The sequence below is a fragment of the Emys orbicularis genome, chromosome 1, assembly GCF_028017835.1.
Source record: "Emys orbicularis isolate rEmyOrb1 chromosome 1, rEmyOrb1.hap1, whole genome shotgun sequence".
NCBI lineage: Eukaryota > Metazoa > Chordata > Testudines > Emydidae > Emys > Emys orbicularis.
In genome coordinates this window covers 24,796,301-24,868,389 of record NC_088683.1, presented here as the reverse complement: position 1 = coordinate 24,868,389, position 72,089 = coordinate 24,796,301, and the positions used below count along the sequence as shown (strand labels likewise).

General features: G+C 42.5%; 1 protein-coding gene across 1 annotated transcript; it reads left to right on the top strand.

Annotated features, from left to right (window-relative positions):
* Positions 1–32,318: 32,318 nt before the first annotated feature.
* CD36 (CD36 molecule (CD36 blood group)) lies at positions 32,319–71,365 on the top strand. Its single transcript, XM_065416865.1, has 13 exons — positions 32,319–32,438; positions 46,784–46,941; positions 48,781–48,925; positions 50,720–50,899; positions 52,390–52,481; positions 54,959–55,005; positions 58,437–58,506; positions 62,265–62,452; positions 63,271–63,389; positions 65,923–65,996; positions 69,037–69,091; positions 70,127–70,286; positions 71,343–71,365. Exons 1-13 carry the CDS (start codon positions 32,319–32,321, stop codon positions 71,363–71,365), a joined length of 1,431 nt encoding a protein of 476 aa, XP_065272937.1.
* Positions 71,366–72,089: the final 724 nt, after the last annotated feature.

Sequence of the window (72,089 nt, the reverse complement as noted above, 5' to 3'; positions counted from 1 at the left end):
TTAAATCACTAGTAAGGAAGACTCGATTTAATCATGGATTTCTACATAAAAGTGCATTCTTGTTGGTTGTTATAACCTTAATACATATTCTTCACAACTCAGAGATAGATTCATTTTTAGAAGGTACACACCATATATTTTTTAAGTGATTTATTTTGAAAACTTTTCAGATTAGTTTTACAGCTATATCAGAAAATGAATGATTGTTTGGTTATTTATTTCATTTACCAAAGGTAATTGAAGCAGATATTTATGAAGTCACTGGGAGGTGAACTATCTCCAATTCAATAGGTTAATCATTAATATTTGGAGGATTTTCTTGTCATGCTGTATTTGGAGGAGAACATCACCAGACAGACATTTACATTGTATTTTATTTAAGTAAAACAACAACATTATGTATTCTGGATTTTTTTCTTCAACAGCAAACATATAATATTTTAACAAAACAAGCATATGAATTTTTGAATTTAGTTAAACATTCAAGTTTTTTAAAATCAGGTTTGTTTTTGTTAAAATAGTTTTTCACTAAAATAGTTAAATGAAATATTTAAAAAAAAACAAAAACAAAAATTAAATCGATTATGTCAGCCAGGTCAACATGAGAAACTTCAAATATTGGCTTCTGCAGTTAACTCAGTCGTCTTCGCCTTCATTTTCCTTCATTTTCCTAATCTGAAAAACAAAAACAAGCGTTCCTGCTTTTTCAGGAAAAGCTTTTACTGCTACTTCTTGTAAGTATTCTGCTGTGTGTGCATTTCCTGATGTATCCATTGTTTCTGTAAGGAAGACATTCCCTTCTTCTGTTATCACACAAGCACATACAACAGGATCATTGTGGACATTGCTCCACCCATCAAGACTCAGGTTAACAATTTCACCCTCTAGATCTTTTGCACAGTGCTCAATTTCTCTTTCATACACTTTATCCAGCAATTTGCCTGCGACATCTGCTCTGTTGGGTGGACTGTATCCTGGTCTTAATGACTAAACCGTGTTAATGAAGTGTGGGTTCTCAATCGTACGGAAAGGAGAGTTTGTTGCATAAATAAACCGGGCAATTTTTTCATCAATTACCTCTTTTTGTAATCTGCTGTTTCTTATCACAAACTTATCTATTGTTGTTTCTGGATGATGGAGTTTTTTTCTCTTTTTGCTACAGGTGATATATTGTGGCTATGTGACATACATGATGTGACTGAAACACTATCATTGGCAGATAACTCTGAAACTATAGAAAATGATGGTGATCTTGAAGGTGGATAGTCTTCAGAATCCTGTATATTGAGGATGGATTCTCCTAAACAAAATAAGTTAATGCAGTTATTTAATTATTATTACCATACTGCTCATTTAGTATTACTCATTGCATTCACTGACACTCAGTACTACTTTAAAGGTGAAATTGTAAAAGGAAGATCTGCCTATTTCAGTTATTTATTTTTTATCACAACTGCATCTATAGAGTACTTACCATAGAGTAACAACTATATTTTTACAACAAGGAGTCTGGTGGCACCTTAAAGACTAACAGATTTATTTGGGCATAAGCTTTCGTGGGTAAAAACCTCACTTCTTCGGATGCTATATTTTTTGCTCAAACATGAGAATTCAAGAATAGTCCAGAAGGAAGACAGGCAGTCCTTAAGAAAGAAGTATGAAATAAAAACGTTTACAAACCTGAAGATCCTGCATGTTTACACATGTTCCTTTCATCATCTTCAACGCAGCTTCCCCCTGAGAAGGATCACTTCTCATGATGATGTTTCATTCAGGCAGCCAGGCCTTGCATTTCTTTGTTGCACTGTTTGCATTTTGCACGCATGCCTGTCTTACCCACAGGTAGAGGAACTTCATTAAAATATTCCCAAACTGGGTCTCTTTTACGGCCTGCTGCCATTATAGGTTTTCCCTTCTAGTGAGAGAATGGTATGGTAGATCCAGGGCCGGCTCCAGGTTTTCTGCCGCTCCAAGTGGGGGGAAAAAAAAGAAAGCTGATCAGTGGCACTTCAGTGGCAGCTCAATCGCGCCGCTCCATTCTTCAGCAGCAGTTTGGCAGAGGGTCCTTCACTCCCTCTCTTCCTCTTTGGCGGTGGCATTTCGGCGGCAGCTCAAAGAGGAAGAGAGGGACTGAGGGACTTCGCGCCGAAGACCCGGACGTGCTGCCCCACTAACGGACAGAGTGACGCCCCTTTGTATTGGCCACCCCAGGCACCTGCTTCCTTTGCTGGTGCCTGGAGCCAGCCCTGGGTAGATCTCAAATCAATGAAGGCTACATTCAGAAAGACCTCAAGACTTCTGGAATATGCTGCTCAAACAGTTTCAGTTTTGTTTCTACTGCCTGTCCCTCCCTTCTCACATTTATCTCCAGACTTCTTCTCCTTGTCCAGATCTATTCCACCCCCAACAATCTTCTATTCATTGAACTTTTTGAAACTTTGCACTTTTAGAGAGAGGTAAGGGATTGACTCTGTACACAAATTTGCAGAGGGACAATAGGGTTGAGGTCTGTTATTTCTCACCTCTATATATTATTTATTTATTTTAAAACATTTTTGCTGTTAACAAGCATGTTATCTCTGGAGACACAAATCCACAGTCTGAGAACTGCAAAACTAAGCATCTCTGATGGTATCTTCAAGACTGAGCACTGAGTCCCATTGGGTAGATAGAAAGATTAACCTAAATAATCTATACAGAAGCCCCGGGAACCCCATAAGATTGGGTCCCTAATCCATTTACAAAACTTCTCTTAAACATGACATGAATATATTGTCTCATACTGTAGAATTACAATGTATAATCCCTATTCCATGATGAGATATCTTTGAGCTATAATGTATCTTAATTAAAACTATCTTTAGATAGGATTTTTCCTCAAAAAGCATTTTATCAAAAAAATCCGATTTAAATAAAAAAAATCTGTTTTTTTTATTGTTTTTTTTAAATCATTATATTTTAGCCACCCTGTTTTCCAGGATATGTTGTAGATCATTGATGATGCGCAGGTGAGGTTTTAGCCGGGGGCTGTATGTGATGGCTAGTGATGTTCTGTTATTTTCCTTGTTGGGCCTGTCCTGTAGTAGGTGACTTCTGGGTACCCGTCTCGCTCTGTCAATCTGTTTCCTCACTTCCCCAGCTGGGTATTGTAGTTTTAAGAATGCTTGATAGAGATCTTGTAGGTGTTTGTCTCTGTCTGAGGGATTGGAGGAAATGCAGTTGTATCTTAGGGCTTGGCTGTAGACAATGGATCTTGTGATGTGTCCTGGATGGAAGCTAGAGGCATGTAGGTAAGTATAGTGGTCTGTAGGTTTCCTGTTTAGGATGGTGTTTATGTGACCATCACTTATTTGGACTGTAGTGTCCAGGAAATGGATCTCTTGTGTGGACTGGTCCAGGCTGAGGTTGATGGTAGGGTGGAAATCGTTGAAATCCAGGTGGAATTCTTCCAGGGTCTCCTTCCCGTGGGTCCATATGATGAAGATGTCATCAATGTAGCGTAAGTAGTGGAGGGACGCTAGGGGACGAGAGCTGAGGAAGCATTGTTCTAAGTCAGCCATAAAAATGTTGGCATACTGTGGGCCCATGCGGGTATCCATAGCAGTGCCGCTGACTTGAAGATATAAGTTGTCCCCAAATCTGAAATGGTTGTGGGTGAGGACAAAGTCACAAAGCTCAGCCACCAGGTGTGCCATGGCCTCATCAGGGATACTGTTCCTGACAGCTTGTAGTCCATCTTCGTGTGGAATATTGGTATAAAGAGCTTCTACATCCACGGTGGCCAGGATGGTGTTTTCAGGAAGATCACCAATGCATTGTAGTTTCCTCAGGAAGTCGGTGGTGTCTTGAAGATAGCTAGGAGTGTTGATAGCATAGGGTGTGAGGAGAGAGTCCAAATAGCCAGATAATCCTGCTGTAAGAGTGCCAATGCCTGAGATGATGGGGCATCCAGGATTTCCAGGTTTATGGATCTTGGGTAGCAGATAGAATACCCCTGGTTGATGCTCTAGGGGTGTGTCTGTGTAGATTTGTTCCCATGCTGTAGCAGGGAGTTTCTTGAGCAGATGGTGTAGTTTATTTTGGTACTCCTCAGTGGGATCAGAGGATAGTGGCCTGTAGAATGTGGTGTTGGAGAGTTGCCTGGCAGCCTCCTGTTCATAATCTGACCTGTTCATGATTACTACAGCACCTCTCTTGTCAGCCCCTTTCATTATAATGTCAGAGTTGTTTCTGAGGCTGTGGATGGCATTGCGTTCTGTACAGCTGAGGTTGTGGGGCAAGTGATACTGTTTGTTCACAATTTCAGCCTGTTCACATCTGCAGAAGCACTCTATGTAGAAGTCCAGTTTGTCATTTCGACCACCAGAAGGAGTCCATGCAGAAGTCTTCTTCTTGTAGTGTTGGTAGGAGGGTTCCTGTGGGTCAGTGCACTGTTCAGTGGTGTGTTGAAAATATTCCATGAGTCAAAGATGGTGAAAGTAGGCTTCCAGATCACCGCAGAACTGTATCATGTGCATGGGGATGGTGGGGCAGAAAGAGAGTCCCTGAGATAGGATAGACTCTTCTGCCAGGCTAAGTGTGTGGTTGGATAGATTAACAATATTGTTGGGTGAGTTAAGGGTGTAACGATGCTGCCTTTGGTGGGACACAACTGAGAGTATCAATTCAGGACAAATTGCTTAGAGCAGGGCAGTCACAGCCCCAGGCTGGTGGTTCTCCACCTCTAAGGCACACCAAATCAGCCAAACGGAGAGGACTTCGGTCTCACCCCACTGACTAACCATAAGTCATACAAGCAATTCCCTTAGACATGCCAGTTTCCCAGTATCACCACCAGTGCCACTTGTTATGGGGATGAATGGTTATGAAAACCAATGCCCCAGTAAAAAATAATAATAATAAAAAAATGGAGCTATACCTATCTCATAGAACTGGAAGGGACCCCCAAAAAGGTCATTGAGTCCAGCCCCCTGCTTTCACTAGCAGGGCCAAGTACTGATTTTACCCCAGACCCCTAAGTGTCCCCCTCAAGGACTGAACTCAAAGCCCTGGGTTTAGGAGGCCAGTGCTCAAACCACTGAGCTATCCCTCCCCCCAGTAAAAGAAAAAAGGTTCTTCCGATCCTAAAGCACCAAGCCTCAGACCCAAGTCAATATACAAGTCAGAACTTACCCACAAGTCACACTGTTGCCAATACTCTAGAATCTAAAATCTAAAGGTTTATTCATAAAAGAAAGAAATATAGATGAGAGCTAAAATTGGTTAAATGGAATCAATTACATACAGTAATGGCAAAGTTCTTGGTTCAGGCTTGTAGCAGTGATGGAATAAACTGCAGGTTCAAATCAAGTCTCTGGAGTAAATCCACAGCTGGGATGGGCCATTCAGTCCTTTGTTCAGAGCTTCAGTTTCAAACCTATTTCCTCCAGAAGTCAGAAGCAGGACTGAAGACAAAATGGAGGGGGTTCCAGGACCTTTTATATTCTTTGCCCTGTGGAAGGACACCTCTTGGTTCTTACTGTGGAAAATCCCAGCAGCAAGATGGAGTTTGGAGTCACATGGGCAAGTCACATGTCCACACATGACTCAGTTTGCAGGCAGCAGCCATTGCTCATATGCTATCTTGAACGTTCCCAGGAAGACTTCTTATGTGGATTGGAGTCTCCCAAGGTCCATTGTCAGTTAAGTGTTTCTTGATTGGGCACTCAATTTGCAAATTCCTTTCTCAAGAAGGTGGCCAAATGCTTCACTATTTAGAATCAAACACATTGACATACAAGTACATAGCCCTATTCATAGCTTCAACTACAAAAATGGTACACACATACAGATAGCATAATTATAACCAGCAAATCATAAGCTCTTCATAGACACCTCACATGACAACCTTTGCACAATATTTGCTGCAAATATATAACAGTGGTTGCAACAATGAACTATACGGTCACAGTTCATGTCAACAACGTCACAAAGGGTACCACTGTTGTAGCCCCCTGTGGCATGTAAGAGTTTAGATAGTTTACTGTCCTTTTTCCTCTGTAGAGAAGTAAAGTGTGTATTGTAAATGGCTGGTCTCATTTTTGTAAAGTCCAGCCATGTGGAAGTTTGTGTGGCAGGTTGGCTTTGTATGAGAGTCTCCAGTTTTGAGAGCTCATTCTTGATCTTCTCCTGTCTGCTGTACAGGATGCTGATCAGGTGGTTCCTCAGTTTCTTTGAGAGTGTGTAGCACAATCTCTCACCATAGTCAGTGTAGTATGTCGACTGCAATGGATTTTTTACCTTCAGTCCATTTGGTATGATGGCCATCTGTTTGCACTTGGAGAGGAAGATGATGTCTGTCTGTATCTGTGTGAGTTTTTTCATGAAGTTGATGGATTTCCACTTCATACGGCTAAATTCAGTGCCTTGCATGGTACCAAGTATCAGAGGGGTAGCCATGTTAGTCTGTAGCCACAAAAAATATAAAAACACTTGTTTCACCTGTGGGGAACCAGGACATGTGAGGAAATAGTCACAACAGAACAGTAGCCCAGGGAAGAGCAGAGTCCCAATGGGAGACGAGAGAAAAAAGAGACAAGCCCGGAGAAGGGCAAGGGGTCCAGAAAGGACCAAGAGGAAGTGCCAGATACACTAAGGTGGGAGTACACTAAAGTGGTGTAGATGAAAGGGCCAAAAGGGAGAAGAGAAAAGAGAGATTGGAGAGAAGGAAGAGTCCTTCATAGGTCCAGTTGAAGGATATGGGGACTAATATAAAGATTAATTGAGGCAAGCTGGGAACTCAGACTCTGTGAGAAGAGCCTCCAGAGTACGGGCCAGGTATATAGGAGAAACTGGAAGCCACCAAGCTGACCTTGTGAGTATTGCGTGAAGACTCAGAGTTCCAGAGAGAGACATTCAGGGATACCATAGAGGAGAATGACAAGTTGCTCCTCCTGGTGAGAGACCTGGAGCATGAGCAAGATGAGCTGTGGGCCCAGCTGTGATAGCTCCAGGGGAGAAGGTACCTGCCCACCTGAGGGTTGCAGTCTTGAGGAAGAGGGTATGTGATGGAGTGTTCACCCCACATTTGCCCTGAAAGAGTTAATGAAGATTAAGAAGGGGGCTAATTAACTCAACAGGCCACAGCTGAGAAGAATCAGGTGGCTAAGGAATCCTGGGACTGAGGGAGCCACCCAGCTGTGGAGGAATGAGGTGGGCTGCACTTATAATGACAGGAAGTTGGCAGCAGAAAGGCGGCTGCTGGGAAAGGCTGCAGTCACTCCCTGGGAGGCAGGAGGAGGAGTGTTTGGAGCCTGCAGAGACATGTAGCCTACAGTTGCTCCCTGGGAGGAGGGACTGGTGAAGCTGGCAGACCCAGAGAAGGAAGGGAGAGCCAAAAGGTTAGGAAAGGGCTCTGGGAAATACAGCAATGTCTGGGGTAGAACCGAGCTTGACTGTTGACTAGAGGGTCCTTGAACCGGAATCTGGAGTAGGAGGTGGGCCCTGGTTACCCAACCAGCCACTGGGGAAGTGGTACCAGTGGGGCAATGAATAGGAAGACTGCCTGAGCCTGTTTGTGGGAAGGGACTTTCAACGTTTGCTGAGCTGGCGAGAAGGCCAAGTCACAAAGAGGCAGCAGCAGGTTGTGGAGTGAGAGAGGGGCCACAGACCCAGAGGTGGAGGATGGTGTGCAACCATGGGAAGGGGTGCTGACCCTGTGAGCTATTTCCCAGTGTGGCCAGGAGGAGGTGCCATCCTAGTGGTGAGTGGACCTCCCTGTCACAGGTATCTATTTAAGCTCTTCTCCACAACCATGATGGCTAGAAACTTACCTTTTTTCAAAAGAAAGCTGAGATTCTCACTTGAGTGTGTAAGATGGGGCCTTTAGGAAACAAACCAGATATTTCAAGGCTTGCAATAAAACCATGAGGCGGTAGTGGCAACACTGATTATTATAGAAATGCTTCTATTAACTTTATTTTTTAATTGGTTTTACTGTAGGTTTGGCAAATTCCACGTTACAATGTCTAAATTTTGGGCCACATTTGATCTGATGACTTTAATATCTCCCTTTCCTCCTTCTCCTTTCTTAATTTTGTTTGCCATTTTTAGTGTCTGTTTGGACTTGTGTCTTTACTTTTCTTCTGATTTTTCTCTGTCACTTCAGTGCTTCAGAGCTTTCCCTTTGCTTACTACCCAATCCACTGATGATATTCAGATAGTGGTTTTTTATAAGGCTGATTCTTTAACATTTTCCTTTGCCCTTTCACACCCTGTTTTGGAATTCAATACTAAAGAGTGCCTCCCAATTTTTCCCAATTAATATTCTTTGTACATGCTCAGAACAAGACGGTTAAAACATGATGACAAAAGCCAAATAACCTTGGCCCACTTTCTTGGCGTTCTTCTGAGGATGGCGTGTGCAACTGCAAAAAATAGCCCAGTATCTTTAATACTTCTTGCTCTGCACAATCTGCCCAGCTGCTATTTTCTCCCACAATGGCCAGTTACATTAAAGAATCCTAGAGCTGTTAGTATCAGAGTTGGACATCAGCTCCAAAGGTCAGATTCAGATCTGGGTCTAGGCCTTCACAAAATTCAAGGAGTATTCTTGTGATACACTGCTCAGTGTCTGTATGATCTACAGAGGATGCGAGTCTGGTACAATTGCAAGCTAGGGGATGTAGTTTATATTCTTGAACCTAGAGTTTGTGGGTGAATTCATATTTTGAACTCAGGATTTAATTAGGATAGTCTACTTATTCCATAAAGGGGAAATTCATCCCTTTCCAGAGAGACAGCATAAGAACTGTGAACCAAATCAAGGCTTCAGGGCCGGCTCCAGGCACCAGCAAAGGAAGCTGGTGCTTGGGGCGGCCAATGGAAAGGGGCGGTACGTCCAGGTCTTCGGCGGCAATTCGGCGGCGGGTCCCTCGGTCCCTCTCGGAGCGAAGGTCCTGCCACCGAATTGCCGCCGAAGAATGAAGTGGTGTGGTAGGACTGCTGCCGAAGTGCCGCCGATCGCGGCTTCCCCCCCCCCCCCACTTCGCCGTCTGCTCCTCTTGCTTAGCTCCTGCCCAGTGCAGTCCCTCAAAGTCAGCTCCGCTGTCTCCAGTCTGATGACACAAAGGTCCAAGACAGATCCACAAGGTCAGCTGTATACGGGGTTCTGTACTTCTAGGTAGGAAACCCAGAGCAAAACAGAGGCCCTGCTCCCTCGGACAGAGCCCCTCAGACTCCTTTGTATTTTGGCTCTTTACCCTACAGCATGGTCCTTCTGGGGCTCTTCAGAGATTAACTCTCTGTTTAATAAGAAAGTGTCTCTTCACCAACTCCCTCTACAAAACAGAGAAGTCTGGACACACTAACCTATCCCTCTCCCATCCTCTGACTTGGCATAGGACTTTGGGGCAAACCATATAATGGTTTTTGAGTCTTACAGCTGTGGAATCCAACCAAATACCTTCTCAAATGACCCCACATTTGTTTGAACCAGCTGGGGGTTAGTGGTGCAGATGACATTGCATAGGGTCTGCAGACTGGAGGGTGGAATTGTCCCCTGTGCAGAAGACTATCACATGGCCAATGCATAACTAGAGTCCCACAAAAGATATCAAAATAGTATCTAAATGGTGCAGAGGCCTAGTAGTGGCTTTTTTCACGCTGAGAAGGGCAGGGTTAAGTAGAAATACCATAGTCATCACTTATCTAGCTGTTTACATTTACCAAGTGCTATGCAAGCATAAATTAAGTCTCTCACCACACCTGGAAAAGTAGGTAAATATTAATACCTTTATTTTACAGGGAGAGGAATGAGACCTAGAGGATAAAGACCTGCCTATGACTCACTAGTTATGACTAAATTTTCAAAAGCTTGTGTGGGCACAAATCCCTGTGTGTGTATTTCAGGATGCAAAAGATGGAGGGAGGAGTTTCTAAAGGGGGTGGCTGTGCATGCTCAGAGTGTTTGTGCAATGGAAAATGAAAATGATACAAATGGCTGGGACAGGCACTGTGTGTATGACTATCCATGCATGTCTGCTTATTTGCTTGTTTGGATTAAAGCCAGAGTGTCAGTACCTTGCAGAATACAGCCCTAAACTTTGTTTTGTTCTTGACTTGGGCACAGGAAAGTAAAATATACACAAAAACATCTGTTTATTTTACCTTAAACACAGAAATCTTTGTCATAAACAGGACCAATTCATGAGGCAGCACCACTTGGCAACACATTTAGATTAAGTTCCCTTAACTGGGAATGTTTATAACATGCTCGTGAATTATAAATATACTGTAGCATAGTGCCCATATGTAGACCTGTGCAAGTAATGGATTTTTTGGTTCTCTGGCAATTAAAACATTGTCGTTTTGGATCAACCTAACAATTTGTTTTATTTTAAATTTTTGGCAAATCAAAAAAGTCAAAATAACTTCATTTGGGGTTGAACTAAAAATTTTGTTTCAGCCAGAACGAAATGTTTCATTCCAATTTTGACCATTTTAATATACTGGGATTTTTAAAGGAAATTTAAAAACAAAAATAATTCTGAACTGAAAAATTAAAACATTTTTATTCTGAAAATGTCAAACCAATTTGACACTTCTGGAAGTTTGTTTGTTTGTTTGTTTTAACCAAACAACTTGGTGAAATTGACACAAGTTGACAAAACGTTTCAGTGTCCCTGAATCTACATTTTTGTTTGCTGAAAAGAGTTTTGTTGAAAATTTTTTCTCAGTTCTACCCACATATGCAACCAGAAGGCAGGTGGTGATAACAGTCTGGACCTCCTATCAGACATGACCTGTCACTTACTGCTATCTTAAGGAGCATTCCAGAGGCAAACAACGTGCTCCTTAGTAGTAATTTCATGACCCTCGTGGAGGAGGCCTCTCTTCCAGGAGCCATTTACTAGTCTCCATCATGGGCAGGGATATCACTCAAACACTTACATCAGTTAAGTGGCAGAACTTTAAGAGGATGTTCCTAAGAATCATCTCCAGCACATTTGTACCCATCTAGTTCTAAGGAGACTTAGGTGTATATATATCTTGAGACATGAAATACTGGCAGGCCAGAGATAGATAGATTTAGATGTCCATGCTGAGCAAATGAGACTTTAGTATCTTCAGATGGGCACATGCACTTTTGCACGTCTGTGCACATTTGTGTTTTCAAGAACTCATCCAGACAAACCATATGCACTTAAAGTAGAACCATAGAATCACAGAAGTGTAGGACTGGAAGGGACCTCAATAGATCATCTAGTCCAGTCACCTGTACTCAAGGCAGGACTGTGTAATAACTAGACTATTCCTGACAGGTGTTGGTTTAACCTTGTTCTTAAAAACCTCCAATGATGGAGATTCCACAGTGCTTAACTACCCTGACAGTTAGGAAGTTTCTCCTAATGTCCAACCTAAACCTCCCTTAATGCAATTTAAGCCCATTGCTTCTTGTCCTATCCTCAGAAGTTAAGGAGAACAATTTTTCACCCTCCTACTTGTAACAAATGTGTATGTAATTGAAAACTGTTATCATGTCCCTCCCTCATTCTTCTCTCCTTGAGACTAAACAAACCCAATTTTTTCAATCTTCCCTCATACGTCATGTTTTCTAGACCTTTAATAATTTCTGTTGCTCTCTTCTGGACTTTCTCCAATGTGTCCACATCTTTCCTAAAATGTGCCTCCCAGAACAGGACACAATACCGATAAAGCCTCAGCTGGAGTAGAGTGGAAAAATGACTTCTCGTGTCTTGCTTACAACACTGCTGATCATACATTCCAGAATGATGTTCACTTTTTTTGCAACAGCATTACTGATAGAAAAGGCCTAAAGATTTGATGGAAAAAGCCTAAAGGCCTAAGTAGAATTAAGGATATGCATTTAACCATGTATTTAATCATGTTAGCTATTTCCCAATCAATTTAATTGGCTCATTTGGCTCACAAGTATATGCAGCTGCTTCCCCATATCTCCTCAAGGTTTTTAGTGCAAAGGGTCAGCAAATGTACCTTGTTTTCCCTTCGAAATGACAAATGTATCCGCCACAGATGTCTCTTGTATCCCCCTCCCCAAAAGTAATATATGTATTTTGTGTACCCTATTATCTATCCATAGGTCAGCGTAATGACGCAAAAGGATGAAGGCTAAGTTGTTTGTTACTGATTATAAAAAGGGCCTGTTCGGCCATGTAAGGTGTGTCTCTCCTCTGGCATGAGCCGATGAGAGCGCCCGCTCAGCTGATCGATCAATAAAGAACTTGGTACCCGTCTTTCTGTCTCTCTGTGCCTCCTTGGTGTAATTGGGTAAGCTCCGGGGAGAACGGGCCCTATTTGGCCAACAAATTGGCGACTCCTCCGGGACTTCTCTCCCTGTAGGGGACGCTGACCGCCGGCCGAGGACGACCCCGGAGAGTGGCCACCTTGAGCTGTTGGTTTGCTCAAGCTCCGGGTCGCCACAATCGACCGGGACGGCTGCGCCCCCTCTATAGAGAACTCCAAAGGACACGGAAGCGAGACGGTACCAGAAGAAGGGGAGGTCCGACTGCTGGACGCAGCCACTCCGGGCGGTAAGTGCGTTTACCTCCTGGGTTTTGAGGAATAACGCCCCCGAAGTGTGGGTTGGACAGTGGAAGCCCCTTAGGCAGCCTGTGCACAGGAAGGGTGTATGAGTGTTAAAAGCTGTGACAGTATTATGAATGTCTTGTTACTGTGTTGTTAAACGAATAAGTAACGTTCATTGAACAAATGTTTTGTGGTTGTGATAACTGAACCAGACAATGGCTTATGAATAATTTCACTAACTTCACTAGTTCGTGGGCCGTACTGGACAATTACTGGGACGTAGAAAAGCCCCAGGGCTTGTTTTTATTCCTGGTATGCTGGAAGCCAAAATTGTGATAACCAGGTCTAGGACTTAAACCGACTCTAGCCGCACCGAGACTCCTGCGAGGGGAAACCCCGTGACCAGGATATCTTGATCGCAAGGGGGGTCGGTCGAACCCGTGACCAGGTTTAATTAAACACGAGCATAATGGGGTCCGGACAAGGCAGATATGCTGGGACACCCTTGGAATGTATGTTAAATAATTGGAAGGCGTTTAGACGCCAGGCTGATTATGGAATGGTATTATGTAAAAATGATCTGATAATGGAGAAGTTAATTATGATTATGACCATGAGCTGTCTTTGGAAATGAAACGTCAAAAGATTCAGAGAGAACTCATGAAGCTGGAACAGGAAAAATATAGAGGAGCTCTTGGAGATTGCGTTAAAGGTTTATGATCGCAGAGACGATGAGGAACGGAAAAAGGGGGCCCGCATGCTGGCGATGGCCCTGAGGGAGGGAAGTGAGGAAAAGGGGGGCAAGACTAAAGGGCGAATAGGACCACAGGGGAAGGGAAAGGGCCCCCGTTTGGGACGAAATCAATGTGCTATCTGTAAGGAGGAGGGACACTGGAAGAACGAATGCCCCCAGCGACACACTGTGGGGGAGGGATATAGAAACAAAGTCCCACCCGCGCCCATCTTTTATAACGGCGCGGAGGAAGGGTCGTTTGTATAGGGAGGCCGGGGGACCCAGCGGCCCCTTCTGGCGGCACAGCCCGCCAGCCTGGATCCCACGGTAACAATTAAGGTAGGGGGCCGCCCAATTGAAGCCCTTATTGATACAGGGGCTACCCTTAGTTTGCTTCCCCTCGCGGAGGCTCCCCAGGGAAGAGCTCAGGGGTGTACTATAGTTCAAGGGATAGAGGGACAAAACATAAAGTTGGAAAAAACTCTTCCCCTGCTAGTGAAAGTAGGGGGCCATCATATTGCCCACCAATTCGTTTGTAACCCTTCCTGTCCCATTGCGCTGCTAGGACGGGATGTCCTTACTAAATTACAGGCGGAAATCTCGTTCAATAATAATGGGACTATGGAAGTTAGGCTCCCTAAACAACAAACTTCTAATTATCAAATGGCCCTTCTGAGTGCTGAAAATCCCCCCCCCCCCAGTGCAGTCTCAGAGTGAGAGGGACCAGCTGTCGGGGGTTAACTCTAAGGTCTGGGCTGAGGAGGGAGGCTTCGCTCGGGCTCGAAACGCTCTACCAGTGCATATTTCCCTTAAGGAAGGAAGCTGCCCAGTCCGAATTCGACAATACCCCCTTAAGTTAACCACTCGGATCGGGTTGAAGCCTCTGATTCAAAAGGAGGCTGAAAAATTAACCTTGGGAGGGGATACTGAGGTTGTGGTGCCCCATGGGATACCCCAGATACTGGGAACAGGAGCCGGGGAAAAGCATCTAAATCCCAGTCGGCATACTAGATATGAGGTGGGGCTTTTGTTGGCCCCTAACCTGACTTTCAAAACAGTTAGTTCCCTCAACCCGGCTACCTTACTGCCTGATCCCCAAGTCCCCTGTAGGACCCGCCCCACTCATGATTGTATTGAAGTTTTGCAACAAGAGACTAAACCTCGCCCTGATCTCTCAGATTTGCCCTGTCCCAATCCCGATATTGAAGGATACGTTGATGGATCTAGTTATGTAGTAGATGGGAAGCGATTTACAGGAGCAGCCATCGTAGTTAAGAGTGGAGAGGTGTACAAGTTTAAGCTTAGCCCCAATTTATCTGCCCAGGCGGTGGAGCTGGTGGCTATTGATTCTAAGAAGGAAGACGGGGAAGGCATTTAAGGTTTAAAAGGGAAAGCTATTGGACACCAGAGGTTGTACAGAGTGGAATCCTCAGAAGTGAGTGTGCTCGTCCTGGTTTGTTGCTTCAAGGCTCTGTACAGAAGTTATGTTACTGGAAAGGATGGATAATGGCAATGTGTATGTGTTGATGGTTGGAGAAAAGGTGTATAAGTGAAGAGTGGAAGGTTCCTTTGGAAGTTAGAAGAAGCTGAGAAAGGGAGAAGAGGAAAAAGCATGGAATGAGTTAACTGAGAGGAAAATACAGCTAGCAGGCTCATCCAAGGACAGTGTTCACAGCTAAGACTTGGCTGACCACCAAGAGAAAGGGGGGCCTGAATGTGCAACTGTGAGGTCTGCAAAATACTGCAAGGCATAATGAAGACAACAGAAGGGTTAAAAAGCAGCTTTGCTGGACCGTATTGGCCCAGGGATTTAAAAATTCCCCCACTCTGTTCGGACAGGATTTGGCCAGAGACTTGGAGGAGTGGGATAATTCAGACAGAGCCCTCCTGCTGCAATATGTAGATGACTTGTTGATTGCTGCTGTGGGTCTAATCCCTTGTCTCAGAGCTACTGTGAGTTTCCTGAACTTTATTGAACTGCGAGGATACAGGGTATCTCAAAGCAAAGCCCAAATTGCTCTTTCAGAGGTTCAATATCTGGGATTTCACATCAGGCAGGGAGAGAGACAGCTCTCAAACGAAAGGAAGGAGGCTATCTGCCAAGTTCCCATCCCCAGCAACCGTAAACGGCTTAGGGCATTCCTGGGCATGGCAGGTTTTTGCAGAATATGGATTCCAGAGTTTGGACTGTGGGCTAAACCTCTGTATGAATGTGTTAAGGGAGCGGAACATGACTGTTTAGAAATCATAGATGTTCAGTATTCTAGCCGCCCAGATCTAAAAGATCAGCCACTCCCAAATGCTGACTTGGAATGGTATACAGGTGGAAGTAGTACTGTTGTGGATGGGCAAAGGAGGGACATTTGGGATCAGGAGCTATGGTCGATTTGGCTACACGGTCCCTTAGGGGATTGGGTATACATATGGAAGCCCAAAGAATTGTTAATAACTGTTCTGTTTGTCAGCAAACAAACCAAAAGGGGTGCGGCCCCCCGCCCCAATGGGAGGCCGGCCCTGGGCTGCCTATCCTTTTCAAAGGTTACTCTGTTGACTCATATTTAGCTTGTGATCCACTACAAGCCCCACATCCTTTTCTGCATTACTCCTTCCAGGGCAGTCATTTCCCATTTTGTATGTGTGCAATTGATTGTTTCTTCCTAAGTGGAGTACTTTAAATTTGTCCTTATTGAATGGCATGCAGTGTCTCTCTGTGAGGTGAAGGGCTGAGTTGACAATCTGAACCTTCAATTCCAGATATTTCAAACCTGATGCTCGGACAGAGTTGAGACTTCTCCTGTGGGAGAAGGCAGACGGTCTGGCTGCAATGCTGCAGAGAGTGGTGAGGAACTTTGTGTTAGCATGTGGCAGCTGAAGGGAACTACAGTGAAAGAAAGAAAAACTGGCATATGGCTGGCTGGCAACATCAGACTGGAATGCACAGTATAAGAAGCTGTTCCCAGAAGCTGTGGGGAACTGGCTTTTGCATAGTTGTTGCCCTGTGGTATGTGATCTTGCTGTTGTCCCTGCCCAAGGCGGCTTGGGATTGTCCTGCTGCAGCTTTTCCAATATCCTCTTGAAAGCCTAAGTGTCTATTTGTACAGAAAGGAGAGGCGTGTGTTGGGTGCATGGGTGTAATTACAGGGGGTGATGCATGCAGCACCACAAGCAGGACACACCCCCTCCATGTCTGGAATGGGATGTTTATAATTCTGCGATCTCTTCCCTATACACTTTTATTATTTGTAAACGCTAAACTTAAAAGAAACCCTTGTTAAGTTTTCTATTGAAAACACGGGGGGGATGCTTCCAGCTATGCCAAGGGAAGAGGGGACAGAAGTGTCTTGGTCATTCCAAAGGCTGCAAAACACCCCTGTGTGTCTTTCTCCGCCTCATTGCTATTCCCACATCTGGTGGAGCTTGAGCTACTTCACACTTTCCCCCCTGCCCAATCCCATAAACTACTAGAGTCTGCCCTCTCCTGGCAGCTCGGCAGGTGAGTGGTCAGGAAGTGACTGGCTCTCTGCCTTGCAGATCCAGACTTCCTTGTCTGGGCAGATCTGTCTCACAGTCTTTCCTGTGAGGCTGACTGCAAGGACAGTGCTGAACTACCATCGGGGCAGAAAAAAAAAATAGGGGAGCAGCAGCAGCCTCTCCTCTCCTTACGGGGGTTAGGGAGGGAAGACCAGGGTTGGGGAGGGATATTAGAAATGGGAAAGGGTTAGACAGCCTGATTTGAGAGACAGGGAGAAGGAGTAGGGAAGGGAGTTAAGGCTGGGTGGAGAAAGAAGGAAGCTGTGGAGGTATATTTGGGGGAAGGGCAGTGACTGGGACAGGGAGCAGAGTGAACGAGGGGAGGGCTGTGAGGCTGCGGATCTGGGAGAAGGAGAGGATAGGCTACAGGATATGGTGGTGAGGGAGGGGACGAGTGGGAAGGGGAGACACTGGATGAAGGAGTGACTAGGAAGATTTCAGGGTGGGAAGGGGAACTGGGGGGACTTGAGGATGGGAATCTGGAGGACTCTGTTGGGTGGGAAGAGAGTGAGCTGGAGTGCTTCAGGGAAGGAAGAGGAGAAGCATGGCAAGAAGTTGAAGGAAGCTGCTGGGAGCCCAGGTGAGGCTCAGGCAGGGAGCTGGCCACCAGGATCCCAAGGAGGCCAGACAATGAGCAACAGCATCAAAGTAAATAGAGCTGGTTGGAGAATTTCAACACCAGTGAAAATCTCTAGGCAAATGGAAATCAAATTCTGTGAATATCTTTGGCCTCTTTCCTTGCCCCTATCTTCTGACTAGCTCTAAAAGTCAGTGATGTGGGGGAAAGCTCATAGGAAGTGGGATCGGGAGCTCATCATGCTCCTGGGAACTTCCTGGGGAAGTAAAAGTTTCCTAGTATAGCTGGGAAGCAGTTTTATTTCCCCCATTCTCTCCCTGCCTTGGGGCTATGATTATCTCTCTGATCAAGTTTTATCCTAATGCCAAAAGGCTTGGAGTTTAGGAGCTGCTCAGTCTGCTCGCCACCATGATCCTGAGGGAGTGGAGTGAGGCAGGTGCCCTAGATCTGGAGTGCCAGTCTGAGACTGGCCGAACGCTGGAGAAGCTCAGTGCTTGTGGTAGAGAGGCCTAGCCAGTGAGTTGGGCCCAAAGAGACAGAATGGATAGCACTGATATGTTGGCCTACATTTTCATCTTCTAGCCAATAAGGTCCCAATCCAAAGCCCGCTGAAGACTTCCATCAGCCTGAGTGGGTTTTGGATCAACCCCTAAGTGTAACCCTCCTCTAGGTCCACATGCATGAGCCCACATTCTCCTAGCGGACCCCTGGCCTGTCACTGTATTTTATACATAGCTATAAGAATTCCTGTGGCGCTGTAGAGATTTAATAATGATACCTCTCCCCCTAACTCCAGTAGGTGTTGTGAGGATTAGTTAGGATTAGTTTTTGTTTGCAAAGAGCTTTGGAGAGGAAGCACCACATAAGTGCTAAGTATCATTACCAAGGTTTCTTTCTCAATTAAACCTGTTCTCCTGGATAGTCCTGATACATTGCTTCTGAGCTCAGTTATTGTACTGGGGAAAGAGATCAGATGCAGGGGCTGGTGTGGAAAGGGTTTCTCTAGGCTGGTGCTTTATGTGAAGGGGAAGTGGGAAAACGGGTTAACTTTGGCCACAAGGGTTCTTATGTTTCTATCTCTCATGAGACAGCTTCGTCACCAGAGGGTTTAAAAGTTCTCTGCAACTTGCTTTTCTTTCTTTGTGGCTGATGGAAGATCAACTGACTCTTAGAGGACTGGCCAGCCTGGGTTGTTGTAGGGTTGCTACAGTAACCAGATTTCTCTGTGAATAAGGAGCTAACTTTGCAGGCTCTTTTGCAACAATCCCTTTCTGCTGACTGGGGTATTGAGAGCAGCTGTCTCACCATATCACCATACAGGTATGTCTGTACCTTGATATGTTAAGTACAGTTTCAGAGCATGCCACTTGTCGGTGTGTCAGTTCCTTTGGGAATAGCTGTCAATGGACCGTGTTGCCAGAAATTGTACTTCTATATGTAATGGCATCTTCAGCAAAAGTTATTCACCTCATGTTTCTTGTCTGTTTAGCTCTCTATGAATTGCACATTTGCTAAGCCAAAGTTTAGGAAATAATAAAACACATTTGTATGTAGTGCTACTTAAATGAGTTACTATACATGTTAATGAATAATATTTTTCTATATGTTATAATTACTAAAGTTATAGATGTATATATGTACAGTATGTATATATATAATATACTATATATACACTCCAGTGTACCTAAATTATTTTGCCGCATATTGTAAGTGTGTGGGCATGTATACTGTAGTTAGGATTGTGAATAGTCCCATATTACAAGGGATGTCCCTTATTTAAATAGAAAATTGCCTGTCCCATACTAAATCAGTATGGGACACCTTTACTCTGTATTTCAACAGCAAGGGGCCAGTACTCACTGGTGCATCTTTCCACTCCCCTCCTAACCCTGGCGCATGAGTGTGGTCCCGTCTGCTTTCCCTGCGCAGCACTAAAGGGCCAGGGTCAGAGGGGGAATGGAAAGATGCACCTGTGAGTACTGTTTCCCTGCTGGACGGGGCCCTCTGCTGACTCCAGCCCTTGAGTGAAGCCCTGTCTGCTTTCCCTGCGCAGACTCTGTCTGGCAGGACGAGTGGACAAGGCTCTGTGGCCTAGGCTGTGCTGAAGGGCCAGGGTCAGAGCTCTGTCTGTCAGGGGTCTGTACTCCCAGGGTGTAGCCTCTCTGCTCACAGATTCTCTGCCAATGTCCCCAGCAGAGGAGCATAAATGCTGGTTGGTGGAAGCTGCAGCAACGGGGAGCAAGAAGGGTAGGGAGCCTGGTCCTGGCAGCTGAGACCACCTGCGCAGAGCCCTGTCCACTTCCCCTGCCACACAGACCCCCTCCTGACTCTATCCTGCAAAGATTTCTTCATCTCTGTACAACAAGATTGGGAGTTACTGAGTGCTGCAAAAGCAGCAAGAAATACCTCTGGCGAATGTAGATGAGTACTAATTATTAAGTGCTAAGCGGAGGTGCTAAAAAAAATACAATGTTGTGTATACTATAGCTACACCTATATGTATTCATATATGGGTGTACACTACATATAGTGTGTGTGTGTGCAAAACTTAAGTAATTATGATCTACTGCCAATAATATAAATACTGGGTTGTACATTACATACATTATTATATTTTAGTTTATTAGTATATTTGATAAAGATGCTTATGTAAACAATTAGTGGGTTTTTTTGATGTACAGGTCCCAGGTTCAACCTAGAAAACACAACTAAAAGTGTCATTAGAGTTAGCACAATAGGTACCTTAAACTGTGGACAGATAGCTATATATTAGTTTTCTTCTTTTGTCTCCCTAATTCATTGAGATTGCTAATAGAGCATACTACCGGAAAAACATCAAATTCATAATAACTTGGGATGTTTTCATCATCTGATTCTTTTTAACAACCCAGTATTAATTAAGAGAATGATTTTTATGCCTGTAAAAATCTTATAACAGCAGTGAATTGTAGTAAACAATGTAAAATAACTATCTCCAGTTATTTTGTTACATTGTTTAAACATGACTTACAGCACCCTTTAATCATTTTTAGTGCTAGGAAAATAGTCAGTGGTGTAGGTTTTTCTCTATTCTATTATTACGTTTTGGAACAACTCAAGGCATAATTGATAGTTATGATACAGAAATATGTCAATGGTTTGATGTAAAGAGATAGGGACCATTCCTCAGTTTATGTAAATCAGTGTAATTCCATTCTCCATAAGAAAGCTACTCTGATTTATACCAGCTAAGTATCTGGCCCATGTCTTTCACAAAAATCACAGAAGTCAGAGTTATTACACACCTATTAGGTCAGCTGCTCCATCCCTTTACAGTGCAGGGCTGTCCCGGACAGTATATTTCCTTGTGGTCTGTCCTGCATAGTTTGAAATGTCGCTTTATCTACAATAATTCTTCACATATTGCTCTTAACCTGTTCTATGCCCTTTGGGACTTCATCTGCTGCCAAGACAGTGTTTCACAGGGCAAGGGTTATTTTATTTATTCTAGTCTTCTTTTCCCTTGTGACTTGCGTTCTTGTACCTTGTTTTGTTTGCAAAAGCAAAGCATCTTTGCAAGGGGAAAACAAAACAAACAGGAAACGTTCATTTTTCAATGTATGTGTGAGGAGGAAGATGTTATTGCCTAGTGCAAGGTGGAGATGGGAAAAATCCTCCTTTGCATAATAAAAGGCATTAAGCTGTAGGGCACTATCTCCTCTTCAGAGCTCAAGTCACCATGTATTTGAAATATCCATGGGACGAGGACATGGAAGGGGGAAACTCCATAGCAATCCTGTCACAGACTTTTTTTGGGAGTCATATGGGTAGCATTTCAGAGCGATCAGATCCCAGGAGATCTACAGGAGGCCTGGAACCCCATGCTAGCCCTGGAGAACCCCTGGCTTCCCACAGGCTTTCTAAGAGTGTGTTTTCACTGGAGCCATGTTGCCCTGACTTCCCTCCAGCTGCTGTCTTCTCTGGAATTCCCTACAAATGAACTTAGCATGGAGGGGCCTTGGACTATATTAACTATCCCCATGACTTTCTATAAGACTTATACCCAATTGATGTGCTTGGCTATCCTGTCTGTCACCACTTCTCTAGTCACTAGATCACTTTCACATATTTCTTTTTTCTGGGCTGGGGGCTATGTAGCTTATCTAGACCACTATTTGCTTCTTACATTTTTATGAGCCAGCAAAGGCAGACTGGACTTCCCTCTTCTCATGAATAGTACAAATTAGAAGCTATGCTAGTGGGCGTGGTGGCTTGCCAGAGGAGAGGGAGGGAACCCAGCCATTAATTCTCTGCAGAGGAGTTAGCAATGGGCGGTTGCAGTGAGGAACTCAGTGCAGCGTGACTGGGGAGATGGCTGTGCCTCCAGAGGAGGAGACCTGAAGGACACATGGAGAGATGCAGCAATAGAAATAATTAATAATAATAGTGTGTGGAAAAGGGAATGTTGCCTTGGCGGCATCATTTATCTCACTTCTCTCAACACTGCAAAATGTCTCCAGTTGGATTTGGCTCTATACTTGGATGGGCAGATGGAAGGGTATTTGGTGCACCCATGCAGGATGTGAAACTGAGCAGCATTCTGGGAGTCAACAGCTGGTGACAATGCACTGAAAACAAGTCTTATACAGGAACTGTATTGGAAGGTGGCTTTCAAAGGACCCCAGTCATATTCTCTCTCTCTCTCTCTCTCTCTCTCTCTCATTTTAAGAGGGCCCAGCTCTAGCCCTCTGCCCTTTTAACCCCCAACCCAGGAAAAAAAATCCTTAGCAAATACAGATCACAAAATGGTGTCCCTTTTCATATCTCTCAACCTTAAAACCTGCCACTATGCAACAGAAACAGCTGGGACACATGGCAAGTGGTCAAAATGTGAAACACTTGGGTTTTGTTGCATGTTGTGCTCTGATTGACAGATTATGATGATCTTGAACTACGACGCTTGTTGTTAAAGATGTTTTCTCTCTGTGCAAATAAACTTGTTTTTTAAAAAGAGAAGTGGGAAATCAGGCATTCTATCATGTGTAGTCACCAGGGTCTTTTTTAAACAACTGGTTGGTTTGACTCACAGACAAGGTAAGTCTTCACTGCACACTGCTTTTTGCAGCATATAGAGTATATTTATATACGCTGCACGCCACCCTAGGAATGTAGACAGTAAGGCACTGCTTAGGCAAGCAGAGTAAAGACATACTCTGCACGGCTCACTATGGCTAGGTCTACACTACCCGCCTGAATCGGCGGGTAGAAATCGATCTCTTGGGGATCGACTTATCACGTCTCGTCAGGACGCGACAATCGATCCCCGAATCGACGCGCTTACTCCACCAGCGGAGGTGGGAGTAAGCGCCGTCGACTGGGAGCCGCGGCAGTCGATTTTGCCGCCGTCCTCACAACAGGGTAAGTCGGATCTGATACGTCGAATTCAGCTACGCTATTCGCGTAGCTGAATTTGCGTATCTTAAATCGACCCCCCCTGTAGTGAGGATGTAGCCTATGTGCCCGAGACACGCCTCCCCCTTCTACACTGCTAGTTTTAGCAGTCTGGTGTCCCCCTGCTGGAGCCTTTCCCCGACTCAGGGAACAGCTGTGGCAAGGGGAAGACAGAGGTGAAAGGCTCCCTACTTCCAGAGCCTTTCTCTGCTGCCTCCCCCTGGCTGAACCTTTCACTGATGCGTGCTGCACTTTGCTTTTCACTGAGGCTTACAGATACGCATATCCTACACCCTACCTCAGGTGGTGTGCAGCGTAGACATTGCCACAGAAAACATCTTTAGACAGAGATTTTATAGTGATAGTTGTCAGTTATTAACGGGAATTGCACTGGTCTGGTGATAGAAAGAGCCAAGGAACCAGTGCAGAGGAACGGGCCTCCTCCACCCCCAATGGATGGCCTAGTCTATGCCGTTTCTCCAGCTCCACACACAACCCAGGGGTCGGCCCCACCATGTTGCATGATGGACACTTGACAAAATTACCCTACTTAGTGATGGACATTGGGGGTGGGTGGGTGGGGGGGCCGTCATTCCGTCATTCAATTTAAAAAAAATTACCACGGACCTCAACATTTTCCCCACGGACACGTTGCTGACCCCTGACACAACCTGCAGGATCTATTGTGGGGAGGGGATGGCAACTCCCTGTTATTCCATGGGGAAAGGAGTCAAACCATGGCCCCTGATGAAAGCATTCAAAGTCATGGAGTTTCCTGGCCCTGTGTAGGGCCCTGTAGGGCTTTTTGAGACTAACACTGATTTTTTTAAGGGCAGTAGCTGAAGAAAGTTTGTGATACTACTTTGCTTAGGTTGCAGTGCACAAGAAAGAGGCTGCAGCCTACAGTGGAAAAGAAAGCACCCAACTTGTTGAACTCTGACACAAAACTGTCCATAGAAATAATAGCCTGCTTCCTGTCCCTATTAGCTCAATATAATGAGGGGAAAGGATGCAGATAAGGATAAGTAAAGAACATATCAAAGCTCTTCTGACTAATTTGAACTCAAATCAGCGGGGCCGGATGCTGTTCACCCGAAGGTACTGAAGGAATTTGCTGAAGAAATCTCAGAGTCACTGGCAATAATATTTACAATATTTAAAAAGGGGGGGGGGAGGAGGAGGAGCAGCCAGGGAACTATAGACCAGTCAGCCTGACTTCGGTACCTGGGAAGCTACTAGAGCAGTGTATAAAACTTGCAGTTTGCAAATACCTGGAGGGTAAAGGGGTGATCACTAGCAGCAAGCATGGATTTATCAAGAAAAAATCATGCCAAACCATTTGGTTTCCTTCTTTGACAGGGTCACTGGTTTGGTGGGAATGAGGTGGACATAATATACCTGGACTTCAGCACGGTTTTTGATACAGTCCCACATGACATTCTGATACATAAGCTGGAGAATTGTGGGCTCGACAGAACTGACATTAAGTGGATACATAATTAGTTAAACAACTGCAAACAATGAGTAACTATTAAGGGAATGATGTCAGAATGGAGGCAGGTCTCAAGTGGGGTTCCATAGGAATCTGTTCTGGGACCAGTGTTTAACATTTTTATGAATGACCCAGATGTAGGAATAGAGAGCATACTGATCAAGTTTGCAGCTGGCACAAAGCTAGTGGGGTTGTCCACACTCTGGAGGGTAGAGCTAAAATTAAGAGTCATCATAATAAATTGGAGAACTGGGCTAGAGATAACAAAATTAAATTCAGCAAAGACAAATATAAGGTGCTACACTTAGGGAAGAAAATGCACCAATACTGAATGGAGGGAAACTGGCTTAGCAGCATCACTGCTGAGAAGGATCTGGGATTTGTGGTAGATCACAATCTTAACATGAGTCATCAAAATGTGATGCTGTTGAAAAAAAAGCAAACACAATTTTAGGTTGCATTAAGAGAGGCATAGCATGCAAGTCACAAGAGGTGATAGTACCACTCTATTTGGTGCTGGTTAGGTCTCAGCTGAAGTGCTGTGTCCAATTTGGTCACCAATGTATAGAAAGGATGTAGAGAAACTGGAAAGGATCCGGAGGCGAGCAACAAAATGATCAAAGGGATGGAATACGAGGCATATGACCAAAGGCCGAAAGAACTGGGTATGTTTAATATGGAAAAGAGGAGATTAAGAGGGTTTATGATAGCGGTCTTCAGATACTGGAAAGGCTGCCATAAAAAAGATGGAGAAAAGTTGTTCTCTTGCCACAGAGCGCAGGACAAGAAGCAATGGGTTCAAATTACAGCATGGCAGATTTAGATTGAATCTCAGGAAAGAAAACATCCTAACCGTAAGAACAGTAGGACAATGGAGCAGACTGCCTAGGGAGGTTGTGGAAGCGCCTTCACTGGAGGTTTTCAAAAGGAGGCTGGAGCCATCTGTCTTGTATGGTTTAGGCACAACAAATCCTGCAACTTGGCAGGGGGTTACATTAGATGACCCTTGCTGTTCCTTCTAACCCTATGGTTCTATTATTCTAACTCCACCCGTGACAGTAACACATGTGATTACATTTGGGTTATAACTTGTCTGGCGTTATGATAGCCCAGTGCCTGCAATGAAAACATAGTGTTTGTATAACAAAACAATGACATCCTAAGAATGTTTTTAAAAAATAATGAGTATGCTAAAGAAGCATGGAATTTATTATTACTCAGCTCCATCCTTTTAATCTGGCAAAGGGACACGATGCAGAACAGATGACCCGCAACTAAATGAGTTTCCCTTTATCTCCCTGGCCCCTGCCTTACTTGGATCAGAAGTTGACAAAAAAATGCAGCTGCTGAGTATTTTACCACCAGATATAGGTAATAGGTTTTAGTCAGACTGTAAAAATAGATCCCATACAGCAATACTACATCACTTTCCTTCTAGCAAATGATAATATTCAGGGAGGTGACATATTCTGGAATATATAAACCCTCCCACAAGTTTGGGGGTTGTGTTTTCAGTGTGGGGATTTTGATGCTCATCTCCTGGTAACACTGAAAGTCATATGCTGAATCCTGGTGTATTTAGCTGAAAATCAACTCACTCTCTTTCAAGGTAAGTCATATGATGGAAATGTAATAATGAGAGGAATCTCGACCTATACAGTCCTTGGTTTAGTGGGAGAAGAGATCCCCAGGATATTTACTTGTAACTTGGGGGGGGGGGGGCGGGAGGGAGAGCAGATTTTGAAAAGTTATACTTATTTAAATGACACTGTCAAATTAATTGTGTATTAAAACAAACATGTTTTCTTCCCTATTAATAATAACATATATTCAGGGTTGCCAACTTTCCTCATTTTATTGCAAGTGTTGTGATATCTGGTGGTTTTATTAAAGCTCCAGTTCCTTGTCATGTGACTATGTGGGAATCAGAGCTTTGATTTTTTTAACTAAAAGTAAGATTGTAGCCCTCAGTTGTGGAGAGAGCTTGAAAACGTGACTTTAATGCACACCAAAGGATCAAAAAACAGAAGGCAAATGAAAATAACTCCTAATGTAAATTTTTTAAACATCATGGTTTTTAAGACATGATTCATGATTTTTGAATACATGAGGTTGTCAGAACTGTTTATTATTAACACTGAGATGTTTCAGAATCCATGTAACTTTTCACTATTGATGCTATTTGTTTCCCATTTGTATTTCCCTCTGCTGGGACAATGACCATAAAGCAGTGGTCCCCACTCCTCCTTACCCTTGTCCGTACCCCCACCCCCACCGGGACCAGGAGTGGGGGATGCGGACAGGGGAAAGAGTGCCAAGGCTGGGGCCACAGCTGGGGTTGGGGACAGGAGTGGAGATTCGGCTGGCACCAGGTGCCCAGTGGGTGCGGGGCCAGGAGTGGAACTTGGTGGTGCCCCCTCCCCGCCCCTGTGGGGGGGGGTAGCCTGGGCCCCAGCCACACCTCCTGAATGTTCCTCCATGCCCCCGTAGGGGGGCATGCCTGACAGTTGGGGACCTCTACCATAAAGGATGTCAGTTTTGCTTTCAGGAACATAGGGCTCCAATGTCTGGCTGTTGGTAAAAATTGTAAGGCAGTGCTTATTTGTTTAAAAACAACTGTCTGAGAGAATGTAAAGAACATCCTAGGAGAAGGCTGATACAGTTCTTAGGTTTTTGTAAAGGCTTTTTTTTACACAGTCTAAATTTTGGGCTAAACTTGATTAGGCAGTGTTCCTTTAAACAGGCATTCATAACACACAAATAGCCCTACTAAATGAACCCAATGAACAAAGTTTTAAGGACTTTTTTTTGTTTCCCCCACTATTCAGTGGCTCCCCAGAGGTTTGAAAAGATATTTTAAGCTGTTCTCATAAAATAAAAGGGATTTCAAAGATCAACTTCATAGACAGCAACAAGTATAAAGACTTAAATTATCTTCATGCCCAGCATTGTAGAAGGGGATTACTGTTGGATAGTGGTGCTAATGCTAAAATCAATTTGTTAATGTTAAAATGAAATTGTTTCATGGCACCATATATAATATTCTGTTTTTCATAATACATATAACATAAGGATGGAGTGGATGTGCTCTGAACTGGAACTTGTTTTATCAATTGTTATGTAATATTTTTATCTTCATATGTTATTTAGCTGTAAAATGATGATAGCTAAGGGTTACATACTTATTTCTATCTGATTGAATGTTGTCAGTAACCTTGTAGTTATCTGAAAGTAATTAGCTATTACACAAGATTTCTGAATTGCATAACTTGGGATGCGTCTAGACAGTTATTGCATTTTATTTGGTAGAAAAGTGGTGAATGCTTTACAGTTACAAAAGTAGGGAATTATGACAAAAGTTATTACCAACCAATTGGCAAATCGAGTTTGCTACTTTCATAAGTGCATAGATTTTTAAGGCCAGAAAGTAATTTTAGATCACCTAGTCTGACCTCCTGTATAACACAGGCCAAAGAATTTCACTAGAACTGGTCAGAAAAACTTTGATGGAACAATATTCTGTTTGGATATGCAGTTCTGTTGAAAGTGAAATACCAATTGGAAGTTCAGACAATGTTAAAACGTCCTGTTTTAACAGTTTTGGAACAACACATTATAGATTATGCTATAATGCAAATAACTAAAGTCAAACTTGAAACAAGATGATATATATTTTAGAATTTTCCTTCATAATTTTATAATATTAGGATTTAATTCAGATTGAGAACAAAGCCAAATGTCAAAAACTTGACATCCTTTGCAATATGGACTTTTTGTCCTCTGCAGAGCTCTAAATTAACCCAGTTCCCCCTGTTCTGAGGCCAATGGCTTTGTTTGACTAAATCATATCTTCCAGAAAGGCATCCAATCTTGATTTGAAGATATCAAGAGATGGAGAATCCTCCACTTCCCTTGGTAGTTTGTTCCAGTGGTTAATCACCCTCCCTGTTAAAACTTTGTGCCTATTACTAACTAGAGTTTAGCTCCTAGCCATCGGCTCTTATTATGACTTTCTCTGTTAAACTAAAGACCCTTTTAGTAACTTGGTATTTTCTCCCTGCATAGTGTATTTATACACTATTAGCAAGTCAACTCTCACTCTCCTTTTTGATAAACTAAACAAAGCTCCTTAAATCTCTCACTGTACGTTTTTTTGTTTTCCATCCCACAAATCACTACTGTGACTCTTCTCTGCACCATCACCAATGTGTAAACATCCTTCTGAAAAGGACACCAGAACTGAACACAGTGCTCTCATATCAGTCTTGCCAATGCCATATACAGAGATAAAATTGCCACCTTCCTCCTTCTTGCTCCTCTATAGTTCATACATCTAAGGAGCATATTAGGCCTTTATGCCATAGTGTTGCACTGGGAGCTAATGTACGTCCACTATGGCCCCTAAAATCCTTTTGATAGTCTCTGCTTTCCAGGATATAGTCACCTATTCTGTGGGTATGGCAAGCATTCTTTGTTCCTAGATGTTTGATCACGTATGTTTACTTAACCCTAAAAGGAAACAACTGCTTTACAATTAATGTAGCCTAAATCATTCACATCACATTAACAGAAACTGTTAAGAATACAAAGTAGTAGAGGGAGCAACTTGCAACATGCAGGAAAGAGCAGTTTTGCTCTTACCCTGAGGTCTCAGGTGAATAAAAAGTTGGCAAGTTCTGTGACAGTGGTGAGGTCTGAAACTAGTATAAATTAAGAACTAACCCACTTTTTTCTCCTGAGTTCTACTGTATCTGGCACCAAATGCAGCCTTAGGCCCCAATCCTGCATAGTGCCAATGGGAGCTGAGGGCTCACCACACCTTGTGGAGCCATATTTTTGTACACATACTTGTCAAGGTTGGCCAGACCCTAAACTGTGCTAGCACCTGCTAAAAGCAAGGATCAGGTCCCATTTGAAAATTGGGGACCTTCCTGTTTCTAGCACTGAATGGTCATGGTTTAATGCATGTAATCATATATTAAACCTGCCATGGATTGAAGACTGAATAATGCACATCCTACACTGCATACCAGGCACTATAATGAGAGGGTTGGAGGTCAGGGAGAGACGAAGGAAACATTTTTCTAGCAGGCAGATTTTCTAAAATGGCAGCTGTATGAAGCTGCTCAGATGTTTGGAATGTTAAAATTAACCCTGGCACAGATGGATTAGTGGGCGAATGCAGAGGAGGTGCATCACAAATTAAATATATCACATGGCTCTGCTCTTTACCTCGTTATCACAGCATTTGTGATATCTAATCTCATCCTATTTGATCTGTGCAGGTATTTAGAACACGCCCTTCCTGGTGATATATGAGCACCCATCATATGTTATCATTCTGCAGGTAGAACTCCTGCTGACATCTCCAAGGCCCTGGCATGCCTATTCAGAGCAGCACATACGCATTTGCTTAACTTCAAGCTCATGCTAAATGCCACTGAAGTCAGTGGTCAAATTAAGCATGTGCTTAAATTCTGTCATAAATATGGATGGATGGAAGCATGTGCTTAAGATCTTCCCTGAATCAGCATCCGGGAGTATTCTTCAAAGGCATAGTAATAACATATGATTTAATTATTACTAATATTATCATATTGTTCCCCTCGGGGTAACGTAAGCTGATATCAGGGCCCCATTGTTCTAAACACTGTACAAACAGTACATAGTAACAGCCAACCCCTGCCCTGAACAGCTTACAGTCTAAATCAGGGGTCGGCAACCTTTCAGAAGTGGTGTGCCGAGTCTTCATTTATTCACTGTAATTTAAGGTTTCACGTGCCAGTAATACCTTTTAACGTTTTTAGAAGGTCTCTTTCTAGAAATCTATAATATATAACTAAACTATTATTGTATGTAAAGTAAATAAGGTTTTAAAAATGTTTAAGAAGCTTCATTTAAAATTAAATTAAAATGCAGAGCTCCCCGGACCGGTGGCCAGGACCCGGGCAGTGTGAGTGCCACTGAAAATCAGCTCGCGTGCCATAGGTTCCCTACCCCTGGTCTAAACAGACAAGACAGACAATGGTTGTGGGGGACAGGACATAATATAAAAGCAGAATGAACAATGGGATGGTGATATATGTCATGTTAGTTCTATGATTCAGAAGGCTTTCAGTGGCAGGAAATTAGAGAAACAGAAAGATGTCCCCTGCCCACCCTTCATACAGGAGGGATAGATGAAAGGAGAACAGGTGGGGGAAAAGAGCCGGGAGGGCAGATTGAAGTGAAGAGACTGTGAGAGAGGGAACTGGGGTGAACAACTAATCAGCAGAGTGGAAAGAATGCCCAGAGTAAAAACGGAAGTATATACTCCTTTATTTCTAAAGTACTGCCCTGCTCCCCTGTCAGCACATGCACATGCCTAGGGACTTGGGACACTGCACAAACACTTACAAATACATTATGGTTAAGAACATTAGATGGTTTTAAACTGTAAGGACACCAGATAAACTATTTCAACAGCCACACGCTGCTTATGAGGCTTTATCGTTGCTTTTACTAAGCTCTCAAGGAATCTTCAGTTTGTGCACCTCCTAAGCCTGACTTGCAGCAAATTCAAATCTGCATTCTTTGGCCTGGTCCCCACTAAGCCCCCACTTCGGACTAAGGTACGCAAATTCAGCTACGTTAATAACGTAGCTGAATTCGAAGTACCTTAGTCCAAACTTACCGCGGGTCCAGACGCGGCAGGCAGGCTCCCCCGTCGATGCCGCGTACTCCTCTCGCCGAGCTGGAGTACCGGCGTCGACGGCGAGCACTTCCGGGATCGATCCCAGAACATCGATTGCCTGCCGCCGGACCCTCCGGTAAGTGTAAACGTACCCTTTAGCTATACTTACACCAGTTGAGGACCTGGCCCTCTGTGTTTTAGAAGAATCTATTCTCACTGAAGCTTTTATTTAAGTATATCAATTTCCTGACTCTCTTAATTTCAGTGATTCCTGCAAAAAGTATTAATTTTTGTAACTCCTAATTCAGCAATTCTGACAAATTCTTGTTTTATGCTGGCATTATATCACTGACTTCAGTTGATTTATTCCTGATTTACACCAGTGTAAGTGAGAGGAGAAATCAAGCCTAAGGAAAAAGGTTCTATGGACACACATCTGCTCTTAGATACACATGCATGTTTGCCATTTGCCCTGGTTCTAATAGCCTTATTTATACTGCTGTAAATCCAGAGAATGTTGAAGTCAATTCAGCTACATAGGGAGCAAACCTGTCAGGTTAAGCAGAATTAGTGCTAATTCATGTCTTCATTAATTTACCAAAGGGCAGGGCAGAGTTTGGTTTATTCAAAGTTTATTTTAGGTTGTTTTTTGCATAGTAGATATTTTCTGCATGAAAAGTGAAGGATTCAGTCAAGATGTAGTTAATCAGGGCATAAACTTACAGCTGGTTGGAGTCACAAAGATGTGGTATGCACAATTTGCTAGAGGCATTATTATGTACTTTAAAACATTGCCTTTCTTTTTCACTCCCTGCAAATGGCCACTGACAGAGACAGGATTCCAGAGCAGATTCCTCAGAGATCTGATCCAGTGTGGCTAATCCTATGCTCCAAATTCTTTAGTCCCTACTCGGTCCAAACTCTCATTGCAGTTTCAACACTGTGGTAGGAGTTTTGACTGAACAATGATGGAAGGATTTGGTTGGATGAAATGAAAATAAAAATGAAAAAAAGTTCCCAGTGTTGCAAGCAGTAGGACTGTCAAGATAACTTCATGCAACAAATAGTTAAAGTGCCAAGGAGTCTAGAAATAACTTTTTTCCTGCCAAGACCTCATAGATAGTGGGGGCTAGTTTTAGTATGTTAAAACTTGTCTTCCTATTTGTTTCCCATCATGTACTTTGCACTTTGAGCTCTTGATAATGATTTTTTCTCTCTCCTGTTGTATTAGCAGTTTCTGTTGGTAAGATCGGTTGATGCATCCGGACCACACAGTTATACAAGGACCTGAAGCCTAGAAACAAGCTGCCAACGCGCACACTGAAAAAGAAGCAGCATGGGCTGTGGCAGAAACTGTGGGCTACTCACGGGGGCTATCATTGGTGGAATACTGGCTGTATTTGGAGGTGCCCTCATACCACTTGGAGATTACCTTGTTAACAGGACAATAAGAAAGGTACAAGTTATGTTCTCCTTTAAATCTCATATCATTTGGGGTTATTTTAAGTCTCAGAACTTTGGTTGGGAATATCTTTTTTCCAGTTTTGAGAAAATTTGTACAATACTGCAATTAGACCTGAGGGCTTTTCTTTACTGTGAAAGTGAATTCAGGCTGATCCAAGGTTTTAGAAAATTGCACATGCCAAAAATAGCTTTTAGTATTTCAACATAAGTTAGTTTGTTTTTCTTCTATTCTCTCTCTATTTCATGTTTAGCATGAGGGGAAAGTGGTAAGAAATAGAATCAGAAATGTAGGGCTGGAATGGACCTTGAGAAGTCATCTAGTCCAGCCCCCTGCTCTGAGGCAGGACCAAGTATACCTAAACCATCCCTGACAGGTGTTTGTCCAACCTGTTCTTTAAAACTTCCAGTGATGGGGACTCCACAACTTCCCTTGGAAGCCTATTCCAGATCTTAACTATCCATATAGTGAGAAACTTTGCCTAATAGCTAACTGAATCTCCCTGGTTGGAAATTAAGCCAATTACTCCATGTCCACTGAAGGTGGGACAAGGAGAACAATTGATCACCCTCCTCTTTAGCACAGCCCTTAACTTATCTGAAGACTTTTATCAGGTCCCCCCTCAGTCTTCTTTTCTTAAACTAAACATGGCCAGTTTTTAAAAAACTTTTCCACATAGGTCAGCTTTTCTAAACCTTTTCTTATTTTTGTTGCTCTTCTCTGGACTCTTTCTAGTTTGCCTACATCTTTCTTCAAGTGTGGCACTCAAAAAATGGACACAGTACACCAGCTGGGGCCTTACCAGTGCTGAGTAGAGAGGGACAATTACCTCCCTCGTTTTACATCCAACAGTACTGTTAGTACACCCAATAATATTAGCCTTTTTCACAACTGTATGATACACAATGTATCACATTATTGGCTCAAATTCAGATGGTGATCTGCTATAATCCCCATATCCTTCTCAGCACTGATTTACCAGTTATTCATCATTTTGTATTTGTGCATTTGATTTTTCCTTCCTAAGTGTAGTACTTTGCTCTTGTCTTTATTGAATTTCATCGTGATTTCAGACCAGTTCTCCATTTTGTAAAATGTTATATTAAAGCTGAATTTTCTGATCAAATAATTTACAGTTAAGCTGCTCGGTGTATAGCTAACACAGAATCTGGCAACATATATTGTAGATAGGACTGTCCAGAAAACAAAAATTCCAGTTTGCAAAAAATAGTGAGCTTTCACCATCTTTCTTTCTGAACCTCTCTCTGGCTTCATGAATATTTAGTTACTGTGGAACAGCTTCAACAGGAGAACTTGAGAGAGAGACTCTATAGCTCGATGGTTAAAATATTTACAAGGAATGTGGGGACCTTGGTTCAAGTCCTTGTGCTCTCCCACGTTTGAATCTTCATTGGAAGTGAGTGACATGCACAGACATAGCTCAACTGACTGTAATAGAACTACACCAATTGGACCCAATCCCACTGCAGTCAATGGGACTTATCCCAGTGGCTAAAGTTTAGCATGTGCATAAGTCTTTGCAAGATTGAGGATCTGGCCCATGCAGTTTTGGAAGCTAGTATTTTTTTTTTACTGTTACTTTATTTCCTTTGTTTGTTAATGCTCAATTGCTTACTAATCTCTGAATCTTTTTTTTTTTCCACATATGGCCCAATTTGGCAACAATGTAGCCACTCACTTAGCTTTAGCTAGTAGGAGTATTCTCAGTGATGTTAGGTTCTGATCCTGCAAGGAAATGCTTTCTGGTTGACCCCTATGCCTGCAAAGAGGCCCTTCAAAGTCTACAGGAGTCCAACAGTGCCTGCCTCCTTGCATGATGAGGACCTTACATACTAGCAGGGCAGTGTGCAGAACAAGGGAAGTGATGCCTAATAGAGCTGAGTGGCGAAACATATTCCATTTTGTGGAGGATTTTGCTACTTTGAAACTTTGGTTTCATTCCAATTTGAAACAAAAATTAAAAATTTCGAAATTTTCCATGAAAGGGGATGAAGCTCTAGGGTCCCTGGCTTTGGGATGGTCTGCATGGTGCACTGTCCTAGAGCCGCAGGCCCTGGAAGATCAACTTCCCCAGCAGCCCACCAAGCAGCTGCCAAGTAGCCAGGTGAGTGAGCTGGCAGGAAGCCAGACAGGTTTCCACTGGACCCCTGGTTTACTTCCACAGGAACTTCATCAAAATCAAACTGTCTCCACAATATGTTTTGATTTTGATGAATCGGCAAATTCCAACAAAAAACTGCTTCACTGGAATTTTTACAATCAATTCTAGTACCTAGTTTTGTTCAGATGCAGGGAGAAGCCACACAATAGCTAAAAACAGTGGTGTGTCTCACTAGGTATTTAATCATACCCATCTATCAACATTTTAGGAGATAGAAATCATGCAACATACATTTTCACAAACATTTTATAATTGATTGAAACTTGGAGGAACATGTAATTACATAAGAACGGCCATACTGGGTCAGACCAGAGGTCCATCAAGCCCAGTATCCTGTCCTCTGACAGTGGCCAATGGCAAGTGCCCCAAAGGGAATGAACAGACAGGTTATCATCAAGTGATCCATGCCCTGTCACCCAATCCCAACTCCTTACAAACAGAGGCTAGGGACACCATTCCTGCCCATCCTGGCTAATAGCCATTGATGGACCTATCTTCAAAAAATTTATCTAGCTCCTTTTTGAACCCTGTTATAGTATTGGCAAGGAGTTCCAGAGGTAGACAGTGCGTTGCGTGAAAAAATACTTTCTTGTGTTTGTTTTAAACCAGCTACATATTAATTTCATTTGGTGGCCCCTTGTTCTTGTATTATGAGAAGGAGTAAATAACACTTCCTTATTTACTTTCTCTAGAACACTCATGATTTTATAGACATCTATCATATCCCTCCCCCCCTTAGTCGTCTCTGTTCCAAGCTGAAAAGTCCCAGTCTTATTAATCTCTCCTCATATGGAAGCCATTCTATACCCCTAATCATTTTTGTTGCCCTTTTCTGAACCTTTTCCAATTCCAATATATCTTTTTTGAGATGGGGCAACCACATCTGCATGCAGTATTCAAGGTGTGGCTGTACCATGGATTTATATAGCGGCAATATGATATTTTCTGTCTTATTATTATTGATGATTCCCAACATTCTGTTCACTTTTTTGACTGCCGCTGCACATTGAGTGGATGATTTCAGAGAACTATCCACAATGACTCCAAGATCTCTTTCTTGAGTGGTAACAGCTAATTTAAACTCCATAATTTTATATGTATGGTTGGGATTATGTTTTCCAATGTGCATTACTTTGCATTTATCAACATTAAATTTCATCTGCCATTTTGTTGCCCAGTCACCCAGTTTTTTGAGATCCTTTTGTAGCTCTTCACGGTCTGCCTGGGACTTAACTATCTTGAGTAGTTTTGTAGCATATGAAAATTTTGCCACCTCACTGTTTACCCCTTTTTCCAGATCGTTTATGAATATGTTAAATAGGACCAGTGCAGATCATTGGGCGACACCACTATTTACCTCTCTCCATTCTGAAAACTGACCATTTATTCCTACCCTTTGTTTCCTATCTTTTAACCAGTTACCAATTCATGAGAGAACCTTCCCTCTTATCCCATGACTGCTTATTTTGCTTAAGAGCCTTTGGTGAGGGACCTTGTCAAAGGCTTTCTGAAAATCTAAATACACTATATCCACTGGATCTCCTTTGTCCGCATGCTTGTTGACCCCCTCAAATAATTCTAGTAGATTGGTGAGGCATGATTTCTCTTTACAAAAAACATGTTGACTATTTCCCAACAAATTACGTTCATCTATGTGTCTGACAATTTTGTTCTTTACAATAGTTTCAACCAATTTGCCAGGTACTGAAGTGAGGCTTACTGGCCTGTAGTTGCCAGGGTTACCTCTGGAGCCCTTTTTAAAATTTGGCGTCACATTAGCTATCCTCCAGCCATTTGGTACAGAAGCTGATTTAAATGATAGGTTACAGATGACAGTTAGTAGTCCTGAAATTTCACATTTGAGTTCCTTCAGAACTCTTGGGTGAATACCATCAGGCCCTGGAGACTTATTACTGTTTAGTTTATCAATTTGTTCCCAAATCTCCTCTAATGACATCTCCATTTAGGACAGTTCCTCAGATCTGTCACCCAAAAAGAATGGCTCAGGTTTGGGAATCTCCCTCACATCCTCAACAGTGAAGACTGATGCAAAGAATTCATTTAGTTTCTCTACAATGGCCTTATCGCCTTTGAATGCTCCTTTAGCATCTCAATCGTCCAGTGGCCCCACTGGTTGTTTAGCAGGCTTTTTGCTTCTGATGTATTTAAAAAAAAATTGCTATTACTTTTGGAGTCTTTGGCTAGCTTTTCTTCAAATTCTTTTTTGGTCTTTATATTTTTACACTTCGTTTGCCAGAGTTTATGCTCTTTTCTATTTTCCTCAATAGGATTCATCTTCCACTTTTTAGAGGATGCCTTTTTGCTTCTCACTGCTTCTTTTACTTTGTTGTTTAACCACGGTGGCTCTTTTTTGGTGCTCTTACTATGTTTTTAAATTTGGGATATACATTTAAGTTGAGCCTCTATTATGGTGTCTTTAAAAAGTTTCCACGCAGCTTGCAGGGATTTTACTTTTGATACTGTACCTTTTAATTTCTGTTTCACTAACCTCCTCATTTTTGTGTATTTCCCCTTTCTGAAATTAAATGCTACAGTGTTGGGCTGCTGTGGAGTTTTCCCTGCCACAGTGATGTTAAGTTTAATTAAATTATGGTCACTATTACCAAGCAGTCCAGCTATATTCACCTCTTGGACCTGATCCTGTGCTCCATTTATAAACTGTATATCACTGATATAATCTTGAGATATACTCAGATTTCTGGACATTAAGTATTTACTTTGGATTAGACCAGAACATTCTTTTAATCTCGTTCAGTTTTTTGGAGTATTTATGTTGCTAACATTATTGTACATTCATTTACTTGATACAGATATATTTTTGAGATCACTTTTGCGACAAACATATCTTTGCAAATGTCTACATGAGTTTTGTGGCAATGATGCTTATGTATAAATTCTTAACTTGTGATTTTTAAATGAGATCATCTTTAGCTTCTTTCTGTTTTATTTCTTTGTGATAATTTGTTTCAGATGCTTGAATTTTTCACTATTCAGCTTCTCTGATTAAGAGAGAGCACCACACTGAATTACAGGGGTTAAGTGAAAAACTACTCTGTAAAATGGCGCTGTAGGGTTCCATTTTTATTATTATTCTAAATCTAATATGCACAGTTGAACATTGAAAAGATACGGCTAGTCCTGCACACTCATACTGAGCCTGACTCAAGATGGATTCCTTCTTCCTTGTGCATCATCATCACCAGTCAAACCAGTTTTGATGAAAATTTCTTCAGGAAAGTTTCTCAGGTTCAGGACAGAACATTCAGAAAATAGAGGGAATGCAGAATAACCAACACTCTGGTGGTTTAGAGCTCTCAGCTGGGATGTGAGAAATCTAGGGTTAAGTCCATACGCTTTATAATTCAGAGTAGGAATGTGACCCTAGGTCTTGTACTCCCCAGGCGTACCCACTGCATTACTGACTATGTGGGGGTCTCTAGCCATCTCTGCTGTTTTGGGGTATCTGTGATTTTTTTTTTAAATGAAAAATGTCTCTGTTTAATTCCAGAATGGAACAAAAACAAATTTTGAAACCAATATTTTTTTCAGGAAATGGAATTGTCACTTTCTGTCCAGCTCTACTGCTGAGAGTGAAAATGTTATTTTTACAAAGTTGCTTTTGAGAATAGAATCATAGATCCATATTTCAAAGCTTTTCACACTGGGCTCAGATCCGGTGGGAGGACAATATCTCTGAGTTAATCCCTGTGGCATGTAGAGGTTCATGGTGGCTCTGGGAGATGTACCGTAATTTGATATACATCCAGGTTCAATTAATTTGGCTTAAATTCTTATTGCTGGGATTAAAGAAGCAATGGTTTAACAAATTAACTTGCCCTTTCAGCTTCTGAGGGTCGAGATCTGACACTTCACAACTACGGTGAATAAAACAGTCACAAACTAACTTCTTATTGACTTTTATCCACATCATGCAATCACCAGGAGCCTATACAGTTCACCCCAAACAAATCCTATTAAAGCAAATGGACTTTGACATGAATAAAATGGGAAAAGTTTTGGCTCCACAAATTAATACCATTAAACAGGCCTTGCCAAGAACAGCTGAATTATGTCTTGCTGGTCTAACCTGAGGTACACAGACAAAGCCATGAACAGAAGCCTGAATAATGCCAGTGCTTCACGTGTTTCTGCCTTATGGGCCAAACCCTGCAGCCTTTACTGAAGTCAGTACGAGGTCTGCCTGAATACACTGCAGGATTTACACTCCATGGTGGTTCTTCCCTTTCACTAAACATATTTATTTCCATTTCAAATGTTTTTGTTTTTACTCCAATACTTTTGAGGATAATAAATCCCAAACCAGATGCACTTAGTAGTTTGACCTCTAACTCCACCATTATCTCCTAGATAAGGGTCTATGGGCAGGTGCTTATCATAGCCTGCTCTAAAACAAAGTCCACACAATATGTGGAATTAAAAAGTCACCATTCCTGCAGTTCAGCATTCTTAACAAAAACATGGCAATAGCAAACGTCAGCTAAAACATTCTCCCCAGATTTTGCTGCCTCTAGGGGCCCTAGCCTGTAGAAATGGCAGACAGCCAGGACACTATAATCAGGGTAAATGCAGGACTGTCTTTATTTCCTGTTTACATGGATTCTTTCCTCTTTACTATATGCCCCCTGACCTATGCCTATACTGCAGCTGGGAGAGCCTTCCAGCCTGGGTAGACAGACTCATGCTAGTTCCGTTCAAGCTAGTGCACTAAAAATAGCTCTGTTGATGTTGCGGCTTGGGCGGCAGCTCAGGCTCTCAAGCCCACCTGACCCCCTGGTTCTGTGCCTGGGTTGCTAGCCCGGGTCTCTGGCAGGGCTGCACTGTCCACACTGCTAGTTTTAGTAGGCTAGCTCGAGTGATGTTAGTGCAAGTTTGTCTGCCCATCCTGGGAGGCTCACTCCCAACCACAGTGTAGACCTGCCTCTGGTGGCCACTCTGAAGAGTGGTTCTAAACCAGAGGTGGGGAACCTTTTTTATATCAGGGGCCACTGACCCACGGGAGGACGTGGAGGCTCGGGGCTTCCCTAGGCTCTGGGGCGGGGCCAGAAATGAGGGGTTCAGAGTGCGGGAGGGGGCTCCAGGCTGGGACATGGGGTTGAGGTGTGGGTGGTGGTGCAGGGCCTGGGAGGGTCTTAGGGTGTGTGAGGGGGTTCCAACCTGGGGCAGGGGTCGGGGAACAGGAGGGAGTTTGGAGTGCGGGCTCCAGCCAGGCAACGCTTACCTCAGGTGGCTCCCGGTTGGCGGTGCAGTGGGGCTAAGGCAGGCTCCCTGCCTCCCCTGGTTCTGTGCTGCTCCCAGAAGAAGTGGTCATGTTCAGCCCCTAGGTGGAGGGGCCAGCTGGCTCTGCGTGGTACACGCTGCCCCCGCAGCTCCCATTGGCCGAGGTTCCTGGCCAATGGGAGCTGCAGAGCCAGAGCTGGGGGCAGGGGCAGCACACAGAGCTTCCCTGATTGCCCCTGCTCCTGGGGATCGCAGGGACATGTCAGTCACTTCCGGGAGCTGCATGGACCTGACCGGACTTTTAACAGCCTGGCAACCCCAGCTTCTCCCTGCAGCGGAGTGAGCCAGTGCTTGTGTCTCCATCCCCACAGGAGGGTAGGCAGCACCAAGGCTCAGGGCTTCCAGCTAGCAGCCTGGACAATTGCCGCAGGCTGCATGAAATGAAGCAGCAGGCCGTATCCCGCACAACTAACATCACATAGCCCTGAGTGCTTAGCCTACACCCTGGATCCTCTCTTTGTATAGCGCACTCCCATCCAGGGCTGGTGTGTTTTTTTTAGGCAGAGGCCTATTGAGGGCATCTCCACCCAGGCTGCCTCGCTCCAGCCCTGCATTGTCTGAGAGCTGCACTGGTGCTATACTGTGGCCAGGGCACTCTCGAAAACAGCAGCTGCAGCCAGGAGCTTACAGCAACAATGCAGTTCTGGCCCAGTCACTCCCCAGAACAGCTCTCAGGAGACCTATGCCTTTACATGCACTCCCACAGACACACCAGCAGTAGCAGCCAGGCAGGGGCTAGGATCCAGTGCCGCCCCAAGCCAGCTACAGCAAAGCTGTCAGAGGGGGGCATTTCCCCTTTTAAAGGTACCTGCCGCTGCCTCAGTAGGGCTCCAGTTAAGTTCCCCCTAATACTAGAGCTTGTGTGGTGGACAGAAGTTCCATTTGATGAAGGATTGTGAGATTTGGGAAGCTGGCTTTGTTCCAGTTAGGAATGAAACCCGAACATTTTGAAATTCTCCACAAAAGAAATTCTGATTTTTAAAAAATAGTTTGGATCAATCAAAATGTTTTGTGTTTGCTTTTGACTTTTAAAATGTTACATTATAATATAGAATGAAACAAAGTCAGTTCAAAACAGAAAATGTCTCATTTAAAAAATGTCTAAACAAGACTTTTTTGATGTCATTGGACCTTCTTCTCCCTCCATTGTCCCTGCCCTCTCCTCCCCTCCCCCCCACGACAGAAAAAGGTTCCATGGAAGTTTTTCTTAGCAGCTCTACAGAACACCTCAAAAGCTGTTTTAAGGAGATGCTTAGGCCAACAAATTATCTAATTCCGGCCTTCTAACCAACTCACCTTATGCACCTGGGGTAATGAGCCACCTGGCTCAGTGACTTGGTAGAATCCAATGTTCCTTAACCGTCCAACTCCTGATAACAGGGATATCCCTGATAACATGTTGGCATCTTTTAGGCAAATGCTACCAGCCTGCTACAGGCTCATAGCAACACAGTACTGAAGTGTTCCACTTTCATCTTGCTGTGCAAGACTCACATTGCCAAGTTTAATTTCCTGCATACTAAGCAATAAACCTATCAGTGATAATGATTACTGTACTCAGCAGTTTGACTCTCTGCCTATCTATTATCCATCATAAGCCCGATCCTCCTCTCTTTTATATCAGTGGGAAGTGATCACGCTTGATTATCAACAGTGTATTTGGAAGGAGAATTGGGCCCTGGTTGCCTGTCCATATCAGTGATACTAACTAAACTCCTGGCTTTGAGCCACACACAGCCCTATACATAATAAGTAGCAATACGGGGCCTAATCCTGCAGTGCGTAGTCAGGGCCTAACTGCTAAAAAACCTTTGTGGACTTCGACAGAAGTTTTTTCACATGCAGAGACTGAAAAAACACTGCACAATTTGGCCTGGTAAAGCCTGAATAAGGACTTTAATCTACATAAGACTCATCATTGTCGTCTTCACTTTAAAAGTAGTAAATAATTAAGGCAAACTAGAAAATATAACCCTGAGAATTATTCCTTCCCTGGGAATATATTTAGCTCAGTTTTACATAATTTGGAATACACATTTTCCGTTGCACAAGGCAGGTGATATACTCATAAAATGGCCAGGTGTGTGACAAAGCTGAGATAGGCCAATGGTAGCTTTGCTTTGCTTCAACCTGAGGTGCTCACAACATTGGCAGCTTGAGCTGCTCAGAAGTCAGCATCTTTTGGAGGCCTGTTCAGAGACATTGCCTAACAGCAACTTACCTTGTTTTAGTTTTTTCATCACCAAACATGTCAATTTGATTATTGTGAGGCTTCAAAATGAAGCCAATCCCCATTACTTTTGATTCTCATCATTCCCTGTATTTTTTCTCTGCTAGCTAACATATGGAAGGTGGGGATAAAAGGGGTAGGTTCAAACCAGGAGTAAGTGAGTGAAGGTCCCATTGGTTTTTCACATTTAGGCCATGGAGAGAATTTAATCCTGTGACAAGTACATTACAGAAGCATTAAATCTTGCATTCAGCACACTATAATCAATAAATGCGATATTAGAAATGGTCAAAAACTTTCCATTGAAACATATTTTTGGGGGGGAAATAGCTTGTTGAGTAGATGGAAATATTTGCAGAAAAATTGCTTTTGTCAAAAAAATTTGGGTTTTAGTTTTTAAATAAGAATGTTCAAAGTTTGATTTATTGTAATTCAAACGCAAAATATTTTCCAATAAAAATGTGGACAAAAACAAAAAATATATATATTTGTATTGAAAGCTTTTGCAAGAAAAAATAATCATTTCCCAACCTCCTCTATATGAAATTATCTGGGCTCTGAGTTACTACAGAGAATTCTTTCCCGGGTGTCTGGCTGGTAGGTCTTGCCCACATGCTCAGGGTCTAACTGATCACCATATTTGGGTTTGGGAAGGGGTTGGGTCAAATTGGCAGAGACCCTGTTTTTTTGGGGGGTGGGTGGGTGGGGGGTTGCCTTTCTTTGCAGCATGGAGCATAGGTCACTTGCAGGTTTAAACTAGTGTAAATGGTGGACTCTCTAACTTGAAGTCTTTAAATCATGATTTGAGGATTTCAGTAACTCAGCCAGAGGTTATGGGCCTATTACAGGAGTGGGTGGGTGAGGTTCTGTGGCCTGCAATGTGCAGGAGGTCAGACTAGATGATCATGATGGTCCCTTCTGAATTTATCTCAGTCTGTGGAGTCTCATCCATTTATCATGGATAGCAATCAAGCACTTGGAAAGCATATTGTGGGTTGCACTTGATTTCCCAATATCCTAATTTGAGCTGACAAATATGAGAGAGAGAAGAAACTATTGAGGCTATAGCCAAAGCATGGAGTCCCTGTCTGACATTTCATTGTAAAGGCCAGCCAAGAAAACAAGACAATGGAGCATGTGCTGAGCTGGTCTCTGTGATCTGCAAAGTCCCCAACCATGCTCTCTAGCCCCAGTTCTGAGAGGGTATGAATGTAAAGGACAAGCCCAGCTTTCATTTAAAAAAAAAGTCTCTAGCCCTTTTCTTGCAAAGGCTCCTTTGAAAATACAAACTGATGTCCAGTCCCTAGAGATTAATGTTTTCTGCTTTGATAACTCCCCCTTTCCCTCTAGCCACACAGGGCTGGATTTTCAGACCTACTGAAACCTGTCACCATGTGTTCTTGGAGGGAGAACAGACCAATTAGTGGTTTTGGGATGCAGTGCTTCGGAGGCTCTGACTTCACTGCCAAAAGAGGTAAGGTATTATCATGGGACAACGAATGCATGTTAGCTCTCCTGCTGTAAAATGCTAGTGGAGATAAGGCGCCTGTGGTTTTTCCATAAGGTTAACTAGGCAACGACAACCACAGGTGCACATATAGTGTTGCGTTCACTGAGCTACATCATGGTAAAAACTACAGGTGCTTTATCTCCACTAGGATTTTACAGCAGGAGAGCTAATGTGCGTTCATTATCCTGTGGTAAAAAACATGCCTTTTTTGGCAGTGACGATATAGCCACAGCCTGCCTTTTTTGAGGCTAGAACCTCTACCAGCTATCTCTTAGCTGGAGGCTGCGGCGAAGCCAGTGTGGTCTCCTGGATACAGCCTAATAGCACGAGAAGTAGCTTGGCATTGTGTAGTAAACATGGGGCTGAAAGCAAGGGACTCCTGCATTCCAATCCCACCTCCGATACAGTCTCTTTACACAAAAATCAGACTATTTTAATTATACTGTATAATGAGAGTGGTATGACCTTTCTAGTGGATGTAGTTATACTGGTACAGGCACCATTATATTGGTATAACTGTGGCTACACCAGGGGTTGTACTAGTATAATGATCACAGCCCTCTTTGAAATTGTTATACTAGTACAAAAACTGTGCATAAACCAGGCCTTAGTCAAGTCTCTTAACCTTTCTGCCATTGTCTCCCCTTCTGCAAAGTTGGCATGGTACCTACCTCCTGGGAGACGGGGAGGGCCAGTGTGACGATTCAGCACTAAATGTTTGTAAACCATTGCGCTATCTGTTCCACAAATGAAAAGAACGGCAGGAATATGTGGGGTCAGGACTGAATCCCCACAGGTGAATCACCTCCAGTCCGAGAGGATGATGAATACAGGCAACAGCTCGATTCTGAGCTGAGGGAGTTGTACAGAGCTTACATAAACTCCCTTCTCCTGGTCATATGGGGAACTCGCTGTGAACAGCATAACCAGGATTCCCCACTTCCTCCCCTGCCCAAGAATATGAAGACAATTATTAACCTTAAGGCGCTCATCCTCCGAGAAACCCTTGGGAACTGGTGTTCTATTGAAATCTCAGGGCCCTCGGGTGCCTCTCCTGCAAATGGCCTCATAATGGAAGGTTGATCTTTCCCCTGGATTAATATACTGCTGTGCCAGCATCCCTGGCCTTCTGGGGCTTGCACAATATTAAAGGCTCCGTTTTCTTTTTTTCTTTTTTTTTTTGCTGACTTAGACTCTCCGTGCAAGAGTACAATCTGAAAAGTTAGGTCTGTTGCTGCTGCGTTTCTGTTCCCTCTCACACAAATATCTGTGCACATAAATTACTGCAGAGATTCAAACAGCAGGCCCAGGCTTTTAAACTATCACCAGTGTATTTATGAATCAGAGTATCAGAGTACAAACTGGCTGTATTTACACAAAGAAGTTATTTTAAGCAACATCTTTATGTAGCGCTCTCTAAGGCAACTTCTAAACAAAGTGGTTCCTAATTGCTGCCATTCTTTCTTTACGCAGTTCTGGTTTGTGCTGGGCAAGCTCAAAATGGCAAAATTGTGATGCAAAGAAATTCTGGTGAATTTTAACCCAAAAGCCCCTTCTTTCTTTTACAACACTCTGAACTGATGCCAGCATTTTAGTTTTTACTGCTACTGTGGGTGCTGCAAATTAACTAATTAATATTGCACAGGACTGGTACTCAGTAGAGCTGTGTGCAGTTTTTTTGACAACTAGTTTATTCATCAAAAAATGCAGTTTTTGGTTGGCAAAAATAAAAGGAGAGGGAACAAAAATTGAAAAAGTTAAAACATTTCATTTTGGTATTTTCAAAATAAAATGTTTTGCCTTCTCATTTCTAAACAATGTTTCCTTTTGAAATTTAGCTAGACTTAATTTTAAAAAAGAAAAAGTTAAAAATTACCCCAAACCAAAATGTTTCATTTCAGGCAAATTAAATATTCCATTCAAACTGAATTTTTTCCCCCCACTTTTTGTTTCAGCAAGAAAAACCAAGAAAAAAAATCCATTTTGGGTTGACCCAAATTAATTTTTTTGTTACTTATTTTTTGGTTCAGTGGCCAAACTGAAAATTCAGTCAGCTCTTTGCTAAGTAGTTTTGCCTTTGCTATATGCAAAATAATTTACTGAATATCTAAAGCTTGATTCCTCCATTGAACAATAGGCACAGGTAAAGATTTTCTTAAACAACATGCTAAGGATAGTTTAGTTTTATTTTAAACTTTCTTGTCTAGAATACTCAAAGGATGTGGTACTGGAACCTAAGCCAACTCCCATTAAAGTCAATGGTAAGGTTCCCAGTGACTTCACTGGAAGTTCTATCAGGTTCTTGATGACTTACAGCTGTGACCAGATTGTATCCTCATGTACGTCTGACTCCATAGTCTAGCCAGACCACTGTTTTTAAAGCTTCATCAGAAATGATTGCCACAAGCCTCACATGAATGATAAAAACGCTTTTGCCACCCGTTTGCAGACACTTTACTATCACATGTTGCTAGATTTGGTTTTTTTTCCCCCATCTGGTTAACAAAAGGCTAAACTGCCTATTTTAGGCTATGTCTACACTGCAGTTAAACTCCCATGGCTGACCTGTGTCAGCTGACTCATGCATGCAGGGCTTGGACTAAGGGGCTGTTTATTTGCAGAGTAGACATTCAAGTATGGACTGGAGCCAGGGCTCTGGGACCCCGTGAGAGGGGAGGGTCCCAGAGCTTGGGCTCCAGTCCAAGCCCCCACATCTGCATTGCAATTAAAAAGCCCCTTAGCCTGAGCCCCTTAGCCCAAGTCAGCTGACATGGGCCAGCCGTCGGTGTTTAATTGCAGTGTAGACATACCCTTAGGTACCCATCACTATTGTATTTGAGTGCCTCACAATCTTGTTTTACTTCACAATGCCTCTGTGACTTAGTAATATTCTCCCCATTTTACAGCTGGGGACCAGAAACACAGAGAGTGGTAAGTGACTTACCCAAGGTCATAAGGAAATCTGAAGCAGAGTAGGGAAGGTGGGGTTCAATACCCGTGTCCTAGGCTACTGCCCTAACATCATTCCTCTCTATCCTGGAGTGCTCAGAGCAACAATTCTGCTGTGGTTAATTTTAGTTTTGCTGTTGTGCTTGCAGGAAGATGTCATCGAAAATGGTACAATAGCTTATGAAAACTGGGTTGTGCCAGGGAGTCCTGTTTACAGGCAGTTTTGGTTCTATGATGTGCAAAATCCACAGGAAGTGATGAATGGATCACGGCCAATACTCAAACAAATTGGACCTTACACATACAGGTAGGCAAACGCTTTCAAAATATGTTATATGTCGTATTAGGAGTATTGTAAAAGTTACTGAAAGCTCTTCTGAATGATACACTGTCCATGAGAAAGAGCTACAGACATAACAGGTATGCCTTAAAATCTCCATAGACCCACTGCACATATAACACCGACAGACCCTGGTCTTCAGCAGGCGAGAGTCACACACACACAACCACATTGCATTCATGTGCACAAATTGGGTAAAGGCACATATAAATAAGAAGTGAAATGCAAATTAATATGATTTTCATGTGGGAAAGCTTGCTTGATGCCCCGATCTAGCCTGGCGATTAGGTATGTTGGATCAAGGCCTGAAAGCATTCGGGCATTTATAGGCATAATAGTGGCATCCACATTTTGTCGATGTACCTGTTGTAGTATTATCAACCCCAAGCATATCCAGAATAGGGACCACTAAAATCATGAGATTGGCTTAAAAATCATAAGAAATTAAAAATATATATATTTTTATTTGTCTCCTGTGAATCTTTAGGGGTCCCATTTCCATGCTTTTCTCTGCAACCATCAGGGCTAGAAGCTTTCTTTAAAAAAAAAAGCCCACTGGGATTCTCACATCTTCATAGCATCAATTATGCCGAGACTCACAATAAAATTGAGAAAGTTGGCAACGCTGTTGCATCTGTAGTTAAAATGTTGGCCCTGAAGGTTCACAAGTCCTGTTAATGTGGTCTGCAAAACTCAAACCACCAAAATATTCCTTTCCCCAAGTTTGTTTACCAAGGCCCAGATTCAGCAGCTCATCCCTATTCAGCAAAGCATTTAAGTACATAATTAACTTAAGTAGGGTGACCAGATGTCCCGATTTTATAGGGACAGTCCCGATTTGGGTTTTTTTTTTCTTATATAGGCACCTATTCCCCCCCACCCCCTGTCCCGATTTTTCACACTTGCCCTCTGGTCACCCTAACCTTTAGTCACGTCGTTATGTCCAATTCACTACAGGCGATAGGCCTCTTCCACCTCAGTGTCTTCTGGGGACACAATCTCTCACTTTCCAACATAATGGCCTAGGAAAACAAATCATAATAGCTTCTACTGACCTCCCTGAACACATGAGAGAGGCTCATCCAATCAGAGAACCTGAACAATGTATGATATGATGAACTCCAACTAATTCAGATCAAAACTTGAAGAGCTGCGTAATAATATTTGTTGTCATCCAGATAGTGTGTATGTGTGTGTGTGTGGAGGGACTATCTAATCATGCATTGAAGAAATTACTGAAGAGGCAAAAATATTTCACAGGAAACATAGTGTTTTCACAGATACTCCTGGAATTCTAAGTCTGTATATACAGTGCAACTGGGGTGTCTGAGTGCAGCACATGGCGGTATACCCGAGCTAGCTTAAATCTAGCTAGCACAGCTACCAATAGCAGTGAAGCTGGTACAGCATCAGCTTCAGTGAGAGCTGTACAAGCCTACCTGGGACCATGGGTGCTTACTCAGGCTGCTAGTCCACAATGAAGCCTGTGCTGCCATGTCTTCCCTACTTTTGGTACCCGAGCTACCAAGATTAAAGACAGCATTGGTATATCTACACATGCTGCCATCACACCTCTGACTGTGGTGCAGATGTTCCCAAAAAGGGACATATTTACAATCTTTCCCCTGTCACAGTTAGAGCTGGTTGGAAAATGGTGCAATTTTTTCTTGAGAAAGTTTTGAAATTCCTCAGGAAAACTTTTCAGCAATGTTTCAAACAAGAGAAACCAGCTCTAGTCACGCCCAGTGAGCCATATGGCTCTAAAATCAATGTTAAACTATGCTTGGTTTTTTTTTGTATTTTAAGGATGCGATATTTACCCAAAGAAAATATCACTCAACATCCTGACTACACCGTGTCCTATATGCTGCCAAATGTTGCTCGCTTCGAGCCTGATATGTCAGTTGGGTCCGAAAATGACACCTTTACATGCATCAATCTCGCTGTTGTTGTAAGTAAAGAAGGGAAACAATAATATCTCAGCCTGGTTATTGAAGGATTAAGGGCAAGCGGAGAGAAGTTATAGCTAATAACAAAACTGCAGGGTGGGCTCCATTGACCTAAAACATAGGGGGCTCGATTCTTCGCATCACTCTGGCAGTGTAAAAGCAGCTTGAAAGTGGAAATATATTACATGTAATTTAAGGCTCCTTTACACTCTTGATGTACCGTGCTCTTAGTGTAAATGCAAATCAGGCCCAGGGACCAATTAGTGTCGACAAAACACAAAGCCAGCAGCAAAACCTTTCAGGTGGGATTTATCCACATAGGACAAGAGGAGTTTATTGGCCAGTTTTAATGTGAAATTAAACTGATTATCTTGGAGACTGGAGTTCCCTCTCTATCCAAGATACAGTGCAAGCAGTGCATTGTGGGTTTTACACACTGTTCTGGCAGTCTCCTCAACCCTACTCTGAAGGGAGAGGCTGGAACAAATCCCATGCTCATTCTATACTTGGCCTCCCCACTACAATGGCTAACAATGGTGCCAATTAGTCCCAATGGGGTACTGTCCCCTGAGCTAATCAGTCCTGTTGAGATCACAGTCGGTTTAAGAAAAAGCACATTGTCCAAGAAGCCTGGGACCTGATCGGTAGAGTGGTACTAGACTTGTTTTTGTCTGCCTGAATTATTTGTGTATTTCCATATCATTAGAACAATTGGCTTTGACTGAAGCTATAAAATGCATATTTGTATTGGCGCTTGGCTTTGTTGCTGAATTATCTTGAGTTAAGACAAATACTTTGCATTATTATCTTGTGTCTCCAGATTTTAAGCAGAACTGCTTTAAAACTGATGCTATGAAATGGCCCCTTATTCAAACAACTACCATTTATTAATTATTACAAACACTAGTATGCTTGATGCTGTGCAATACAGTGTGGAAGAATCTGGAGTTGAATGATAATCCTGTAGTTAAGGCACTGAACTGGGACTCTCAAGGTGTGGGTTTAATTTCCAACTTTTCCACAGACTGTCTATGTGACCTGTGCTTGATTTCTCTGTGCTTCAGTTCCCCATCTGTACAATGAGAATAACACCACTCTGTTTTCCCCACCCTTTGTCTATCTTGTCTATGCAAATTACGAGGGACTCTCTCGCTATGTCTTTATACAGAGCTTAAAAAAAGAGGACTTCATGCTGTTTGGCACCTTGAGGAGCTACCTTAATTATAATGCTAGTAACAGCATGATTACATTTTGCATTTGAAAATGTTTGAATTTCAATGTTTATTGACCAAAAGGAGACAATTTGGGGGTGTGTGTGACAAATTTGTGGTTTTTTTTAAACCATCTCTAATTCTAAATTAAATAAATGTAGCTCCTTTCAATCGAGAGCATCCAAGTGCTTTAGCAATGTTAAGCAAGGCTAATATTTTCGAACCTGTATGCACAATGTTAAGCACCTAAATTCATATCAAGGCCCTAATTCCACAAAGCACATGCTAATTGGAAAGCTCTGCCCAGTCCCGGCCCCTCTGTGCACCCGTCCCACCCGCTTTCTTGCAGTGTGGGAGCAGTGACCCTAACAGCTTGCTCTTATGCCTCACGTCTTAACTTGCACTCTGGACAGGCTGCACAGAGGGTTAGGGAAGACCCTTTCTCCCCTTACTCCATTTCACAGCCTTATTAGTCCCAGCTAAATCTGTCCCCCAGTACATATATAAATAATAATAATGAATACATCTTCTTTGGCACTGAATGTGTCTGCCAGATCATACTAACTGTTGTTATTATTATTGCAGGCCGCACCTGCCATGTATCAAAACTCTTTTGTACAGATATTGCTAAATACATGGATCAAGTCATCTAAATCGCTCATGCTACAAACCAGAAGTGTGAAAGAAATTCTTTGGGGCTACGAAGACCCATTCTTAAAGAAAGTACTATTTCCTGTGGATCGAACAATTGGTGTCTTCTACCCTGTAAGTAAAATCTGTGAGGAGAAACACCTGTGGTGAACGTTCTGTGGAAAGAGACTTGGACAACTTGACAATGGCAGTTAGGGAGATAGCACCTAAAGGTAAGTCTGCACTGCCTTTTAAAACCTGCGGCTGTGAATCTCAGAGCCTGGGTCCGTAAAATTTAAGCTTGGGGGCCTTGTGCTAGATTGCAAAAATGTGTAGACGCTCGGGCTTGACCTGGAGCTCAGGGTCTGACACCCAGGAAGGGGCGTGGGTTTCAGAGCCCAGGCTGCAGCCAGAGTCACAATGTCTACGCTGCTGTTTTCATCATCATAGTGCGATCCCAATTCAGTAGACCTTTCCTCTGAGATGCGCTGCCGGGGGTTTTAAAACTCAGTATAGACATACCTTAATATGTCCCCCTATTCACAGATATCGACATTCTCTCATGGGAAGCAAAAAGAGGAAAGAAATGGCCATAATCAATGGAAGTGACTGGAGAGCATCAACCCTGTTCCATATGATCCTGATCCTGCAAAAATACCCCCACACCTGGACCCTGCTTCTTTATAGAGTCCTACTGGAGTCACAGGGACTCAGTGCAAGAGTCCATGTGTGTGTGGACTCTGTTTCACGAATGGAGCCTATGATGATGATGGTTTGGAAGTGGGGGAAGAGAGCTTCTCAGTGGCATTCTTGTACCTGATAAAATCAGCAGAATGTGCTCTCTTCTGTTTTGCTACAGCGTGGCACAGTCATGGGTGGGAGGGGAGGGGCAGCGAGGCAGAGTGGCATAGGTCTAAGCCATCCAAACATTTCAAGGATAAGTGTGTAGGTGGCTGGAGTTGGAGAAAGTGTCCTGTCGCTAGAATCCCTTTGGGAATTACTATGTATTTGTCTGCTCCTCTACTATGAGGCAACAGAGAGAAAGATAGATACCCAGCCAGCATGTACAGCAGACAGCAAAATTTGTACTAGCCGGCTGGGCTGGCACCCACAGATATGGGTAGAGATCCACCTTCCTAGTCGTTCCTCTAGCACTTAGTTGGTTGGAATCTTTCCCAGCTGCTGCTTAGATAAGAAGAAATACTTTATACTGTCTCTCCACACTAGTGCACCTATGCACTGGGGGCAGGATCTGACCCTTTAGGCCCCGATTTAGCAAAGCACTTAATTCAGGTGCTTAAACTGAGGCAAGTTAAGTCCCGATGGAACTATTAGTGTATATCAAGTTTAGCACATGCTTAAGTGTTTTCCTGAATCAGGTTCTTAGTTTCTGTTTGCTATTAGCATTAACAAATAGGTGATTCCAATCATCAAAATCTCCATCCCAACCGTAACTCCAAAATATATGAGGACAAAAACCCACACCTGATGTTTGCACAGTGAAGAAGAGCATAAAGTTCACAGAAGATAAGAACATAAAGGACAATTATTCATATATGAACTTGCTAAAAGTCCTGGGAGCAGTAAAACTAAACTGTTGTTCCCTGTTTTTGTGTCTTTTGCAGTATAATGGCACATCTGACGGACTGTACAGAGTCTTTAATGGGAAAGATGACATAAGCAAAACTGCAATAATTCAATCCTATAAAAACAAAAGGTACCATAAATATTGCTGATAAGAGAAATGTGCATATTTTCTATGCGTGACTCTATACAAGACATTATGGCCTGATTCAGAGCCCATTGTAGTCAATTGAAAGACTCATTTACTTCAATGAATGCTGGATCAGGTCTAGGATCAGCAAAACCATAGTCTCTCTTTTAGCCCACCATGGGTCCGTTATGGCCTTGAATTTCAGGGCGTTATGGATAGTGTAATCTAATGAGTTGCTGCTGTTTTCCCTTGCAGGTGTTTGGATCCCTTTAATCCCCTTCCCTATGCCACTGGTTTCAGAGGATATGATTGAATACAGTTTGGCCAGATAAAAATACCAAAAGAAATTGCCACTGCTTTCTATTCTTGCACCTTTTTCAATGCATTGAACGAGTGACTACTTTATTGTGGAGCCATTAAAGTTAGAAAGTCATTGCAACACCCAGGGCCGGCTCCAGGCACCAGCATTCCAAGCAGGTGCTTGGGGTGGCAATCTGCAAGGGGCGGCAGTCCGTTTGTTTTTGCCGCCATAGCAGCGCGCCGAATTGCCGCCGCGGACAGCGGGGGCAGTCCGTGTGCCATTAGGGCGGCACGTGCGTTTCCACGGGGGCGGCAATTCGGTGGCAGCTTCTATGTTTAGCTGCCCACGGCGGCAATTCGGTGGCTTCTGTCTTCCGGCTGAAGACAGAAGCTGCCACCGAATTGCCGCCGCCGCCGCGGAAACGTGCATGCCGCCTTAACGGCACATGGACTGCCCCCGCTGTCCGCGGCGGCAATTCGGCGTGCTGCTTGGGGCGGCAAAAACAGTAGAGCCGGCCCTGGCAACACCAGACCAGACAGTGATAACCATCCATTACAATATAAAACAAACCTGGTAAAGAAAATTTGGGGTGGGGGCAGATTAATCTGCTGATCCTTGTGAATTGCCTGGTCTGGAAAAGTCAATTGTAACTACACCTCTACCTCGATATAACGCTGTCCTCAGGAGCCAAAAAATCTTACCATGTTATAGGTGAAACCGCGTTATATCGAACTTGCTTTGATCCACCGGAGTGCGCAGCCCTGCCCTCCCGGAGCACTGCTTTACCGTGTTATATCCAAATTTATGTTATATCAGGTTGCGTTACATTGGGGTAGGTGTACTGTGAATTCTGCAGGGCCGCCCGGGGGGGGGGGGGGGGGGCAAGTGGGGCAATTTGCCCCAGGCCCCGGGCCCCACAGGGGCCCCCATGAGAGTTTTTTGGGGGCCCTGGAGCGGGGTCCTTCACTCGCTCCGGGGGCCCCGGAAAACTCTTGCGGGGCCCGGGCACCCGGAGCTTCTTCCGCTCTGGGTCTTCGGCGGCAATTCGGCAGCGCGGGGTCCTTCCGCTCCGGGACCCGTGGCCGAAGTGCTGGGTCTTCAGCGGCAATTCGGCAGCGGCGGCTGAAGACCCCAGGTCCCCTGAATCCTCTGGGCGGCCCAGGAATTCTGTCCACTTCCATACATCTAAATACTGCTCTAATGCACTGTCACAGGAGACATTTCTCAGAAGGTACAGGGATTTTGTATCTAACAGCAATCTTTATTATCCCTTTATCCTCAAAACAATATGATCTGTCAGGCCTTCTCACAGGGAGTTACAAGAAGAACAACCAGTGGAAGGATTGTTCAAGTTGTGTGGAAATTCAGAGATTTTCCATTCCATTTGTTTTCATAGATATTGTTTATATTTTTCATCTAGAAACTTTGTTTTTGGTAGTGAATAATTATGAAGCACATGTTTAAGTCCATATATTCCATCTCACCTGATCTCTGTTTAAGACAAGTCTCTATATGCTATCAAATACCCTGCCAGTGTTAGGAAACAGAGGGATTCAAATGTAAATGTAAATAAAATAAGCATGTAAATAAAAATACTGTTGAAACTTTTGGACTTACACTTCAAAGACTTCCATTTCATTAAATTGGGATTCTTATTTCCATAAGTGGCCATTGAGCCTTTTATGCTTTTCTTTTTAACCAGGAAATCTCATCAGAGTTCTTCATTATGTTTCCCTATTTGCAAAGTTCAAAATGTGCACATTTCAGCTTAGATTACATTATTTCAGATGAAAGGAAACAGCATGCAAAGGAAGAACAAATTCAGAGCCCGCTTCTCCTTGCACTTACATCATGAATAGTTACAGTAAAGTCAGTGGGGCTATAATGGTGTCACTGAGGAGTTTCAGGCCCAAAACCTCGATGAGAAGAGCAAGTGAAGTGATTCACTCTGAAACATTCTGCATCTGAACTGAAAACCAAAACCACAGCCCCCTGCATCAAGGAGGGGACTTCTCTATATTGAAAGCATCCCCGTTCAGTTACATAGGCCCTGCTTCAGCAGTGAGTGATTGCAACTACATAGCAGGCCCTATGTAGCTAATTGGGTAATGAAATAGATTACATTAAACAATACATGGTATGTGGCATGACCAGGAACTGTTTTTGTTTTTCGTTAAAGCACTCTTTCCATCTGGGATGGCCAGTGTGACATGGTCAATGGAACAGGTGAGCCTCTCTCTCTCTCTCTCTCTCTCTCTCTGTTCATAAGAGAATTCCCATCTTAGTGAAAGCACCATGGGCCACAGAAAAGATTCCAGCAATCTTTTCCCTTTTAATTGTGTGCACAGTGTAATGCAGCAGAGATTTCTTTTTGTGTAATATCTGAATACAATCCGGGTCCCAAAATGCTACAAAGAGTTAAGTAATGCACTCATGGAAAAACTATACTAGAGAAAGTATTATACTGCAGATGCTGCAATCTGGTGGCCTGGGCTTGTGGAAGCCATAGAGAAGGCTGTTGCAATAGTAAAAGTGTTATAGACATGGACAGTAGTGGCAAATGGGGGTCTGAGCAAAGAGTGGTGACAGACGATACAGCGTTACATTGGAGGATATGTGTAATGTTTCTCTCTTTGAAGCACTTAGATGAAGGAAGTTCAGATGAAGCCACAAATTCATTTGGTCAAAACAAGTAGCAAGGGTGGACATGGAGGTGTCAAAATGCATGTACAGTTGTGTTACCATTGTCATTGTAAAAGCAATAGCTAAGATTAAAGATAGACCAAGATGACCAAAAGGGAGAAGATAGATAGGAAGGAGCAGAGGGCCAAGAAATCCCGTGGGACTACACGCTCGCAATAATTATATTGTATTATAATACAAGGGGACACAACAAACTTTGAACGGTTTATCTTTCATGTTGTGTGTACCTGAAGTCTCTTCCCAATAGTCTTAAGCCAGAGAGTGTGAAAACAAGCAAGTTTATTTGTACTGTACAGTGCTAGCTAGTATAGAGCATTCTTTTTACAGTAAAGCACACATATGTGATTCAGGTATGATAACACCTTACTAGTGCTTAAGTTTCTTATGAAGGCTGAGTCAGGAAGGATTGATTTTTTATTGCAGTCTGTGCTAGTGATTATTTGTTAAGCAGTATTCTTAGCTTCTGGGACTTTTTTTCATCTCTTTCGTCTTTGACTTGAACCTTTCTCCCATTCTCTGCCTTTATTTTGCTCTTCCTTCCTTGCCATGGTGAAACCAGGCTTGCAGACTGTACACTATATGCATTCTCTGGTAAATGGATTCAGTGGCTCTGGTGAGGTATAAACTGAAGTTAATCAACCCATGCTTGATGAATAAAAAGGATTTTACATATACATTCATAACGGCTGCTCAAGAGAGATTATGACCTTGGAGAATTAAACAGGACCCTAAAATCCTGTCAGCACCTGTGAGAGCAGGTATTGTATCTGAGAGGATATGGATGGAGAATGAAGGAAAGTGTTTTGTAGCCAGAGATGGAGTTGAACCTATTGTGCCTGTTCTAATTCTTTTTCTTTGTCTCTTTTATGGTTGTTAATCAGTCCTCATCCTAGAATGAAATGTAACTGTGGTAACAGGTTTAAAGAGGAAGGCTTGTTTGCATTAAACTGTCAAAGGACTCTATATTTGTCTTTTAAATTCCCAGTGCCCTAGCAAAAGAACAGAAGATTTTTAATAGTAAAATTAGCAGCCCCCAGAGATGACTACTAGTCACTGTGTGATTCCCACTCAGTGTTTATTGGATATTCAGTTTGTTGTCACAATAAGCACTAGCTTCAGCTAGGCCAACTACAAATCAGAGTTCTGTATGGCAAGAATTCCTCCTGCTCTTGTGGACTTTCATATCACGGAGTGGAGCTGTTTTCCCTTACTAGATAAAATGAAGTGTTTAGATAACTAAATTAAACACCATAGGCAACATTCACATCCAAGGATTTGAAAGTGAGTCAGGTTTTGCCGACCCATTTCCTAGGCTGTCAGGATTTAGGAATAGCACACAGACATGTGCTGGAGGACAGGGTCATAATTCAAAATGATCTGGACAAATTGGAGAAATGGTCTGAGGTAAACAGGATGAAGTTTAACAAAGACAAATGCAAAGTGCTCCACTTAGGAAGGAACAATCAGTTTCACACATACAGAACGGGAAGGGACTGTCTAGGAAGGAGTACAGTAGAAAGGGATCTAGGGGTTATAGTGGACCACAAGCTAAATATGAGTCAACAGTGTGATGCTGTTGCAAAAAAAGCAAACATGATTCTGGGATGTATTAACAGGTGTGTTGTGAGCAAGACACGAGAAGTCATTCTTCCGCTCTACTCTGCGCTGGTTAGGCCTCAACTGGAGTATTGTGTCCAGTTCTGGGCAGCGCATTTCAAGAAAGATGTGGAGAAATTGGAAAGGGTCCAGAGAAGAGCAACAAGAATGTTTAAAGGTCTTGAGAACATGACCTATGAAGGAAGGCTGAAAGAATTGGGTTTGTTTAGTTTGGAAAAGAGAAGACTGAGAGGGGAAATGATAGCAGTTTTCAGGTATCTAAAAGGGTGTCATAAGGAGGAGGGACAAAACTTTGTTCACCTTAGCCTCTAAGGATAGAACAAGAAGCAATTGGCTTAAACTGCAGCAAGGTAGGTTTAGGTTGGACATTAGGAAAAAGTTCCTAACTGTCAGGGTGGTTAAACACTGGAATAAATTGCCTAGAGAGGTTGTGGAATCTCCATCTCTGGAGATATTTAAGAGTAGGTTAGATAAATGTCTATCAGGGATGGTCTAGACAGTAATTGGTCCTGCCATGAGGGCAGGGGACTGGACTCGATGACCTCTCGAGGTCCCTTCCAGGCCTAGAATCTATGAATCTGTGTGGTTGGATGGAATCTAGGCTTGTATGAGAAAAGCCCCTGCTGCTAACAGAGATCGAGTGATGGTCTGTAAGAGAGTCTCCTTGCTCCTGTCATCTAGGCTGAGGATGCAAAGATACCAGAGAAACATTTATAACTCTGTGATGGGTGCTGTATAAAACCTAAATAGAAGCTGTTACAGGATCCAGAGAATGAACTGGTTAGAGGTTTGTTACAGCATCCTGCTGGGCAGGAGCCATCAGTGGCATGGTGGAGGTGATATTAAGTCAATATGTAGTTAGAAACACAAGTTCGAAAGCCTAAGGATATGATGTTTATAAGCGCCAAGCATCCATAATTCTAGTCAACAGGATGTTCATCTCTGAAAATCAGTTCTCAAACCTAGCCACAAAAATCCTGGAGCTGACTCTACTAGGCAGCAGGGAGTCAGAATCAATACTTTTTTGTGCCCCGTATCTTCTAAGGCACATGCCCTCATATGTGTTAAAGATATTGCCTGCTCACCACAGACTTTATATGCCAAATTTAAGATTAAAGGACTTATTAGGGACTTCAGAGGGGGTTCCAAAATTAGGCTTATAATAGAAAACAAGACTTGGCCAATGCCTTGCATAAATCTTTGTGTGCACAAGCACTAGATTTGTCTTTCTTTGTCAGAAATGTATGGAAAAGACCATAGCTGAATGTGGCATTATCAATGATCTCATGTCATAAAAGTGGAATTACATTCAAGCTATTATTTTATTTCATCCATAGATGGTGCATCATTTCCTCCTTTTGTAAAGAAGGACCGGATTCTGCGCTTCTTTTCCTCCGATATTTGCAGGTAGGACACTTGGAGACATCCATATTGTGCACATATTCCTATGTGTGCTCACCAAAAATCATGTTCTTTGAAAAACTATTTAAGACAGCTGCTGAAACTGCTCTGCTTGGTCTTGGGTCATTGAAGCAACTCAATAAACACACCTTTGGTTTTAACCATGTGAATCTGCTGTGTTCATGATTGGCTACTTAAAGTCTGATTCTGTCACCCTTAGTTGTACTGAGTAGTGAGTAGTTGCAATGCCTCTGAGTCTCTGACCCTTTGCACTGGTGTAATTCAGGATCATAGAATTACAATGGTAGATGTGAGAGGAGACTCAGGTCCATTGAGTTCAAAGGGACTATTCACACAAGTAGTACTCAGTATTAGGGTTGCAGAACTTGGCCTATAGGGTGCATTTACACGACAAGCAGCAGCCATGGCAGTGAGTCTCAGAGCCTGGGTCTACAGACTTGGGCTTGCGCTACAGTGCTAAAAATAGCAGCATAGATACTTAGGCTCAGGCTGGAGCTCAGGCTCAGAAACCCACCACCCTCGGTGTCAGAGCCCAAGCTCCAGCTCAAAAGGTCTACACAGCTATTTTTAGCATCATAGCATGAGTCCTGTGAGCCCGTCTACAGACCCAAGCTCTGAGACTCACTGCCATTGGTTGCTGCTTGCTGTGTAGTCATACCCTAAGGGTATGTCTTCATTACCGGCCGGATCGGTGGGCAGTGATCGATCCAGCAGGGATTGATTTATCGTGTTTAGTCTAGACATGATAAATCGACCCCCCCGAGCGCTCTCCCATCGACTCCTGTACTCCAGCTCGGCGAGAGGTGCAGGCAGAGTCGACGGGGGAGCAGCAGCAGTCGACTCACCGCGATGAAGACACCACGGTAAGTCGATCTATGTCCGTTGACTTCACCTACGTTATTCACATAGCTGAAGTTGCGTAACTTAGATCGATCCTCCCCCAGTGTAGACCAGTGCTAAGAATATAATTCACCCATGTGCATAGGGCTAGCACGAGGTATTTAAACATTATTTTGAGGGCTTATGTGGAGCTTAACTGATGCACAGGTCATCTGTACAGGTGTGTATTTCACCATTCATAGCTAAATACACCAAACTGCTTTCTCTCAGAATATGATATATATTACCCCAAATAAATAAATAATTAATAAAAAAATAATAAATCTCCTTGCATTTTTTCTTTTCAGTCTGTCTTTTCTGCTTTGCCATACAATGTCCCTGAATACTCCAGTGGGATAGTTACAAACACTGCTCAATAGATTTCAAGGAAACAGAAGTTTAATTCTTCCAGGTGACACATTTGCAGGCTCAACTTTGATTTTCAGTGCCGGGAATGAGCTTTTTCTTCTTTAAAATGCATCATTTATTTTAAAAGTTGCATTAAAAAGGATCAAGGTTTATAAATCAACTTCTTATCATGGAGCAGCTTGGACCCCAAAACTGAAATCTGCCAATCACAGCATGTACCTGGTGAAGAAGAGAGAAACTGTTTCTTCATTCAGGCTGTTGGACGCAGACAGACCTTGTCTGGTTCTTTGGTTCTCAGATCAAGTAATCATAGTTGCTTCTTTCTAGTAGTACCACACAGGGTCTCCCTAAATTCTGACCTAGTCTCAACAGTCAGGGAAGGCAATACTTGCCATAATATAGGACACGGCAACACTCAAAACAGTGCTTTCTTCTAACGGCTTGTCTACACTAGAATGTTTTGCCACTTTAACTACATCAGTAACACCTTCCCCCACCCCCAAGTATGGATGCAGCTATATCAGTATAAAAGGGTTTATACCAGTATATCTTATTCCAGTTTGCCAAGTGAAATAAGTTATATGAGTATAAGGCACCTTTATACTGTAGATCTATGTCCACACTAGGGCTTATACTGGTATCACTATATCATTAAAAGAAAATCACACCTCTGACATAAGCAACAGAGGGTCCTGTGGCACCTTTAAGACTAACAGAAGTATTGGGAGCATAAGCTTTCGTGGGTAAGAACCTCACTTCTTCAGATGCAAGTAATGGAAATTTCCAGAGGCAGGTATAAATCAGTATGGAGATAACGAGGTTAGTTCAATCAGGGAGGGTGAGGTGCTCTGCTAGCAGTTGAGGTGTGAACACCAAGGGAGGAGAAACTGCTTCTGTAGTAGGATAGACATTCACAGTCTTTGTTTAATCCTGATCTGATGGTGTCAAATTTGCAAATGAACTGGAGCTCAGCAGTTTCTCTTTGGAGTCTGGTCCTGAAGTTTTTTTGCTGTAAGATGGCTACCTTTACATCTGCTATTGTGTGGCCAGGGAGGTTGAAGTGTTCTCCTACAGGTTTTTGTATATTGCCATTCCTGATATCTGACTTGTGTCCATTTATCCTCTTGCGTAGTGACTGTCCAGTTTGGCCAATGTACATAGCAGAGGGGCATTGCTGGCACATGATGGCATATATAACATTGGTGGACGTGCAGGTGAATGAGCCGGTGATGTTGTAGCTGATCTGGTTAGGTCCTGTGATGGTGTTGCTGGTGTAGATATGTGGGCAGAGTTGGCATCGAGGTTTGTTGCATGGGTTGGTTCCTGAGTTGGAGTTGTTATGGTGCGGTGCGTGGTTGCTGGTGAGAATATGCTTAAGGTTGGCGGGTTGTCTGTGGGCGAGGACTGGCCTGCCTCCCAAGGTCTGTGAAAGTGAGGCTATCCAGCCTCCAGCTGGCTATCCAGCCTCCTTTTGAAAGCCTCCAGTGAAGGAGGTTCCATGACTTCCCTCGGCAGTTTGTCGCATTGTCCTATTGTTCTTAGAGTTAGGAAGTTTTTCTTGAGATTTATAAAGTCACCACAGGCGCAGTTTCTCCTCCCTTGGTGTTCACACCTCAACTGCTAGCAGAGCACCTCACCCTCCCTGATTGAACTAACCTCGTTATCTCCATACTGATTTATACCTGCCTCTGGAAATTTCCATTACTTGCATCTGAAGAAGTGAGGTTCTTACCCACGAAAGCTTATGCTCCCAATACTTCTGTTAGTCTTAAAGGTGCCACAGGACCCTCTGTTGGTTTTTACAGATTCAGACTAACACGGCTACCCCTCTGATACTTGACCTCTGACATAGTAATACCATTAAAACTTTTCTAGTATATCGCCGGGCAGAAACCACTCTGAAAGACTTAAAACATTCCATCACCACAGGCACTGTAGATCTGTGCCTGGGAAGGAGTTGTTTATACATTTACTCTTAACTGTATATTTTTGTCTATGTTTCTGTATTTTATATAATAGAATCATAGAACCATAGGGTTAGAAGAGACTGCAAAGGTCATCTAGTCTAATACCCTGCCAAGAGGCAGGATATGTTGTATCTAAACCATCCAAGACAGCTGGCTATCCAGCCTCCTTTTGAAAACCTCCAGTGAAGGAGGTTCCATGACTTCCCTTGGCAGTTTGTCACATTGTCCTATTGTTCTTAGAGTTAAGAAGTTTTTCTTGAGATTTATAAAGTCACCACTGCCTGTGTCTCTTTTCTGCAAATGTCATGTACTCTTGTTCATTGTCTGGGCAGTTCCACAAACTGCTAATCCAGGGCTAAGGGAGCCTGGAATCATCTGAGCAGCTGCCAAGGGCACTTTATCATTTAAAAAACGAGAAATGTAGGGCGTCTCTATAATGCATCAGACATGAATGTGTATTAGCAACCAAAACACCTGTAAATACAATATAAACTAGAGACAAATGAAACATTTCTCTTTTATATTCAGATCTATCTATGGCATATTTGACAGTGAGCAGATTGTGAAGGAAATCCCCCTGTATCGTTTTTCAGTTCCTCGTGCAGCATTTGCATCTCCTCTTGAAACTCCAGAAAATAAATGCTTCTGCACAGAAACTGTTCTGTCAAAGAATTGCACAGCATCTGGAGCCCTGGACATTAGCGCCTGCAAAGAAGGTAGAGTAGTAAAATGTCACTAATCCAAACAAGCCATTTGGTCTGGGGGAAAGGATGGTTTTGTGGTTAAGGTACTAGACTGTGACTCAAGAGACTTGGATTCAATTCCTGACTGTGCCACAGATTTCCTGTGTGACCCTGGGCACATAATTTAATGTCTCTGAAACATCGATTCCTTAAACAGAGATTTGAATACTTCTTTACCTTCATGAGATGTTGTGAAGATAAATTTATGAATGCTTCAGAGATGCTCAGAGACTGTGGTGATGGGGCTATATATCTAGCTTTGATGGTAAAAATATGAGAGATGCATAAGGAAGAGAAAAAGAGATGGAACTTTTAATACCATTTACACATTCAGGGCTAAATTATCCCTTGTCTCTGTGGGGGGAAGAATAAAAGGAGCTTCATCCACTGCATAAAAGCTTTGGATACTCACAGTTCCTGTGTTCATGAGATCTCATATACATGGTGTGATAACGATATGTGCATATATAGGATGAGAGCAGCAGCTGTTTAACTCAATGTAGTTCCAGTGGAGTAAACTTACAGCTGGGAATTTGGCCCATATGCTGTAATTTTAATAGCAATTAATTTTACTCATGCAAATTATCTACATACCAATAGGATTGTAGACCCTATAGAATCCCTCTCTGCTTTAGGTTTAGCAAATCTTCATAATGAATGTGTATATTTGTGTGCATATCATAGATATTTATTTATGTATAAATCAATAAAATGTCCTCAGGTGAGGTACTTCAATAAGAGAAACCACACTAAGACTTGACTTTCCAATTTTGCTTGTCTTTTTATAATAGGAAAACCAGTGTATATTACACTTCCCCATTTTCTATATGCAAGTGAAGATGTGTCCGAGAATATTGAAGGATTGAGTGCAAATAAGGATGAACACGAGACCTTTTTAGATGTAGAGCCTGTAAGCCAACATTTATAGTATTTATTTCTTGATAACCATGCACAGTATTGCTTTGCAGTGTAGTTATAATACTGATTCATTTCAGATATGATCGGAGGAGCCCATATTTTGGTGTTTGGGTTTTGCAGAACCCCATCAAATCTTATTCTGACCTCCAAAGTTTGGTAGCTCACATAAAAGTGTTAATTTTGACTCATCCCTATAGTTGACAGATTGGGGTCAGTATGGGTTGGCAAAATCTCAGTCAGGTTTTGGTTTTTACAAAACTATGCAGAGAGTCCATTTTCTACGGATCATCAACATTCGGAGAGAATTGGTTCAAAGAGTCTGTTTTTGCACACTCTCATTGAAAAAGGGATACTTGAAGACGCTATAGGAATAAATTAAGTTACACAGATCATGCTTTTTAAACACTTGCTACTTGTCATTCTAAATTGCCAAATGGTCTTTCTTCCAGCACAAAATACAAACATTCCTCCACAATACTGTTCAACTTCTCAATCTATATGAAACCAACTCAATTGTAAATCATAAACACATATGTAGAGCAGCCTAGGATCAGATGACCTTTTTAGGCAAACATATGCCATATGTAACACCACATCGTATGACAGTTTGGTGACCACAATCTTTGCTACAAATTATTGTGTCAAATACGATCATTGTCTTGTTCTGTGATCACTATTCTATGTATGTATAATGTACAGTGATGAAAGTGGCATCCATGTGGTCTTATAGTTATATGCCATACATTTGAGAATTTCATCCATGGTGGGTGAAAAATCTGTTGGGGCCACATTTTCAACTGATGTAAATCAGTGTAACTCCATTGAAGTCAATGAGATTATTCTACTTTACACCAGCTAAGGATCTGGCCCAAGATTGTGTTTAAGCCAAAGTTGTTCTATTCCTCTCTAAGTTATCCCCTACAGAGCTCATCTATTTTTGCTGTGTTTTAAACATGTTTTGATTTTGTTGGTTTCATTAAGTAGTAAGTCTCATCTAAATTACAGTCACAGTTTAATTAAGTTGACCAAGTAATTGCAGTACAGCCTGTTCTGACCATAACAATGAAGCCTCCCGTTTATCTGATTCCAGAGTGCATTTGATTGCCACACTTTGCAACTGTGATAAATTCCTAAATAAACATTTTTGTTGAACCTCTGATTTTAATCAGCTTCAATTTTCCCTCCACTTAGGTCCTAGTCCCGCAAAGCATGTGCTTAACTTTAAGCATGTGGAGCAGTCCCATTGAATTATTTCAATCCAGCTATTCACATGCTTCAAATTAAACACTTTTTATACTGGATTGGAGCCTGGCTGAATCATTCAAAAAACAAGTTAAAGTGGGGGAAAACTGAACAGGTGATACCGACCTGTTTAACCTTTAAGATGAAGATTAAGATTAACCTATGTGTCTGAGAAAGTAGTTGTGAGTCTCAGTCATCTTCCTAAGGTACAGATGGCCACAAAAACGATCTCTGCAATTGGTATTAATTAGAGGTGGTCCAAAAATGGAAATTCCACCCCATGGAAAATCTGAGACTTCAAAATTTGGTTTGTTCTGAATCAGGATGGAAAGTTGAAATCTTGGAATTTTTCACAAAACAAAATATCTAGAAATATTTGGTTTTGACCTTATAAATTATAACATAATGTAATATAACAAACATTAAAATGCTGAAGTCTAAATGAAATATTTAGACTAGAGCTGGTTGGGAATTTTCTGACAAAATGGTTTTTTTTGGTTGGGACTGAAACTTTTCATGGCAATGTATCCATTTCTCAGGTTCAGGATGGGATTTCTGGGGAGCAAGTGTGAGACAAGAGTAGTCAATAGCATGATGGTCAGTGCACTCCCCTAGGATGTGGGAGACCCAGCTTTAAGTCCTTTATACAAATCAGAGACGTGAACTTGGGTCTCCCACATCCATGGTGAGTGACCTGACTACAGGTCTATGGGCTACCCTGGGGGCAAAGAGCCTCTCTCTCTCTCTCTTGTTTGTTTGTTTGTTTTTTGTTTTTGGTGACAAAATTTGAGTGGTCTCATTTTCGTTTTGATGCGGAATGAGAGAAATTTAGAAAACTTCAATTTTCACGAAATGGAATTCTTGTTTTCTGGCCAGCCCTAGTTTTCACCTTATCGGAATGAAACATTTTGTCTTTATCGAAACAAAACATTTCAATTATTTCCTGCCAAAAATGTTGATGAAATTCCTGCAAAGTATTTTGAATTAATCAAATCAGCATTTTCTGATGGAAAATGGCTCTAATATTAATTTGCAACCTTGCTAGTCGTCTCAATAAAGACACAAGAACAGATTGGGCATGAAGAATGAAATGACCCTTGACCCCTCAAAGTAATCCCAATGGTAAACAAGTTAATGAACAGTGTTAATTCAAATTTCTCTGATGTACCTATTCCAGACTTAAGCTTGTAGTGGCCACCATCACAAGCATTAATATCATTGTGGTTGCTTTATTTGTTTTGTTTTATTTTGTGTTTTCTCCTTTTCTACCTTTCTGGCTTTAGACCACTGGGTTTACATTACGATTTGCAAAAAAGCTGCAAATAAACTTACTGGTGAAGCCTGCACCAAAGATCGAGTAAGTGTTTTCTCTGTCTCTTGTTTCTAAAATACAGGTACAATATTTTGTTTGTTAGCCCTTTTGCAATTAGGGTGACTGGCTCTACAAAAATGCTTGGTAGAGTTTCAATAAATATAACCTAAATATTAAGTATACATTTCATAATGACAGTATTATGATAGTGTGTCTCAGTTCTGCAGTATGGCAGCTATGTATTTATATTCCTAAACCAACCCATTGAAGATTCCCAGCATTGGGTAGTAAAGGAATGAAGTAGTTCCTATACAGTTCACATCTCAGCAGTTGGCACAGGATACATGGCGAGGGTATCCTTACACCCTAGTGATCTCTGAGTGCTAGAATGTCCCTTGGGAATTGGGGGGGAATAGGGGGAGACAATGAGTAGTTGAGGACCTGGGCCACTATATTACTATTAATGAAAGCAGCAGTTAATACGTAATCTCAGTGGTCCCTGAGACTTCTGAAGAAGATTCACTTGGTGATTTCCGCTCCCTCCCGGGCTCTGAACTTAATCATTGATCAAGCCCAACAGTGAATATGATTTACTTTTATAATTATCATTTAATTATGTTACTGGAGACTTATGGGTCTGTCCTGCAGGATGATACATACTTTGGCCCTGATCCTGCAAAAGCACTTAAACATGTATGTGCAAATCTTTCAGCATGTGAATAGTCCCATTGATTTCAGTAAGGTTACTCAGGTACTTAAAGTTAATCACATGCTTAAGTGTTTTGCTGGATTAAGGCCTGAGTGCTCTGCAACTTGTAAGATCAAGTCCCTAATTCTTTTCCTACACTTCAGTATTTGCTATCACCCAAAAGGGAGCTTTTTGAAATAAAATATTAGAACACTTTCTAACAAGCTTGTAAATCCATTGCAATCAGAAATAAATGTAAATATAAAAGGTGTGAAATTTTGTAAATAAAATCTTAAATATTTTCCAATTTGTGAAATTTAAAAATGCCAAAAATTTCAACCTGCTCTGTAGCTCATAAAAAGCCCAAATATTTGTGAATATCATGAAATGTTCCATTTTTAATTGAAACAATTTGCTGATATTTATTTATTTTTAAATGTCCTTCAGCTCCAACATTTGCAAGGAGAAGTCAAATTTCAGATTTCTTGGGAATGTCTGGCATGCACTAGGGGCCTGATTCAATGCCCATTGAGGTCAATGGAAAGACTCTCATTGGCTACAGTGGGCATTGTATCAGGACTTAGAGTCATGTTATGAATCTACAAACAATAAATGGGATGAGAAGCAAAAGCAGAATTATATAGTATATGGAGATTGTAAATAATATGATCATTCCAAAACTAGTGCCAATGAAAAAGATAACCGATACCGTACTGTGAGACGGTTGATGCAGCACGTTACACAGGAAACACACAGTGTGTTTTCTTCATTGTTTTAGTTAACTTTAAAACAAAAGTCATTCTGACCGAAAACTGTATTGAAAAAAATATATGAATGCACTAGTCTTGGAATGATCCCATTATTGTGCATGCATATATATAAATATTTGGGCGAGGTGATGGTGATGGCTTTCCTGTCAGACAAAAATGTTTGATGCTTCAAAATGTTTTCTTATCTCAAAATATGATGAAAAACTGAAATCTCAAACATTTTTGCAAAACAAAAATCCAAAACATTTTTTCATTTGGGTCAACCAAAATGGTTTGCTTCAATAAATTTGAAAAATTTCATTTCAGTGTCACCCTTTTTTTCCTTTTTCTTTACCTTTATTTTAAATTTAATAAAATTTAGAAATAAGAAGTTATTTGAAATCGCAAAATGGAAACTTTCTGGTTCCATATTGTCAAAATAGGATGTTTTGATAATCTCAGTATTTTTTTTACCAATTTTTTTTTGAGTTAGTGGTTTTGTTGAATTTGTCACTGTTTAACAAATAATTTCACTTTCAACAAATATGTATTTTTTGACAAAAATGATTTGTTGAAAAGTTCCCAATCAGTGCTAATAAATACACACACGCTTACATATATGTACTTAATATTTTGAAATTGGTTTCATTTCATTTCAGATTATTGGTTCCATTCATGGTCCCTATTTTAAGTATAAAGTATATTTTTCAAGCTAGTAGACTCTTTCAAAATGGAAGAAACCTTTTAAATCTATCCACTGTATGTACACATGCATATTATCGTAATTATTATTTATATGTAGTAGCACCTACAGGCTTCAATCAGGGATCAAAACCTTATTGCACCTTAGGTACTATACATGCATTTAATTTAGAATACAATCAAAGAGCCACCTCCGACTCCACAAGAGATTTTAATCTAACTATATGATGAAAGGCAACAGACAGATTTGAAAAACAGGTTTGGGAAGGGCAAGGTAGAAGAGAAACAATTATGTAATAAACATATAGATGATCATACATAAATTATCTATCTATCTATCTATCTATCTATCTATCTATCTATCTATCTATCTATCTATCTATCTATCTACTTTCTCATACCCAGAGTACTAGATGAAGGATGGTATGCATAACGGCTGTAGTCATAGGTGCCCACTCCGTGGGTGCTCCGGGGCTGAAGCACCCACAGAAAAAAAATAGTGGGAGTTCAGCGTCCACTAGCCGCAGCTGTTTAGTGGCTTGGGGAGAGGATTGGGGAAGGGCAGAGACCAGCAAGTGGCAGGTGGGTGGGGCTTCAGGGAGTGGGAGGAGTGGGGCAGGAGGCGGCGGAGTGAAGGCAGAGTCTTGGGGGAAGAGTTGGAGTAGGGGTGGGCCTTGGGGCGGAGTGGGGGTGTAGCACCCCCGGGGGAATAGTAAAAGTTGGTGCCTACGGCTGAAGTTACTTATATACTTTCTACAGAGCAATGCGCTAGTTTGAATTTACTGGAGGTTTGCCACCCGAACACATACAAATCATACTTCCTGTCAATTTCAGCAAAGAGGTAGAGTACGGGGTATGAGAAATTGATAGATGGAAATTGTGAATATGCAATGTGCAGATAATGTGTTGTGGTTGTTTCAATTTTTTATTTCAATATTTGTTGCAGTACTTTATCAAAACTTACAAAATCCTATATCTTTCCTGTTCTTTGGCTGAACGAGGTTAGTGTGTTTTCAGTCTATTAAATCATTCTAATTATTTCATCTTTATTAGAAATAATCTGGGAGATTTACCAAAAAATAGTCCAAAATTTTCAGTCTTGTTTGCTTGAAATTAGGCACCTATAGCTAGAGCCACAAAAGCAGTTAGACACCTAACGTCCACCTTAGGTGCCTAAATCCAACAGGAGGGGTCACTGAGATCCTGAAAACCCCCACTCAGCTGCTTCCGAACACTGTAAGCACCTAAAGTCCTTAGCTGCCTAAGTTTCTTCCAGTGAGCATGAGCACAGCTACCTCAGTCTAGGGCCTCAGGCTCTTACCCCATACCTGAGCCTCAGCAGCTTCATCAAACTAGATGTTAACCAACCTGTCTCACCAGTGGGGCCCAATCCAGCAGGCATTTTGAGCGCAAGCCTCCAGCCTCACAAAACAGCTGGAGGAGGTGATGGAGGTTGTGGTTAAGGCATTCTCCTGAGATGGGGAGACCATTCTCCCCAAATCCCTTCTCCACATCAGGCAGAGAGAAGACTTGAACCCAAGTCTCCCACATCCTTGATGAGCGCTCTGATCCCTGGGCTAAAACTTGTTTGCAAGTCAAAAGTTAGGCTTATGCACTTTACTCCAGGAGAGGGCACACAGCTGAGAATCCCAGTCGGTGACAGGCTCCTCCCTCTCCCCTAGATTTAGGTGCCTAAGACCCATAGGGGGAGGGGCTTAAGAGCCACTCCTCTCCTTGGTATTTCCCTGCTCAGCAAGCTGACTTTTGCAGATCCCATTCTTAGGTGTGTATCCCTCCATAGGCACTGTGTAGGGAGCCTCGGCACCTAACTCAGGGCTGTGGATTCCACTGGGTGGCAGGGCAACAGTTAGGCATTGCAATGCTGAACATTGCAAGGCCCAAGTCCCTTTGTGGATACAGCCCTTAGATCCATGTATATGATAACATTATATGCAATCACATTGTCTATAACATGTGTATGTTCCATGAGAAAGGACTTGCATACTTCAGCTGTAAATGCTCTTGCACTGTTTCAGACGGCGATTATTGATGATGAGAAAGCAGCAATGTTCAGATCAAAAGTGATCTCTCCAATCAAGCTGCTGCACTTGCTGCAGGTGGTGCTGATCATAGTCGGCAGCATGATGTTCCTTGTGTTCATAGTCTCATATTTCATATGCAGATCGAATAAATTAAGTAAGTAGATCTCTGGTGCTGCTTGCGCAGCCCGCCATAGGAGCTTTACTAGAGTAATGACTTCAGCCTAGGATTGCCAATTGTGTTTGGATGGAGGTTTCATCACATGACATAATCTTTAATGAAAGTTAATCTTTAATTCCTGGAGACTCCAGGACAACCCTACAGGATTGGCAGCCCTACGGTTCCAGCCCCAAGAATTATTCTAAATTCCAATCAACCTCAACACTTATCCTTTCAGTCTCGAGTTCTGGTTTTTCCTTTTGTAAAGGTCCAGCATTTTTCAGTTGACATTTACAAATTCTGTTCCTAGCCCTATTCAACCAAGGTGCTATTGACAGATTGAAATTCATGCATGATAAGACTTTGGGAATTGGGTGACTCCAAGAGTGATGTCTTGTTTTCAATGAGTCAATGGGGCTTCTGTGATCTGAAAAAAAAAACATATGTGTTGTCCAGAGCTATTCCACAGATCAGAATGGCCTCCTTGGCTGCTCCACTGACCATCTATCTGGTAGAATGTCAGGTGAAGCCACATAGTTACAGTTCCACATGATCTCCTAGTAGCAAGTCCCTGCTGGAACCCCCAAACTTCCAGTGCACTGCAGCGTGCACTGTAAGCAGAGTGATCAGGATGCATGGATCTCCTCCATAGGGTTCCCAATTCTCCCTGATCACCATTCTGCATCAGAACCACACCAGTTTCTCTGGGTCTTGGCCCTCTGTAGCCACGGAGAATAGGACTGGACGTGGTCCTATAATGCAGAAAGAGGTACAGCAGAGTAATCGAAATAATCACAGTGGATTTGTTATAAGAGTTTAGATGGGGATTTTTGGGTGATTTGAAGGAAATGAGGGAGTGTATAACATCAACTTCTATCAATAATATCAGAGTACAAATATCATATCACAGTACAGAGCAGTGGATCCCATAATATAAAAAGGAGGTTTTCAGTTCCCCACAATACACTTTTCTCTCAGGTCAAATGGGTTAGGCATTTTGTAGGAAGAGTGTATACCACATGATTAATTAACTTTTGACTTTTTCCATTATAGGTAACAAAAGAGATTACATGTAGGCAATAGTTACTTCAAATTTCAAACAAGGAGTTTGTAAAATTCAGTGTCAAAAGAATCTGGTCTTATGATGTCGTATATACACATAAACAGGCTATGGAATGAATGTGCCTTTCCTTTCTGTGAAGAACGTACAGAATCCAGCTTCTCAACCAGCAACGCCTGATGTTTCAAAAAGCCCATTTTTACAACCTCATTGAAGAGGCCACAACAATATCATATTCTGAAACCACTATCATGGTACAAACCTCTAATACAAATAGCATATTAGTAGGTGAAAACTGAAATCCAGTTTGGAATCCAATCCACTTTCTGCCATTTATAGAACTTGCTAGTTCGCTTCTCTTGGGACTGTGAGAATAGGAGTAAAAGCCAGTTGCTGATGTTCTGGTTCTAAGTATGTGGGATGGTGACCTCATCAAGCTCATGCAGTGCCCTAGAAGTTATTTTTCCCCATTCCTTCAAGCAATGGAAGTTGCTGCAGTAGAACTGCTCTCCTGTCTTCAGAGATGTGAATTTTAATGACTATAAAGTTTATTATGTAAAGTGGTTAACCATAATATCTGAATGTCAATAAAGGGTTTCTGAAAAGCTTTATTTTTAACTATGCATGTACAGACATGAACAAAATACATGCATGAATGCTAACAGTGGCTGATCCGTAGCCACAAATGGCTTCCTTTCTAAACATTTGTGCAGCAGTCCCATCCCTGTCCTTGGTCCGCT

Bases quoted from the DNA above. Each gene is read 5' to 3' on its own strand.
- CD36 (XM_065416865.1), top strand. From the start codon at position 32,319: ATGGGCTGTGGCAGAAACTGTGGGCTACTCACGGGGGCTATCATTGGT. The intron at 50,900-52,389 runs GTAAGTAAAATC...TGTCTTTTGCAG, and splicing joins CAATTGGTGTCTTCTACCCT to TATAATGGCACATCTGACGG. The intron at 55,006-58,436 runs GTGAGCCTCTCT...TTTCATCCATAG, and splicing joins TGACATGGTCAATGGAACAG to ATGGTGCATCATTTCCTCCT.